The sequence below is a fragment of the Amphibalanus amphitrite genome, unplaced genomic scaffold (genome assembly GCF_019059575.1).
Source record: "Amphibalanus amphitrite isolate SeventyFive unplaced genomic scaffold, NRLGWU_Aamphi_draft 000595F_arrow, whole genome shotgun sequence".
Taxonomy (NCBI): domain Eukaryota; kingdom Metazoa; phylum Arthropoda; class Thecostraca; order Balanomorpha; family Balanidae; genus Amphibalanus; species Amphibalanus amphitrite.
This window is the reverse complement of record NW_024882089.1, coordinates 80,255-151,550: the sequence shown is the minus strand read 5'-3', so window position 1 is coordinate 151,550 and position 71,296 is coordinate 80,255. Positions and strand designations below refer to the sequence as shown.

The window sequence follows — 71,296 nt, the reverse complement described above, 5'->3', positions numbered from 1 at the left end:
GCTCGGTGGCACGCCGCCGGCGAGCGGCCGCCGGCTGGCTGCGTCTCTCGGCGGCCCGCCGCAGCGCCGGCGAGTCCAGAGCTCGGTGTGACCACTGCTGGTGGTTGGTGACGAGTCCGACGGCCGGAGATGGGTCCAGGCAGAGCGCCGGGGCGGTGGCCAGCGCGATCCGCGCCTCGATCTGTACCCGCTCCTCGTGTGTGAATTCCCCCTCGGCGAAGATACGGTTCAGATCGGCCAGAATTGTCCGCTGACTGGGCCGCAGGAGAACATACGTTGACGTGCACAGCTCGGGAGACACCGAGCGTCGAAAATCACGCACTTCGGCCACCACGCAGCCAGCCACAAACACCCGACACCCGCTCTGGTCGAGAAGCTCCAACAGCTCACAGGGCAGCTCCTCGTTGTCCAGACACCTCAGCAGCTCCCGCTCCTCGTACCGCAGTCGGAAGGACTCAGCCTCGGAGCCGTCCGGCGCGCGGAGGGCCAGCGAGTAGCCCTCATCCCCCGGATAGAGGTTCACTCGCAGCACACTGAGCCGCTCGCGCTCGGCTAGCACGGCGAGCAGGGGACGTCCGTCCGCTTCGTCGGAGTCGTCTTCGTCGCGCCGGCGACGTCGCCGTTCGGACCAGAGCCGGCTGAGTCGGCCGGCGATGGAGAACCGGCGGCGCGCGGGCAGGGGCAGGCCGGCGCGGGCCTCCTCCAGGGCGCGCTCCGCCTTGGCACTGACGTCCTCCTCGCAGTACATTGTGGTGGCTGTCTCAGTGCAGAGTCGGGTGGTCAGATAGTTCTGCGGAGTACTGGCGATCCTGTGGGTGGAAAGGGTCATCATCAGAAATGAGTCTGTGATTGGACTTCCAGGACTAGGAGATTAATGGCAGAAATATTTGTAAGGAACATAAACTTGTTAATGAAGCAGAAATGCTCTAAGGATTTTATAAACTCCCTAGAATAGCAAGTAATATGTTGCAAGTAATATTCCAAGCAAGTAATATTGACTACATTCCTAAACTTAAAGTTGTATGTTAATGTAAATGGACAAATAAATGGAAGAGCACTTTTGTAAGACAAGACCAGAACACCACGTCCACAACAGCTCAAACTCAACTTGTCCTGTAATCATTAGCGTCGCCACGGGGGGGGCAAGCGGGGCAGCTTGCCCCCCAACCTCGGACCGGGCACCCCCTGAGATCGATACAGATCCGATGAGATTTTGGAGTCGGGAAAAAATGGGGGTACCTTTCTGAGAATGCCTGTGAGGTCAGACTCGGTTTGAGCGTGCAGTTCAAACCATAGTCTGACTCGCAGTCTCCAAAATCTTCAAGACTCCGAGTCCAGACTCGGAAATGTCAATGCTGTGATTCATTACATGTTCCTAGTTCGTTCTTTATTACATTTTACAGCTGATTTTCATAAGTTTTGGAGTGCTGACACAATTTTCGTTCAAAGCGTGAAACGCAATCTTCGGGCCTTTCTCAACTCGTCAAATGTCTGCGACAGGCTCAAGTACCTACCGTACAAGTGTCGCAGGGCTCATGAGCTTGCTTTAAACAAAGGCTCCTAAGGAGCTCCAGTGAGCCCTAAAGAAGCTTTCAGAGGGCCCAAACCGGCCTCTGAAAGTCCCACTGGTGTTCATGTTCTCTGAGGGCCCATACAGGGATCTTTGAGCCTTCGAACATTTCTGAGAACCTTAACTGGCCTCTGATAGTTCAGCCAAATTTTTGAGGCGACAGACTTTGCCAACCCCAAGCCGGCATCTGAGGGGTCACAGCCCACGTGTCCCTCTGAGGTCCGCAACACATGTTTATTATGTCCCTACGTAGGGTCCTTAGGGATTCGACACAGACCCCGAGGGTTCACACTGCTATCCGAGGGCTCCAGGCTCACCCTGGGCCTAGTCTCTTAGCGCCCGCCGCCCACACTGCTTCTGAGGGCCCCACCTTGGGCTCGGAAAGCCCTAAAGCACCACGTACACGTAAATATTTGAGGTGACCCACGTCGATCTCCGGGATCCTAAGCAGGCTTCTGAGAGTCAGCACTGACCCTGAGTGGCCTGAAATGGCCTGGAAGTCACAAACCTATCTCTACGGGATCCCTTGCCGATATGCCGTGCGTTACTTTTGGTTCCGTTTAACAGCTTTTGTTCGCGTTTGCAGCACTTCCCTTCACACGAAAAACGAGAAACTTCTGTTCACACTCGAGTGAACAAAACACTTCATCTCACTGAAGCAAAGATGAATTACTTCCGAATTCCGATTCACACTTCCGACATTCACTCTCCGCCGAATGCCCAACTTAGCTACGATCGGCGGCTGGGATAAGTCCTATGCATTTCACGTAAAACCTCTGCACGCATGCGTGAATGGAGGTTTTAGCGAGGTGATCCGATTAAATGGAGCGTTTTTCACCTCTTAATGGGTAATGATCATGAGCGTCGAGCGTCTGCACAGGGGCCCTCTGCAGTGCGTCGGCAATCGCAGCCACTATAATTCTACCAGTCGTTTTGTTATGAAGTTTCAAAATTTCGAATTTTTCTGTAAAAAATTACATGTCATAGCTAGAAGGAAACCTTTGTCACCATCGGATTCCTCGCACCATTGCACGTCGAATGATATGTAAAACGAGTGAGTAAAGACTGGGGAAAGGCAAGTTTTGACACAAAAGTTGATTTTGCCCCCCCCCCCCCAACCGACAATCTCTGGCGACGCCTATGCCTGTAATGATAAGTCCAGTTAGCAAATTCAAAAACTCTTATGGTTAGGGTAAAAAATCAGTATCTACATTCATTCTGTGCCAGTTGCCAATACTATTCATTTTAAATTAGGACTTGTTTTATAAGAATTTATGAAAAAAAAAATGCTACTTCCATTAAAAACGAAAACACTAAACCTCATTTCCAAACATCAATAATCTTTTATGTCATTCCATATTCCTTCCTCAGCTAAACAACAAATTATTGCACTGTCTTAAAACAATAAATATCATTGCATTTTTAAAGTTGCCTACCTGATAACTTACTTTCAGACTAATAAGAGGCATCATGCACTTTAATTTTAATGTTTAATTAGCATGCCACAATTAAGTCATGGACTTTTAGTTTGACAGGTGTTCTGACTTCTGCTATGGTTGCTTGAAATCATACTGCCTCAGAAAATCATCTGCTTTAGAGATACCGCCTTGGAGATACCTACCTAAATCATGCGGTAGTTGTAATGCAGGCATCACACTGGTCATTTCCTCTTTTAGCACCCTCTAAAAACTGGACAAATTAACAAAATATGAACATGAAAGGAAACAACACACCCTTCTAAGCCTAAAAAGTGAGATCACATCTCAATATTTATATTTTTTCCACAAAAAAATTTATAAGTTACACCGAACCACCCATTGATTCAGGTAAAGTGAGGTTATGTTCGGTAAGGCCTGGTAAGGTCAGGTTAGATTAGGTTTTGTTATTACTGCTTGTAGTGTACCTGATTTTTTTCAAGCGTAAATGATTCTTTGAACAATTATCTAGGCTAATATTTTTTACAATATGGCCTGGTTTCTAATTATTTACAAGTCTAGGGTGCAAAAGGAGGATTTCACCATCACACTTGTGTTTTGCAACCAAGGAGAGGCTCTATACCCAGCAATGCTTCCTATCAAACCAAATCAAACCAAAACTGACCTAACCTTACCTACAACCTACCACATAAAACCTACGGCCTACAACCTTACCTACAGCGCTTCTCCGTGGTTGCAAAAAACAAGTGTGACCTGCTTTACCACTACCAAATCATGCTTGGTTACAAAAGGTATTTGGTGAGCATCTAACTAGTTTATTCTACCTCTATTTTAATGGTATGCTCTTCATAGCTCTGAATGAAATCGTGCTAGTTGTTGTGAAGCACCACTGACATCTTTTGCAACATTTTGGGTAGAACTACCGACTTCCAAAAAAAAAAAAAAAAACAGGTAAATGCAGCTGTTGCCTTCGAGACTCGAGCATTACCTATTCGTTTAGCAAAAATTTACTTTGAAATTGAAATTGAAATGTCCTTTCCCATCATGAATTAACAGCAACTTTCGAGCCTACATGATAAGCTCTCTTGATTTAGTTCGCAGATAAAAAGCATGACAGCGATAAAGCATAAAATTTTGGGAAGAAAGATAAAATTACCCACCAATATTTACGACAAAATAAGGAGAAAAATGCATTGAACAATTCCAGCCACCTCGCCCCACATTCTACACAAATTTACAAATCTCACTTTCAATATCTAAAGGTGTGTTCATGACACAACCCCAACAGCAGATGTAGCTTTGAAATCGAGCTAAACCAAATAGGAAAAGGAATGATATATAATTATTTTTAATAAAGCGAGGTGAAAATCATTTTCATGCTCTTGTAGAAAACTTTTTATGTGATATGAAGACACAAAAAATAAAACAATGCAATGCAGTCTATGCTCAACCGTGAAACAATTGCGAAACGTGAACCGTCCCTTAAAAGTATATGTCGCAAAACCACCAAAATCGTAAGGCTTTTTCAGGACGGGAACAAAACTACTAAATAAAAGACGCTAGGCGATATTATAAAACATGATGCTCGCTGAAGGAAAGTAACCGGCCAACAGTTCTATCGATATAATAGGATTTATAAAACCCTTAGTTTAACCCATGTCCGTCAAGACAGCCCATATTCAGCCCAGATTCAGCCCGGATTCAGCCCAGATTCGGGACACCTCCGATCAAGCTGAAACTCGCACACAATGTAGGCCATGACATGCTCAATCCACAGTCCAAGTCATTCGGTGGCACTCTCAGCCGTTTGACCTACAGAGGTCAGCAAAGGTCACGTGGCCAAAATTTGCACAGCAGATTGTGACCCACCCAGTAGAGCTAGAGCGCTAAAAATGGCACCAATCGACTCGCCAGCATCTAATCTTACTTTCCCAACACTCATTTGACCTCTCAAGGTCATGCAATGACCTAAGGTCATTTGTGGGCTATATCGAAAATACACTTGCACAGCAGTTTTCGAGTAGATGGATTGACCGAATTCCAAATCAAAGCACATCATCGGGTAGCCCATAGGCCGTAGTAACTTTCCTTGAAAACCGCTTTTCGATATGTGACCCCGTTTGACCTCGGCAGGTCAAAATGTGCAAATAAACGACACTCAATACGTCGCAGCCCGGATTCAGCCCAGATTCGGGACACCTCCGATCAAGCTGAAACTCGCACACAATGTAGGCCATGACATGCCCAATCCACAGTCCCAGTCATTCGGTGACACTCCCAGCCGTTTGACCTACAGAGGTCAGCAAAGGTCACGTGGCCCAAATTTGCACAGCAGATTGTGACCCACCCAGTAGAGCTAGAGCGCTAAAAATGGCACCAATCGACTCACCAGCATCTAATCTTACTTTCCCAACACTCATTTGACCTCTCAAGGTCATGCGATGACCTAAGGTCATTTGTGAGCTATGTCGAAAATACACTTGCACAGCAGTTTTCGAGCAGATGGATTGACCGAATCCCAAATCAAAGCACATCATCGGGTAGCCCATAGGCCGTAGTAACTTTCCTTGAAAACCGCTTTTCGATATGTGACCCCGTTTGACCTCGGCAGGTCAAAATGTGCAAATAATCATCGACACTCAATACGTTGCAGCCCGGATTCAGCCCAGATTCGGGACACCTCCGATCAAGCTGAAACTCGCACACAATGTAGGCCATGACATGCCCAATCCACAGTCCAAGTCATTCGGTGGCACTCCCAGCCGTTTGACCTACAGAGGTCAGCAAAGGTCACGTGGCCCAAATTTGCACAGCAGATTGTGGCCCACCCAGTAGAGCTAGAGCGCTAAAAATGGCACCAATCGACTCGCCAGCATCTAATCTTACTTTCCCAACACTCATTTGACCTCTCAAGGTCATGCGATGACCTAAGGTCATTTGTGGGCTATATCGAAAATACACTTGCACAGCAGTTTTCGAGTAGATGGATTGACCGAATTCCAAATCAAAGCACATCATCGGATAGCCCATAGGCCGTAGTAACTTTCCTTGAAAACCGCTTTTCGATATGTGACCCCGTTTGACCTCGGCAGGTCAAAATGTGCAAATAAACGACACTCAATACGTCGCAGCCCGGATTCAGCCCAGATTCGGGACACCTCCGATCAAGCTGAAACTCGCACACAATGTAGGCCATGACATGCCCAATCCACAGTCCAAGTCATTCGGTGGCACTCCCAGCCGTTTGACCTACAGAGGTCAGCAAAGGTCACGTGGCCCAAATTTGCACAGCAGATTGTGGCCCACCCAGTAGAGCTAGAGCGCTAAAAATGGCACCAATCGACTCGCCAGCATCTAATCTTACTTTCCCAGCACTCATTTGACCTCTCAAGGTCATGCGATGACCTAAGGTCATTTGTGGGCTATGTCGAAAATACACTTGCACAGCAGTTTTCGAGTAGATGGATTGACCGAATTCCAAATCAGAGCACATCATCGGGTAGCCCATAGGCCGTAGTAACTTTCCTTAAAAACCGCTTTTCGATATGTGACCCTGTTTGACCTCGGCAGGTCAAAATGTGCAAATAATCGACACTCAATACGTCGCAGCCCGGATTCAGCCCAGATTCGGGACACCTCCGATCAAGCTGAAACTCGCACACAATGTAGGCCATGACATGCCCAATCCACAGTCCAAGTCATTCGGTGGCACTCCCAGCCGTTTGACCTACGGAGGTCAGCAAAGGTCACGTGGCCCAAATTTGCACAGCAGATTGTGGCCCACCCAGTAGAGCTAGAGCGCTAAAAATGGCACCAATCGACTCGCCAGCATCTAATCTTACTTTCCCAACACTCATTTGACCTCTCAAGGTCATGCGATGACCTAAGGTCATTTGTGGGCTATGTCGAAAATACACTTGCACAGCAGTTTTTGAGTAGATGGATTGACCGAATTCCAAATCAGAGCACATCATCGGGTAGCCCATAGGCCGTAGTAACTTTCCTTAAAAAGCGCTTTTCGATTTGTGACCCCGTTTGACCTCGGCAGGTCAAAATGTGCAAATAAACGACACTCAATACGTCGCAGCCCGGATTCAGCCCAGATTCGGGACACCTCCGATCAAGCTGAAACTCGCACACAATGTAGGCCATGACATGCTCAATCCACAGTCCAAGTCATTCGGTGGCACTCTCAGCCGTTTGACCTACAGAGGTCAGCAAAGGTCACGTGGCCAAAATTTGCACAGCAGATTGTGACCCACCCAGTAGAGCTAGAGCGCTAACAATGGCACCAATCGACTCGCCAGCATCTAATCTTACTTTCCCAACACTCATTTGACCTCTCAAGGTCATGCGATGACCTAAGGTCATTTGTGGGCTATGTCGAAAATATGGAATTCGGTCAATCCATCTACTCGAAAACTGCTGTGCAAGTGTATTTTCGATATAGCCCACAAATGACCTTAGGTCATCGCATGACCTTGAGAGGTCAAATGAGTGTTGGGAAAGTAAGATTAGATGCTGGAGAGTCGATTGGTGCCATTTTTAGCGCTCTAGCTCTACTGGGTGGGCCACAATCTGCTGTGCAAATTTGGGCCACGTGACCTTTACTGACCTCTCTAGGTCAAACGGCTGGGAGTGTCACCGAATGACTTGGACTGTGGATTGGGCATATCATGGCCTACATTGTGTGCGAGTTTCAGCTTGATCGGAGGTGTCCCGAATCTGGGCTGAATCCGGGCTGCGACGTATTGAGTGTCGATTATTTGCACATTTTGACCTGCCGAGGTCAAACGGGGTCACATATCGAAAAGCGGTTTTAAGGAAAGTTACTACGGCCTATGGGCTACCCGATGATGTGCTCTGATTTGGAATTCGGTCAATCCATCTACTCGAAAACTGCTGTGCAAGTGTATTTTCGACATAGCCCACAAATGACCTTAGGTCATCGCATGACCTTGAGAGGTCAAATGAGTGTTGGTAAAGTAAGAGTAGATGCTGGCGAGTCGATTGGTGCCATTTTTAGCGCTCTAGCTCTACTGGGTGGGCCACAATCCGCTGTGCAAATTTGGGCCACGTGACCTTTGCTGACCTATCTAGGTCAAACGGCTGGGAGTGCCACCGAATGACTTGGACTGTGGATTGGGCATGTCATGGCCTACATTGTGTGCGAGTTTCAGCTTGATCGGAGGTGTCCCGAATCTGGGCTGAATCCGGGCTGCGACGTATTGAGTGTCGTTTATTTGCACATTTTGACCTGCCGAGGTCAAACGGGGTCACATATCGAAAAGCGGTTTTCAAGGAAAGATACTACGGCCCATGGGCTACCCGATGATGTGCTTTGATTTGGAATTCGGTCAATCCATCTACTCGAAAACTGCTGTGCAAGTGTATTTTCGATATAGCCCACAAATGACCTTAGGTCATCGCATGACCTTGAGAGGTCAAATGAGTGTTGGGAAAGTAAGATTAGATGCTGGAGAGTCGATTGGTGCCATTTTTAGCGCTCTAGCTCTACTGGGTGGGCCACAATCTGCTGTGCAAATTTGGGCCACGTGACCTTTACTGACCTCTCTAGGTCAAACGGCTGGGAGTGTCACCGAATGACTTGGACTGTGGATTGGGCATATCATGGCCTACATTGTGTGCGAGTTTCAGCTTGATCGGAGGTGTCCCGAATCTGGGCTGAATCCGGGCTGCGACGTATTGAGTGTCGATTATTTGCACATTTTGACATGCCGAGGTCAAACGGGGTCACATATCGAAAAGCGGTTTTAAGGAAAGTTACTACGGCCTATGGGCTACCCGATGATGTGCTCTGATTTGGAATTCGGTCAATCCATCTACTCGAAAACTGCTGTGCAAGTGTATTTTCGACATAGCCCACAAATGACCTTAGGTCATCGCATGACCTTGAGAGGTCAAATGAGTGTTGGTAAAGTAAGAGTAGATGCTGGCGAGTCGATTGGTGCCATTTTTAGCGCTCTAGCTCTACTGGGTGGGCCACAATCCGCTGTGCAAATTTGGGCCACGTGACCTTTGCTGACCTATCTAGGTCAAACGGCTGGGAGTGCCACCGAATGACTTGGACTGTGGATTGGGCATGTCATGGCCTACATTGTGTGCGAGTTTCAGCTTGATCGGAGGTGTCCCGAATCTGGGCTGAATCCGGGCTGCGACGTATTGAGTGTCGTTTATTTGCACATTTTGACCTGCCGAGGTCAAACGGGGTCACATATCGAAAAGCGGTTTTCAAGGAAAGATACTACGGCCCATGGGCTACCCGATGATGTGCTTTGATTTGGAATTCGGTCAATCCATCTACTCGAAAACTGCTGTGCAAGTGTATTTTCGATATAGCCCACAAATGACCTTAGGTCATCGCATGACCTTGAGAGGTCAAATGAGTGTTGGTAAAGTAAGAGTAGATGCTGGCGAGTCGATTGGTGCCATTTTTAGCGCTCTAGCTCTACTGGGTGGGCCACAATCTGCTGTGCAAATTTGGGCCACGTGACCTTTGCTGACCTCTGTAGGTCAAACGGCTGGGAGTGCCACCGAATGACTTGGACTGTGGATTGGGCATGTCATGGCCTACATTGTGTGCGAGTTTCAGCTTGATCGGAGGTGTCCCGAATCTGGGCTGAATCCGGGCTGAATCTGGGCTGAATATGGGCTGTCTTGATCAACATAGTTTAACCCTCGCCGGCACAGGCCATTTTGCGTCCTTCGACGGCACAAGGGGGGGGGGGTTGGTACGACCCCCCTCGCGTTTGGCCCCTGATCGAGCTAGAGCTTCGCGGAAAAAAACGAGCGTGTTGCCCGTCACAAGAGGAAGCCGATGATACCCAATTTTAAGGTCCGAGGTCATCGAGTGACCTTCCAGGTCAGGTCAATGACCCGAAAACCGGGAAAATCGGGACCTGTTAGAAAGTCGTAAAGTGTGGCTGCTATGTGGTTTTCCGGGGTGCCGATCACGAATATCGCGTACCGGGACGGCTGGGACCACTTCTGCGCCTGCCATCTATCGGGCAGTGTTTGGAACTACAGCGGGCGCCGGCCGGCCGCGCCGCGCGGCGCCGTTACCGGGCTATGGAGGCGAATGAAGTGGTATAAAACCAGACGAATTTTACGCTTGTAAAGCAAAAAACGAAAAATGTACACTCACCACAGTGTTCAGCAAAGTACTGGGAACAATATGGATATAATTTAAAGCTAGTACGATGCGAACTGTTGGTTCCCTAGAGCAGTATTTACATACTTGTAGGAGATAGGACTTTAACATTACGGGAGCTTCTAAACTGCGCTCGCAAAGTACTTGATTGTAAATATTTTCATTTAGAGGCAAAAATCTAAAAATGTACAGTCAGAGCGTTGTTCCCAATGCTTCTAGGTACACAATGAGCATAAATTTAGCTCGAAATGTCATCACACATTGGTTCCCAGTCCAGTTTAAAACGACACTTTGTGCCGCAGAGCCTATCTCTTCCAATGGATAGCGGCTGGGTGGCGGTTGTAGTGGTGGACAAGACAATTCTTGAGTGAAATGAAATCATTTGCTTTCAAAGAATGAATTTGAAGAACTTGTAATAATTGACAAAAGATCGTTAATTACAGTGTATAATTTCAAGTTCATGGCAAATGAAAATATTTTAAACAATGCTAGTGAACCCCAGTACCGCCGCGCGAGAAAGCAAGTACTCGACGCACGGTCTGCCCGCCACTTCTGAAAATGGTCCGCGGCCGGCCGGCCGCGACCCGACACGGTGTTAGTTTTGATCAGAGATGATGTCTAAGCATTTAGACCAGGTTGGGTCAGGTTAGGTCAGGTCAACCGGTAGGGGTTGTGACGGGTATTCGTAATACGTGTCAACCGCCTCTGAGAGTTTCGTAACATGTTACGAAGGCACCAATACTACTTCGTAAATGTTCAAATGGTTGATAAATTCGAATTCAGCTCCAAAAACTAGCCTAGAAACATGTACAACTCGAAAAAGTGAACCGAGGTCACCCGAGGTCACCAAAGGTCAGTGACCTGACCTGACCTTCAGGTGACCTTGACACCCACCCTAATGTATGGGAGCAGCATCAAATCACATGTTTGAACGTTTGAAACCACGAAAAGCGTGCAAACGCGCGGCTAATGCGAGCCGACATACGCCGAATCGCGATTCCAGCCAAACATGACCTCGGAAAAGAGGTCATAGGTCAAAGGTCATTTGGGTCAGGGTCATGAAATTTTTAGGGTAGGTGTAAAATTGATCAATGCGAGGGTACTGAAAGTTTCGTCCTTTTTACGCGAGTTATTCGCGAAAAACCTTAGGGGGTGGGGTTGCATCACCCCCCCCCCCCCTCCCCCTGTGCTGGCGAGGGAAAAGCCCGACTGTGATTTTGCGCGGAACCAGAGTCTATTTTGGAGCCTTCTCCGGAGCCCAATGCGGCTCAATGCTCATTCAATACTCAATAGTGCCATCTCATTCTTCAAACGGAGCGTCCCTAAACCGGAACAGGAACCATAAGTTCAAAATTTCGACCGCTTTTTTTCTGGAACGACGAAAGAATAAAACAATTATTTGTAGCCGGTTTAGGTACTGTTTTTATTAGGCAAATTGCTTGGGGATTTGTCGCTAGTGGCAGCTGCGACGGATGACGGCTTCAAAGCACAAGTCAGCTACCCTAAGTCCCGTCTTTCCCCGCTCTGATCAGATCAGATTCAGTATCTGCCACCCACATTCAGTTTGAGCTTCTTATTTCTGACGATTCAGTGATCAGTCATGTAAAGGTATACGAGTATACTAAATGCAACCTATAGGTAGGCACCTAATCAGAAGGGGATATGCCTCGAGTTTCCGCTGCTACTTGCTCGAGCCAATTAGGTTCGCGATCACTTTAAAGTTTCACGATGGCAAATTTGACACCTACCCGACCAGTTGAGCTATCGAGACCAAGCGTCATCACTTATCACGCTATCACGTCCGATATGATTGAGTAGCATTTGAGTGAGCCATACCACTACCGACTACGCAAACGACTACGAGGTACTTTCGAGCGAACCGAACCCAACCGAGACTCCGAATTTCAACGCAACGCGGGCTGTGACCGGCCGATCTTAGCGACACAAGACTTTTTTTTAAATAATCCATTTATTGACTTCTTTTTAGAACAACTGTATGCGTACGGCATCACAATAACCAATCACCAAATGGTGCGAGAATGAGAAATCAGGGTAGACAATCACACACATCCTTTGACCCGAAAAAACATGGCAAGAATATTAGGTTCAAAACACAATGTAAAGGAGTGCCTCAGGTACCTAAGCCGAACACCGAAAAAATTACAACCTGCAGCTCTGTCAACCGAAGTTAGACGACAGGTTACCACTAACCGAAGCCAATTCTGTCGAGCGAATCGACCCGTTCCCGCATTTCACTCGGTCATGCGCTTTCAGCTCATAAGACTGATGCCATGATTAGCCTTATAGCCCGGGTTCAGCCCATCGGGCCTCGCGCACCTACCTACATGCAGAATAAAACTGCGGAGCACGTGCTATGCGGTACATGAAGTCTAATCTCTCATCGGCGCAGTGCTCTCATAAATGTTTAACAGCTTAGTCACAAAGGATTACATTGGCTATTGTGATTAATATGTGATTAGATTATTAACGTCACAATATCAGGACACAGACAGATGTGATAGCACAGGTAGAGCACCTAGAAAGCTCACCGACAATCTTTTACAAGCAACATTTAGCAATTTTACGACAACGCGTGACACAATGGCTAGGTTAGCGATAGAAATATTAGGATTTAATCGAATGTGAAGCTTCCGGACAGAAAAAAAGCCATTGGCGGTACAAAACATGCGCACCGCATTGACAACAGTGGACGGCAACCGAGACCAAAAGTCCACACTCACAGTAGCGCAAAAATACACATTTCAGCCAGAAATGACTAACTAACCGCTGCTGGCCAATCCAAGATAGGTACCAGCAGTCAGCACGGATCAAAGGTCACCGGCGCCACCGCGCAGTGCGACCTTTTCAGACCTCTTGACACAGCCACGTACCGTGTCTGCGGCCACACCTTCTGAGCTCTGTAATAAGAGCTCTTCAAGCGCCCAAAACAGCACTGTCGGTGTGACACACAGCGCCTGCAAAAATGCAGAAAGAGGAAAGAGGCGACCTCAAGCTGAAGCCTATAACATCACCAGTCGCCAAAGCTCTTCGCTTACGCTTACAGACGATCCACAGCTAAAGCTTGCGACGTTCACAGAAAGCCTGTCCCCTGCGCTGAAGCGTACCGACAAAGTCTAAGGGATTGAAACCGCAATAGAGATACATGAGCTCCATCAAAGCGCCAGCCTTCGCATGCATCAACCTCGCAGTCCAACGCCATGCCTGGAGGCAAAGCGTAGCTTATAAAGCCCCGATGACGTCACTGGCAGAGTGACGTCACAGCACATTGATCGCCTAGAATCTGTATAACAGACGTGGGGGCGAGGAGAGCTGACATTTAGAGAGCCCGTCGTGGCGTTTTAAATCACACTTCTGCATTTTCGGGAAGCTGGTAGAAAGTTTGCAATGAGGTCGATTTCAAAGTGATTTTGAGGAGGCCGCACATGTGGCCAAAATTGGCCTAGTTGTGGGACATGGGCATGGCAATAAAGAGGAAAGTACTGATATGACCTATATGCTACGACAGCCAAAAGACTACTAAAAGTAAATTCGACGAGCTGAATGGTCCATTTGAGGCAATATTTCTTTTTCTCTCTCAAAAGGGTTCACTCTTAATCAAAACAACGGGACATCATCCCTAAACGGTGACGCCAAATACCTGGACACTGTTTCAGGGCCCTGGGCACTGTATACAATGCATACAATGTATACAAGCGCAGTTGCTGTTGCGGCCTTCCTCGGGCTCCTAGTACCAATCTGCCGCCGAACGAAAGGCATTTGTTCCAGTGGTTCAAATAGTAAAGCCAATCCGTACGGGTCCCTGTCCGCATCTACCGCGACGCATTAGTCTAATGAGTTGAATTACTGGCCAATAAAAGTGTTGTTAAAAATGCACGTCGAATAAAGTGGGCCCTGCGCGTTGGTATCTCGGTACAAAAGGTTAAACATGTGTAATAAAGGGTCCCCATAGTGAACTGGCTCAGGTTTAAGTATGGATTGTACAAGTACGTTCTTCAAGGTCCACGGAAAGACATTGGACTGGACCCTTAGGTAGTTAAGGCCCATATTATGTCTGTAAATTTACGCCGTCTAATAAAAATAATGCGTCGAAAGGAGTTGATGCGAATTAGCCAACTGGTTAGGTACGTTACAACAGATCCAAGCTACTGGGTTTCTCTGGTAAGCATTGCTATTTGCTCCTGGGAACTAAGGATGACCTTCAAGGTAGGTTGATGGAAAGCTTGCAATTCGACAGCACCTGCCCCTATAAACAGCCTAAACAATACACGCCTAATCGGTTTGACAGAACCTCAGGCGTGGGCATCAAGGTGCAGGTCGTATCAGCATGGTCAGGTGCCAGGATCACTTTCCCAATTGCGACATCTATTAGGCGACCGCCCTGCTTTTCAGCACTCCTTGTCGCGAGCTGCGATTCGCCAGTGAATCGGATGCCGTAACTATAGCCCTCTTTGCGATTCTCAGCATGCTTGCTTGGTATTTTTTTGCTGTAAGCTCGTCGGCTTTCTTGGTATTGGCCGTTTTAACGACGGCCATCTTGGTAGAGCCATCAACGCGGTCATCTTAGGCAGCCAGCACGCCGGCCATCTTGCTATAGGCGAGCAGTGCCAGCAGCGAAAGCAGAGGCGTCACGGCCTCGAGCATTGCCGACGCCGACGATCGAGAAGACGGAGGGGGAGGGAAGAGAAGCTTGGTCACCTGACCGCAATTCCACTGGAACACGCGAATATTATCGACGGCAACTCTCGCTCCGGTGCGTCCCAGAACTGCCTCAAACGAGAGCCGGTTGCTGCCGGGAGGAAGCGTCAGCGTTGCGGTCGTCCATTGCGTCTCGCTGGCGGTTCTCCAGAGAGTGACTTCATCGTCGTCCACGATCGTAAGCGTGGCATTTTTATCCAGGAGAACATCCACGGCGACACAGCCTTCGGTGGGTACGAACATGCACGGCGTTTGGAGTATACCCAGCTGGCGTTCAGCAGACGATCCCGAGTGACGCACGCTGGCGTAGTGTCTGCGGCCCTCCTCCTGCGAGGTGGTGCGCTCCCAGCTCAAGGTGCGCCCGGTGGGTGTCAGGGTGGCGCCGTACTGGTAGCGGTCACACCAGCCGGCGTCGAAGTTGCAGTGGTGCACGTAGGCAGCCTCGATGGTGACGGTGGTGGTGATGGGCTCGCACGTGGGCACGTTGTTCCAGCTACGTCCGTCACACGTGGCGAAGGCGCTGTTGGTGGTGCGATTCCCCGCCGAGCCGGTGCCGTTCTTCACGTAGTAACCGACATCACACCGGTAGAACGCCTTACCCTGGGGCGAGAGGTCGCTGGTGAAGAGCAGCTGCGCGTTGGCGACCCGCTTGGGCACGCGACACTCCCGCACCGCCTCGCAGTTGGGACTGACGCTGTCGAACTGACAGCGACAGTGGTAGGCGCCAGGCGAGTCGGGTACCGCGATACACGTACCGTTGTTCTTGCAGGGGTTGGCGGCACACGGGTCGGTCTCTCCAGATCTGAGTGGCTCGCACTCGATCTTCGTCTCCGTCTCCGACTCGGCGCCGGCATCGCTAACGGCACGCCAGCCCCGGACGTGTTCCAACCTCTCCGCCGTCGTCGTGGACACGAGCTTCACCTTCGCCGGGCTCTTGGAGGCCAGCCTCCAGCGGCCATCATCTCCAACGTACACGCGCTGCGACGGCGACTGGAACTCCCGTCGGCCATGACTCTGGACTTCCTTCTCCGCCGGTGTCAGGACATCCACGAACGTCGATTCGGGTTCGACAACACGCCATCGCTCGGTGGCACACTGTCCAAACGTGGGCGCCACGCACGACAAACTCAGCGACGGCAGTGGCGTGCGACCCTCATCACAATCGTTCACCTCCCATGCTCCGGCACCGGGAGCCCACGGCTCTCCTTCAAACTCTCCACGTGCGAGGATGTTCCCCGCCTCCGGCCAAGCCTCGTACGCATGCTGCACTTCAGCCGGCTTCTTATTATCAGGCAGTGTTGCTACAACCCAGTTTTTCTGCGCCGCTGCTGATGGCTCCTGTAGAAGAAACTGATCGGGTCGACCGATGTGTCGGTAGGCAACCAGGGAGACGTTGTTGGGTTCGAGGACGTAGGTTCCCACAGCGGAGACCACGGTCAGCTGGTAGGGCGGTACCGTCGATAAGTTGACGTCACCGAAGAAGAGGGTGTTGGTGTCGCACGCGCCTGGAACGAGACGGAGGGGAGGGTTAGACTTCTTGATTGAGAGACGCTTATTCTTGGAGGGAGAGAGCGAAGAAGGGACAGAGTTCTTGAACTTTTAAGAGAGCGGGGACATGAGGGGCGGTCGACCAGCAAAAGCATGGTGAAATATGCAGTAAGTCTGCAAAATAGTGGCTCATCACTGACAAAACTGTCATGAAGCTAAGTAACTTTGTCCCCGAAAAGCAAAGTAGCCATTGATCGGAAGCACATAATGCACTTAGATATGTAGCCAGTTTTAAGCAATTTGACAACGCCAAGAAGTATTCGGCATCATCAGCAGCTACTGGCAGAAGTTTTACCGGATAGTTAGTGAGAGCAATAAGGACAGTTAATTCATGTCGAAGAATTTTGTTACGTAAGCTTTCACAAGGGCATTGGTACGCCGTTTCACCACCTTGCCCTTCTTAGAAGCCACACCTATTCCCTGGGCGGTACGCTGACTGTCTAAGCCGGTAACACACGGTCACCTTGGGGCCATCGACCCGTGGGTTCAGACGCGAAGTGCACGGCCCTATACCAGGACAAACTAAAACACCGGTGGCACAACGAACTAAGTCAACGGAGAATAGCGAACTAAAACACCGAAATGCCTTCCAAAATTTCCCTCTCCCGCCCAGTCAATGGAAAAATGGCACCCTGAGGATCGATCTTAGATCTGAGATTTGACCGAGATTGCCTCGGATATTTTTTTTATAATGATTGTATTGTATATTGTATATTGTATTAGCGAAGCATTCCAATGATGGATTAGTGTCAGCTTCTAGTCAATGACAATAGTAAAAACATATAAAACACAAGCACACACACGCATACACATTGTACTAAATACCAAAACGCTAGTCACATGTCGAGTTTAAAAGTCGTAAAAACTCTGCTCTAGTTCGAGAGCCGGTGGCGGCAGGCGGCAGACGATTCCAGGACGAGGCCGCTCGGTACGACAAGGCCCGGCGCGACATAGACAGCCGGTAAGCCGGCAGCTCCAGTACACCGGCACACGTTGCCCGCGTTGAGCGCTGCGATACAGCGGCTCGCCGAGTGAATAGGGAGCGGATCGCCTCCGGAGCGCAAGGGTCACTCAGCGCCCTGAACACAGTGGAGCAGTCACGGTGGACGACAAGATCAGCAATGTCATGCCAGCCGAGGGCTCTCAAAACCGGTGAAATATGTTCAGAAACCCGCGCTCCGGAGACGACCCTAGCACCAAAATTCAGGATCTTCTGCACCTTATGTAAATGACAGCGAGCGGCCTCGCCCCAGACGGAGAGGCAGTAAAGGATGTGGGGGAAAACATGGCACTGGATAAGGAGCTTACGGGTCTCGGGGGTAAGATGATGACGAATTTTATACCAAACATAGAAGGATGGAATTGCACTTTTTGACAACATTTAAAATGTGCTTTTCCCAGGATAGGGTTGAGTCGACCGTCACTTCCAGCATCTTCACAAAAGGGGATGGTTGTAGTGTGTGACCGGATATGGTAAGGGAAAAGGATGAGGTTTTCTTGAGGTTCTGGCCAGTACCCACAAGAAGCAGGGTGGTCTTACTAGGATTCATTTTCAAGGAATTGGATGTGTAATAGGACTGGACAGCGAGCAAGGTGTCTTCCTGTTGTTTTTTAAGGACAGGTAAGTCAGTGGGAAGAGCGGAATCGAGGAGTTGGGTATCGTCTGCATAGGAAATGAGCCGTCCATGAGGAAGGTAGGAAGGTAGGTCATTTGTGAAGATGCTGAAGAGGATTGGGCCGACCAGGGAGCCCTGCGGAACGCCATGGGACATAGGAAGGGATAGGGAGCCGCCTCTCACCACCTGCCGCCGGCCACCGAGGTAACTCGCGAACCACCCGGGGTCAACACCGTACCAGCTCAACTTGGACAATAAAATACCATGGTCAACACTATCAAAGGCGCGACTGACCAGCTCGCCACTTGACTTGTCATTGTTAAACTTTAGCCGACTTCAAGTGTCCCCCCCCCCCCACAAGGGCCCGCAGCGCCAACTTTTTACGCCGAAACCATGCTCGATTCCATTCAATCGCAATTTACTTAATTGGTGCCACTGCCTTGCGTGAAACACACAACAGCCTACTTCCTTCTGGCACATTGAAATATGAGCAGTCCTTTGAGCTGATATTGATTTTTGCTAAAAACTGGATCGCAATGGACTAAGTTGTCTGGACGTAAGTGACCTAAGGCCATCATCTGAACGGAACCGGGTGAAAAGAAGTTATTCGGCGTGACACAGCAATGTCGCACGACACCGTTCAGCAGGGTGGTTCTGCACAAAAGCCTGTGGTAAATCAATGGGGACCGATCGATCATCGAACGGGCAGGCATCGGTAAAATCCTTTTTGAAAGGATTGCATTCCCAATCCACATTCCCAGTGCCGAAGTGGATTGCATTCCTACCCGCAATCCCCTTTTTTCACTTGGATTGCGATCAAATCCGCAATCCTTTTTTGCAATCCTGTTGTTACGGAGCGAGCGAAGCGAGCGTAGTCTTTCCTTAGATTAACGGAAATTTCTGAGTATGAGCGGCCGGCCGGCCGGCCGTGGTCACGCTTTTGCGAGGCTTATATCTCAGCAACCACTTGACCGATTTACACGCGGTAATTTTTGTAGGGTAGCTTCATTTCTTCTACCAAGTATTGGACTATTCCTGATGCATGTGGGTGACCCCTTATGCACGTGCCACGTGCAAAACGAAGAGGTGTCCGTTTTGTAATTGTCGCAATATCTCGGTAACTACTTGGCCGATTGCGCTGAAAGTTGGCATGTAGGTAGGCACCCACTAGGCACTGCATATACATGTGCCAGAGTTGGGGTGGTGCTGCACGTGCGCACGTGCAGGGGTCGTTTCCAGATCTCGAGAACGGCTCGACCGATTGCGCTCAAATTTGGTACACAGTTAGGGACCGGTTAGTAGGGTGCCGTGCACAAGTCAGTTGGGACCCATTTTGCACGTGCGCACGTGCAGGGTGCCGCTTCCAGATCTCGAGAACGGCTGGGCCGATTGTGCCCAAATTTGGCACGTCGCTAGAGACCGGTTAGTAGGGTGCCGTGCACAAGTCAGTTGGAGGTACCCCCTCGCAATTTCGCACGTGCAAGGCCCACCCTCTCGCTCGCTCCGTTAGTCGCCCCAAAAGGCGTTATACTGGTATTATTATGTGCAATAGTGGATCTGGGGGAGGGAGGAGGGCATAGGGCCGTGCCTCCATCCCATAATCACCCATTTCTAGTACCTAGTCTTGCGAGTAATTCCTATCTAAGGCACAGGTATTTTATGGGAAATATTTTTTGCCTCAAACACCCCCACATTTAAACCTCTACCCAACCAGTGTTTTATATTTTTAAAACTCGCCCTCAAATACGTAATTTTGTCCTGCCTATGTAGTTCATCAGCGTATATTATTTTGAGCGTTTAAAGGGACACTCCCACCTTAACATTAGTTTTGAGTTGAGATAGCCAAATTGGTGGCCATGGCCTGCAAATACCGGTTTGGGCACTCACAACATCGAACAATGCTTTAATTCGAAGATATGGAATTTCAAACTTGCAGTTTTCGGATTCTAAGGGGCTAATGCATTGGAATGCCCCCTTAGAATTTGTGACGTCAGCGGAGATCTAACGATTTTTAAATCTTAGACTAAAACCATCGTTAACACGTGGTGGTATACGCCGCTTTGCGCGCAACGTCTGCCGCACTTTAAGGCTGCCAAATTATTGCTTACAAATAAAGTCGCTAGTAACAGGGGAGATCCCAAAAAGTAAACAAAAGTAAAAGCCTAATATCTTGAAAACCAGTGAATATTTTTCGGTGAAATTTGGTAGATATTCGTTTTCGCTCTTTCTGAACCAAGGGACATCACTTTCATGCCAATTCATTAACTTTTTTGAAGGTGGGAGGGTCCCTTTAAATTAAAAGCGTTTAAATTATTTCAACAAGCTTCGATGTAAAGCCCTTGATAGCAAAGCACATAAAGCCGATGAAGCCGATCTCATAATTTTCAATCGCAACAAACCATTTCAAAGCACTAATCAAACACAATCCGGATTGGATTGCAAAAATTGGAAGTATGATGCAATCCAATCCGCAATCAAATCCTGTTTTTTGGAATGGATTTCAAATCCAGGTGCAATCCACCAAAAAGGAATGCAATCAGGATTTTGCAATCCTGCAATCACAATCCTACCGATGCCTGCGAACGGGTCACGCCTGACGTAGACCGCTCGAGCTGGGGCGTCTTTCGTCCTTTCGGCCGAGTGCTGTGGTGGTACGGACGGTAGGCAGATGTCCCGTCCCGAACGGGTATCGGAGACTCAGGCGCGGATACAAGGGGGGGGCCATGGGGGCCATGGCCCCCCCCTTGGCCGATTTTTTTCAAAAATAAAATAAAAAGTTAAAAAGTTAAAAAGCTGAAAAGGGGGCCTCCTGAAAATAAAGTGGCCGAAATCCGATGAGTTTTTTTTTTTAACCTACCCACTTAGTTATTTCTTAGAAGACTAGCTGAGAAGACTTCTTTGTTAGAAGATTGGTAAAGCTTTTCATAACTTGGAGGTCTCTTATACTCACAGAGATGACCACTTTTACAGGGCCTCCTAACCTGCACAGAGGGCCTCCAAGCCTGCACAGATGTTGAGATGTTGCCTGAACAGCTAGATAAGCTCAATAGACGCAGTTTTTTTTTGGGGGGGGGGCCAACAAGTGGGAAGATGGGGCCTCCAACAGGTGGGATTATGGGGGGGCCTCCTGGTTTCTAATGGCCCCTCCCTTGGAGATTTTCTGGATCCGCCCCTGCGGGAGACTAAAGTGGTCATTCATTCCGAGCCCACATATACATAAGGAGATAACAAGATATGTTACATCGACACTTGCCATTCTATCTTCACTGATCTTTACAGAACGCCTACACATAAACAACCTACTAAATGTCAAATCCATGAACCTGAGTTTTCATTGATACCTACACGGATATAAAAAAACTTATAGTTGTCTAATGTCAATGTCAAGCTCCATTCGTTCCCAGAAAGCAGTCATTTCCTCTCACCCCCCCCCCCCCCTTCCCGCCCAATATACACACGGTTTACCCATACCAAACAGTCGACGAGCCAGCCGCCCTACCCGTCTAATGGTTTTAAGTCGTTCCCATAACGTCGACGCGGCCAAGGCGCGGCTGGCAGCAGCGGTGCCAGGGCCCAGTTCTTAAACATAGAGCATCTTTGCTGCTAGGTGACACTTAATGGAAAGGGCGACCCGACAGGCGGGTTCACATGGTCACCCTTACACGGCTGCACCAACGTCCCAAAATTGTCCCTTTGAGAAGTGGCACTTTAGCAAAGTGACACTCGCCGACTGGCTTTTCTATATGAACTGGGCCCTGGCCCTGGGCCTGGGCCCAGCCAGAGCCGACTCCTGGCACCGCCCCCCGCGTGGCACTGGCCCAGCGCCCCGCCACCACGGCGCCCGACCGTCCGTCGCCACGACAGGAGGGCGTGGTGCAGAGCCCGGCAGGCGGGGACATCAGCTCGATATAGCACGCGCGCGGGGATATTGTAGCGGAAGGATGTTTTTGTCGTCTACTGAGAGTAAAAACTTGTAGGGATGATGATTGATACCATTTTTTGTTTTTTTGGGACACATCAGTAGGTAGACACGATCCATATACGGTCAACTAATCCAAATTCTTCAGGTATCAACAATTGTGAGTGAGTCGACTTTCAAGCATCATGTCCGAAGTAGGTGCAATCATGCAACAGTTCACAAGAGAAAGCACGGTCAGCATAAATCATTTGAGAATTGGGATAGGTCCCAGGGATGAGGGAGAATGCAAACAAACAATAAATAATGACCTTTCGACCGTGCGTCAAACTAAGGTTCATTATTTATTGACTTGATCAATAAACCTCCCAATGTTTATATTTCTGTAGGGAAAGCTGCCAGCAGCGCCTAGCGCCGTTGCAGCCAGTCTTCCGCATAAGACTTTAAAATTCTACAGCCATCAAGAATCTGATTCAGTCTAAAATTTTCGGGTTCCTCGTAAGGGCCATGGTTCACTGAAATGACGGAACCAATTCTGCTCTCAATGCAGTGCAATTGCTGCAATATTGAAGTCTGCTCGCGACCAAACGCCTTTGCTTCTTTTGGATTCAATGCCTATGAATAGGGATCATGACATGAAAATCCGTTTATATGGTTGGAAACATATTTATTGTGCGAACAGAATGAGGAAAGATATAAAATCTTCGCATTATTGCGAACGTCAGCATATGAATAACTACTCATGCAAGCATAAAAGTTCAGTCCCTTTGTGTTGTGACTATTACGGTGCCTTTGTTGATGCTAAACTGGCCGATATGGATTTCACGTTGGTGGCGCATTTCCTAAACCGGGAGTGTGTCATGACACACACATACCAAATCCGCTCGTCTGATGTGATCACACGTGACTGTGCTGACGTGCGGAATACATTAGTAGGGCTATAGTAGACCAGCAGCACATAATTAATTCAGCACAAGTCACAGACAAGATTTCTTTACTAATGTCACGTCGCAGGCAAGAGGTCACAGGTGAGGCCGCAGCACAAATGGGTTCTTACTCATACAGCGTCGTCAACAGACATTCGGACCATTGGGAAAGGCGCAGTTGTCACTTTTCCCATACCTGCTACATTGCATGATTAAATCGAGACATCCAGGCATTTTAATGGCACGTGCACTGTACCACACTATTCATAGTTTAATGCACTGATATTGCCAGCCGTGTGGTTCAAGGGGTGTGGTTAAACGCGTTGAACCACACGGCTGCTGACGTCACTATCAATTATAGTTGTGAGCTTTTTGGCAGGTATGGGAAACACCTTCCAGCCCTAAGGCCGGGAATTCAATAAATGTCACCTCGCTTTTTTAGCGAAAAGCACCTCGGGCCTAACGGCCCTCGGAGTTTTCGCTAAAAAACCTCGGTGACATTTATTGAATCATCCCGGCCCCGGGCAGGAATATATTGTCATGCACTGATTCATGCAAATAATAATTTATTCATTTATTTAATAGGAACGTATTTAAAGAAAACGTACGATGACAGCTAATAAACAAACATTAATTGATACAGACCACAATATCCATCTAACGAAAGGGGTTTCTACGCGACGCCGTTCTGTTTCAGTAATCTGCCAGTATGTTCAGCGGAAACACTTCCTGTGGGAGCAGACTTCTGACGAAAGGCAGAGTTCCGGTTTAATTTCCAGTCGCTAGGGAAATGATGCAACACAACTTTGCAGGTCAAAGAAGGCTCCAGTATTTTGAATCTCCTGAACACTGATGGAAACACAATTCAGTGTTATTTTCTGTTACCTAACATGTTTCACAATATAAACTAAAGGTTTTCAGAAAAATATTACCCATGCACACTATTTGTAACATTTTTCCTTTCGAGCCCTTCGGGATGGCTCCGCACTTAACCCTCGCCCGCACATGGGGGGGGGGGTTGCCACCCCCCCCCAGGTAGTCTTTCTGCTCTGCGCTCAACATTTTTAGAGCTAGAAGGCTGATTTTTCGTATAGCTGCTCCTCTATCCTTTCTTGATGTTCACTAAAAATTTCAAGTTTCTGTGGTTTTTGGTTTCGGAGATATAACCTTGTTTTTCAGGTCATGTCATGACCCAAATGGCCCATTCTCAACATCTTGCGTTGGCTATGGGCCTTGTGAGCTTTTAACACCTTGATTTCGGCCTTTTATTCGACGATGTACAGAGGTCAAGGTCAGGGTCAAGGTCAACCTAGGTCATCTAAGATAATTGCGTTTTAGGCAAGCTGAATTTACTTTTTTGAGTTTTTTTTACTACATTTTTGGTAAAAGCTTCTCAGATCATGATTTCATGTAATATGGACACATAAACAATCGGTGCACACATCAGTATACACACAGACACACACAGACATACAAACACATATTATTGACCTTGACCTAACTTGACCTGAGATGACCTCAGCAGCAAAAACCTGGTCGGGTAGTGTGACAAAGAGGTTCTAGCTGGCTTGGCACCAGAAAACGGCATTGTCATCGGTATATGACAAGCAGCGCGCTTGATATCCAACGGTGACCTAAAACAGCAACATTTTTTAGTTTGACCTGACCTGGAAGGTCAATGACTGACCTGAGAAGGTAAAACTGGGTATCATTGGATTCGTCTCTTCCCAAAGAATCTTTTTGGTCTTTACCGCTAAGCTCTATCTCCAACAGGAACGAAATGGCGCGGGGGGGGGGGTGGCAACCACCCCCCCCCCCCATGTGCGTTCTAGGATGGGAAAATGGCATGTGTGGGCGAGGGTTAAGAAGTCCAAACAGGGTTCGTGCCAGCAACGACGACTCGCCTATCCACTAAGTCATCGGATGTAATCAAATTAAAATGTACCGAGGGTCGAGGGACAATCAAGTAGCGCTATTACCTGAGTAACGCTATTATTAAGTAAGTACCTTCAATTAACCCGCGCCCTGGTGGGGTCTGTTTATAACGCGACCTGGTGGGGGGGGGCTATTTTTTGCCCCCCTCATATATCTCCGAAACTACTGGACGGGTCCACAAAATTCAAACGGCGTTCGACAGGCCTGTCAAATTTGTCGAGGGAAACCAAATTTCATTGACCTCGGGGTCACCGATGACGTCACAGGTCAGGTCAAAGATGAAATGTTTCACCGTTCACGGGTCTTCTAGGGAATGCGCTATAACACCGAGGAAAACGCATTTTGTCGAGAATCAGCGATAGGGCGTCGGTTGCCTAGTAGATATGTTGCTATTAGAGGTCACTGACAATACCAGGTCAGGTCACAGGTCAGGTCACCAAGGGTCACAGGTCAGGTCACATGAGCCCAACTTTACTAGGATTGTGTGATGCATGTTTTATGGCTAATTTTTCATTTCCAACTCAATGGTGTTGGTTATAAGACTATCAGGTACGGCTTAGGTCACTTTCTGGTGAAGTTCAGGTCAAGGTCAGGTCAAGGTCAGGCCAAAAAAGGTCAAATTTTAAAGTTGATAGTTTTGCATAAAATGGGTAATGATTCGATGCAGCTCGTCACGGGGAGTCTAATGGTGGTCTTTGTTTTGCGCTACGGGGTCTAGAATTGCTAGAAAGTGAGTTTGAAAATTTGACGTCATCAATTTTGAACAGTTTTTTCGCTATAACTTCGCCAAAAAAAGAGGTATCAAACTCAAATTTGGTATGTGGATGGAAGGCGGTAAGGACTATCACATATATTCCGGTTTTTGCGAAATTCAAAAAACTTTTGGGATTTTTCGATTATTATATCCTAAAAAATTATTTTTTGATTTTTAGGGGTCAAAATCCAAAAATTTAAAAAATCCGAGATAGCAGTTTTGTAGCCCTGTCAATTTTACAGCTTTTATGTCCTTATCATTTTTCTGTATTTGCAAAGCTGTAGGCCTGACAGCTCTTCCCGCGAAACCCTTTTTTGGGTCGAAAACGGCAGAACATGACGTCACTCTGACGTCATTTCCGGCCAACCTATCATAGCCTTTGGAAAAAATTTTGGTTACAATGTGTAAAATTGATGTCCAGGAGGGTCCTGAAAGTTTGGTAACGATCGGCGCAGCGGTTCTGGAGATATATCGAAAAGTCTGGAGGGGGGGGCAAAAAATAGCCCCCCCCCCACCAGGTCGCGGGTTAACCCGCGAGTTGCTGGGGGGGGGGCGTTAAACGCCCCCACTTTTTTCGCCGGGCCATAGCATAAAAACGGCGCGCCGCAGGCGCGCCAAATTTTAGGTACCTTTAAGGGAATTGATTGAAGTTTATTGTGACAAAGTTTCAAAAAAATCGGTCGGAAAATTTTTGAGATATCGAGGTTTTAGTGACGTCATGATTTCTGAGTTTTCGACCAAAAACGGCATATGTTCAAAAAATCATATAAAATCACAGAATAGACATATAGACATGCCGTAAACGCCATTAGACTGCCAATACCATGAACAATCAAATGGCTATCTTCGATTATTGATTATGGATCCGCATTTTCCAAAATCTTGAACTGAATCTTGGCAATTTCTCGTGACTACTTCACGACCATGATACATTAATTTCTTAAATTGAACTTTTTTAGCCAAACACGTACACATATGATAAAATGAATGTCACCATCGTGTTCTACGCCCCAAATTACCCATAAAACATGTGTCACAGGCTGCGTATATCAGTTTTTATTTTCGGGGATATGTGCCTGCCCGGTTGACCTGACCTTGACCCTGACCTATACTTGACTGACCCCTGCATGGAGCTGACACTCTTGTAGGCCTTATATGATGGATTGTGCACCGTTTTGACAGAGTTTATGACGAGAGGCGCCCATTGCGAAGTCCTGAAGTCCATGCTACTGAAAGCCCGATTTCAGGTGTTTGACCTGACCTTGACCTAACCTGTGACCTCGAAATTCAACTTTTAAGTACTCATCTGAAGCGTCTCGTCGCGTTCTTTCGTTTGCCGCCCCGTGCGTTTCGCTGCGCCTATTGGTTCTCGAGTTATCGGCTGGGGGCGTTTAACGCCCCCCCCCCCCAGCAAACGGTGGGTGGCGAAATACCCCAGCAACTGCCGGGTTAAGGGGGGCACTGTCGACTTTTGGTCCCATTCTTTCCATGCAACGCCCATAGGGCTAATGTTAAAATGCCAAAATCAAAGGGGGGCACGGTGCCCCGGTGCCCTCCCCGCTCCACCGCCTATGGGACTGTTGGGACAATCCCTAAGTTCCCAGCATTGCACATCATTCTAATGCATACTCGTACATCATGAATCACTCGATAAGCGCTATCATACGAGGGACCTACCGACGCCGACGCCACACGATTGGCCCATTTACCCTTCAAATAGGCACCCTCCCCTTGCTGAGTCAATAAGGCGTGATCCATGCACCTGCCGGGAAATCGCTGGTAGTTCCCCGTTACGAAGCCCGGTACAAGCCCCGGCTTTGAGTAAACTGAAATTCAGCATGAAAATAGCGTGGTCTGAAAACAACATAACCTAACCTGAGGCCTAACCATGCCTAACACACGCGGCTTTCGGTCGGAGAACGCGAGAGGGATTTCTCCGAGCCCCACAAAGTCCTATCTCGGAACATTGGAAGTTTTGCCGTCCGCTGATTCGCTTCAGCTTGTTTATGAGGCGAGTTAGTGGTGAAAGAACAGAGAACTCGATCCGTGACGTCATTATCTGACGTCATAGTCGTATAGCCGTCAGAGCGCGACGCAGAGGTACAAGGGGAAATCCCGGATCGCTGGAGGGATGCGGCTGAAAGACGCAGACGAGTGTCGTAGGTCTGAGTCATAGAAGTGAGGGGGGGGGGGGCGCCCGGACCACAATGGCCATCGGCGGCAGGGCTGCGGAGTCGATGGATTTTCGGCGACTCCGACTCCGACTCAGACTGCGGCTTTCAAAAACCAGCTCCGACTCCGACTCCGACTCCTGGCAGAACTGTCGACTCCGACCGACTCCAACTCCCGACTCCGACTCCGCAGACCTAGCAGGGCTGCGGAGTCGACAGATTTTCGGTGACTCCGACTCCGACTCCGGCTCGGGTTTCTAAAATCGACTCCGACTCCGACTCCGACTCCGGTCACAACTATCGACTCCGACCGACTCCGACTCCGACTCCGACTCCGACTCCGCAGCCCTGATCGGCGGAGTCATAGAACTACCAGCAATTCGTCGGCTATGGAATTGTCACTGAGTTCAACTTTTGCTCCGCTTGTAATGCTTGTGAATTGTGATACTCCTGCATCTTTTCACTCAATAGCGGATAATTTACAAGTATAAAAGCGAATTTATAAAACCAAAACTCATCATTGAGTTCCACCCCTCAGTGGCTTAGGCGTCAAGTGAAGTGGCAGGTAATTTCATTAGCTGAATGTCATTCGCTCTTTCGTTGCCGCGTGGGAAGAGCTAAGAGAGAAGCCCTGGACATTAAGGAAGTACAGCTTCTGCCAAAGGCTGTCATCCCCTTCTTCCCCATTACGGACCAGCCCGCGCACGTACGGGTCAAGGTCAGTCGTCTGAGCGTCTCATCCCCTTCCCTCCCCTCCCCCAGGATGTGTGGCTCCTCGCCAAATGTCGCCCCCCCCCCGACAGACAGGAAGCCCCCGAGGTCGACTCAAAACTCGGTCCCCGAAATAGCAAACGGGTTCCTGAGCGGGCGAACGTCAAACGATGTGCCTCATCCGTGAATGCAGTAGGTACGGCGAGTGGCTTATAACATCTCTGTCTAATAGCAGCCAGCCAGTCAGCCGTAGTAAAGTAATCTCGAGTCAGCCGAGTGCAGTTCGGGAACAAACAGCCCAAGAAGGAGGCAGTCTTTGCAAGAGACGGGATGCATGAAATACAGCTATGTAATGTAGACAATGAAACAGTAAAAAAAAAAAATGCACTTGCAGATTCCTTTTTACGAATTAGAGGATCATTTCGGGGAGCGCGCCAACCACATTTCTGGATTCGCCGATACTTGTTTTACCCTTTCTAGTGCTATTTGCATCTCTAAATTCCCGTGACTCAGCCGCACGTGACGTGACGTTTCCCCGGTTCAAACAATACCACGGCCAGCGTCAAAGCCAAATAGAAAGCCGACGCAGCGTGTGGATGCATGAATCAAGTTCCCGCACACTCATGCGGGCGGTTAGGTGTCACCCATGGGACATGCCTGGTGGTCGAGTGAGTCAAATGAACGTGGTGCAAAAACGGAACCATATAAAACCCCGGTTTTACCCAGTTTTACCCAAAGACGTATTTATTCTACAAAATTTCCATAAAATATATTGGTGTGTCGAATAATTCATACTTTATTCTAAATAAGTCATAAATTTTTCTATGGTAATATACACATACCTTATAATGATAAAATATAATTGCTATAAATAATAGTGCGGCGAATGTCCGTCTGATACGCATAGCGCAAGATGAAGTATAAGCTCTAAATCCTTACGGTTTGCCATAGCACGTCTTCCTTGAAGTGAACCCTGGAAGCGCCTTTTCTCTGGCTGGTGCGCTTATCCTTCAGGGGTGACTTGCACAGCGGACAGACCATTTAGGCGGCAGAGGGGCTCGTCAGGCCCGAGGTCAGTTCTGGGTAGACGAACCATGCGAGCCGCCCACTGCTCAATTGAATGCTCATTAAGTGCCCAGAGCTCAGCCCTAGCGTAGACTTATTGAAATGATGTACGGATGAGTGACAACTGGTGGTTCATGTTTGTTAAAAATGTGTCAGGCTTGTGTTGTTTCGAAGGGTATCCTATCTAGTCGTTTCACGTGGTTATTCGGAACAAGCGCCAGCCATGAGCCATAGATGTGAAAGTTTGAATACAGTTGCGTTGGAGACGCATCGACGGGACACCGCCAACAACCACTAGCCACACCTCCTTCAGCCACAAACCTGAAGCCACGCCCTGGCAACCAGTAGCCACGCCCGCTGCCGTTCACCGGCCACGCCCCCTGGCAACCAGTAGCCACGCCCGCTGCCGTTCACCGGCCACGCCCCCTGGCAACCAGTAGCCACGCCCGCTGCCGTTCACCGGCCACGCCCCCTGGCAACCAGTAGCCACGCCCGCTGCCGTTCACCGGCCACGCCCCCTGGCAACCAGTAGCCACGCCCTCTCCCGTTCACCGGCCACGCCCCCTGGCAACCAGTAGCCATGCCCACCAACCCTAAGGCAACAGGCCGTCGCATGGCGGGGATAGCTGAGTCACGAACGTGAAATCAATACAGCGTCGAATAAACAGATTGTGCCAGAGGCATGCAACCACGCAGGCTCCAAAGAACAGTTTTATCTTACGAGTAGATTCGCTGAAGTGTCCATTTATCCATCGAGCTATAAAGGGTTTGAAGTTTGAACGAGTCAGGTCAGTTCAGGTGGTCTCAGACATTTCCTTCAACAAGGATAAATTGGTGTTTTCCAAATCGCAGGCTGGTTGAGTGGTGGAGGACTCGGAGTATGACCTCGAATTTGTGACGAATTTTGCTGACGAACATCTGTCACGAGTCATCAGTCAGTCAGTCATCCGAGTCCAAATCTGCTTGTCATAGTCAATATCAGTCGTAATAGGTATGGCCGTTAATTTAACCGGTTCCAAAGTTCAGCAGAACACATGGTACGCAGCTGTTCGTCGTAATGGCATGTTGATCCATTGCCAGTAGAATCTCAATACGGAGAAAATGAGGAAAAGATATGCTGTGGATTGAACTGTTATTTTGGACAAATCATTTCGGCGGAAATGCACCAGCCACCAACCCTCCGAACCTGGGAGCACGGAACGAGCGCAAAACGTCAGAACCCAACCAGGCATTCCCCAGTCCACATTCCATTAGGCAAACACAGTACAACCACAACCACCCCATGGAGCCGTGCCGGTGCGGGCCGGCGCGGCGGGGCCGGGTATGCCGAGTCACCAACCGACCTTCAGCGGCCGGCGCTCTGCCGCGCAGGGGCGCAGCCTGAACCAGGCACTTACCGTTGGCGGTGGCTATCAACGCCGCAAGCACAATCGTCCCCAAATCATAACGCATGGTAATACACCCTTCTTGTACCACTGACAAATGTGTAGTTTCACAGCCGACAAACCCGTCCCACACGACACTCGCAGCGACTCCGCCCGGGAGTACGTAGCCAATGACGTAGGGGTCCACACGGCGCGTCGGCTGCAGGGGGCGGCGATCAATGTCGACGTCACACATGTGAGAGTCTCTGATTGGCTCAGAGTGACTGCTGGCGACCTCTATACCACATGAGGTTAAATATTGCACGATAGCTCCGTTAGATGGCACGGCTCGTTCCCTTGCGAGGCGTTTGTGGCAGCATAGCCAAACTGCATGCGCTAGCGGGGTTTTTCTATTCGTCTATTGCCGTACTTCCTGTGCAATCGGAATTTACTGAGCAATCTGAGTCGTTTTCGTAGCCACCACAGTTACTTATCAGCGATTGCAAGAGACACCCACCATTTGTTTGAAGGTTTGAGCCCTTAGATTCTGCGGCCGAAATAGCTCAGTTGGGAGAGCGTTAGACTGAAGATCTAAAGGTCCCCGGTTCGATCCCGGGTTTCGGCACTTTTATCCGGTGAAGAGGGATGCACCAGACTGAAGTACGCGTTCGTTGTTGTTCACACAAGTCTGGTTTCGTGCCGCTGCTACGTCGAATCAACATTTTTATCACGGTGACTATAAATAATTTTTATCATATTTTTATTTTGTCACTTTTGATATTGCTAACTTGATATTGCTAGCGAACACATGGCTTTGTAGCACTACTGTAACACTGTTCAGTTAAGGTGGCCGTCCACTGGTTAGGCGCACATCTTTACGCGATGAATTTAACATTGGAATCTATGGGCTGCGCGCCGACTGCGGTTCAGCGCCGAACGCGCGATGAAGGGCAGTCAGCTGATTATTCGTCGACTGGTCGGCGCCGAATCACGCGCTGAAGAGTTGAAATAATTGAACTTTTCAATGCGCGCTAGGCGCCGAACGATTGCGCGCTGAATACACGCCTAACCAGTGGACGGCCACCTTTACAGATGGGCGATGGCCCTGTTTGATCATCATGACATAAATGTTTTCTTTCCTCCATTTATTTGCACCCATGAACCAACGGCCAACGGGCCAACAAGTCGTGTTACCAGTTTCTATGCATCGATATGAAAATCAAATATGTTAAGCGGATATTTAATTCGAGAAACTAATCCTTCATGAGTTTGCATGGACATCAAGGAATTTTCGCATCCCGTTACAACTCTAGTTTGGTATAATTCTATAGGTAGGTATTGCTTGCCACTCGCCTGTGTGCAACGTTTTCCAGCGTCTCAAATTGTGCATAGGCGGCGGAACGGGGGGGGGGGGGCACCGGGTCATCCTTTGATTTTGGCATTTTATCATTTGGGCGTTGCATGGAAAGAATGGGACCAAAAGTCGGCAGTGCCCCCCCCCCCTTGAATTGAAGGTGTTCCGCCGCCACTGCTAATATGTAGGGGGGGGGCAGCTGGACCCCCTGCCTTTCGGCCCCTGATCGAGCTACAGCTTCGCGGAAAACGAAAGGAGCGTGTTGCCCGTGACGAGAGGAAGCCGGTGATATCCAATTTTTAGGTTCTAGGTAGGTAGGTATCTTCCAGGTCAGGTCAAGGACCCATATGTGGGGAAAATCGGGACCTGCTAGAACTTCGTAAAGTGTAGCTATTATGAGATTTTTCGGGGCGCTGATCACGAATTTCGTGTTAGTTTTGATCACAGATTATGTCTTCGTGCATTTAGGCCCGGTCGGATCAGGTCAGGTCAGGTCAATTAGTGTGCGTCCTGCCAGAGGCGGATCCAGCTCCAGCAGAGTTTTTTTTTTTGGGGGGGGGGGGCAAACCATAACAGTTTATCGATTTATTCCATGCATCGTCCATAGATAGGCGTAATGTTAAAATTATGCCGTTGGGGGGGGGGGGCAAATGCCCATTTTGCCCCCCCCCCCCTGGATCCGCCACTGCGTCCTGCCTGCTATCCACAGTAGGTGTCAACCACCACCAAGGGCGTCGTAACATGGTTACGATGACGATGGCACTAACACTACTTCGTGAATGTTCAAATGGATCGAAATCAGCGCAAAAAACTACCCTAGAAACATGTTAAAATCATAAAAAACAAGGTCATCAAAAGTGAATGACCTTGACCTGACTCTCAACTCTCAAGTGACCTTGAAACCCACCATAATGCATGGGATCAACATCATTTAACATGGTTGAGCGTTTACAATCACAAAAAAGACCATGGAAACGCGCGGATAATGTAAGCTGACACACGCCGAATCGCGATTCCGGCCAAACATGGTCTCGAGAAATAAGTCACAGGTCAAAGGTCCTTCCGGTCAGGGTCATGCAATTTTTAGAGCTGATGTAAAATTGATCAACTCGAGGGTAGGTACTGAAACTTTCGTTGCGATCGGTCGCTTTTTGCGCGGGTTATTTGCAAAAACCGGGGGAGATCCGCCCCCCCCCACTACATGTGCGAGGGTTACATTTCTTGAAATCTATGCGTTTTGCATTACGAATGAGCGTCAACACCTATTCAGCAATCACGGGCGTGCCCATGACGCCTTATCGCTAACTTCCGTGAGGAATGTGGGACGATCAAGAAGTTAACCCTCGCCCGCACATGCCATTTTCCCATCCTAGAACGCACATGGGGGTGGGGGTGGGGGGGGGGGTTGCCACCCCCCGCACCATTTCGTTCCTGTTGGAGATAGAGCTTAGCAGTAAAGACCAAAAAGATTCTTTGGGAAGAGACGAATCCAACGGTACCCAGTTTTACCTTCTCAGGTCAGTCATTGACCTTCCAGGTCAGGTCAAACTAAAAAATGTTGCTGTTTTGGGTCACCGTTGGATATCAAGTGCGCTGCTTATCAAATACCGATGACGATGCTGTTTTCTGGTGCCAAGCCAGCTAGAACCTCTTTGTCACACTACCCGACCAGAATTTTGCTGCTAAGGTCATTTCAGGTCAAGTTAGGTCAAGGTCAATTATATGTGTTTGTATGTCTGTGTGTGTCTGTGTGTATAGGTACTGATGTGTGCACCGATTGTTTTTAGGTCCATATCACATGAAATCATGATCTGAGAAGCTTTTACCAAAAATGCAGTCAAAAAACTTCACAAAAAGTAAATTCAGCTTGCCTAAAACGCAATTATCTTAGATGACCTAGGTTGACCTTGACCCTGACCTTGACCCCTGTACATCGTCGAACAACATGTTCCATGATAGGTGGGAGGTAAGACTGGCAAAAAAGGCCGAAATCAGGGTGTCAAAAGCTTACAAGGCCCATGGCAACCGCAAGATGTTGAGAATTGGCCATTTGGGTCATGACATGACCTGAAAAACAAGGTCATATCTCCGAAACCAAAAATCACAGAAACTTGAAATTTTCTGTGGACATCAAGAAAGGATAGACGAGCAGCTAATACGAAAAATCAGCCTTCTAGCTCTAAAAATGTTGAGTGCAGAGCAGAAAGACTGCCTGGGGGGGTGGGGTGGCAACCACTCCCCCCCCCCCCCATGTGCGGGCGAGGGTTAAGCAATGCTTTGAGGCTGATCGTCATCACATTATCCGGCGGCGATTCTCCCAATTTCTCCTTGATGTCCATTGATGTCACTCTCCACAGAAAACCAGCCGGCTCTGCGTCTCCTCGACACAGTCCCCGGCGGATGTGATGTCACATGCACTATCTCAGCTGGGTCTTCCTGTGCGCCGAGCTCAGTCGATCGCCCTCAGTCCTTTGTGCGCCTCCAGGGAGTTCAGGTCTAAGTCGGGTCATCTACAGCCGGCTCTGTGCTCCCTGGTGCACGAGCTAGTCGTCGGATCATTCTAGTGGTGTTCTTTCAAGAGTCTCCTAAACTTCTGTCATCATGTTTGACCTCTTCGGCTCCGTCAAGGGCATGCTGAAGCTGGATGACGTCAGCACAGACAATCATGTGTTCCGTCTGCACTACAAGGTGACGACAGTGATGTTGGTGATATTCTCCCTTCTTGTAACTTCACATCAATACATCGGAGATCCGATCGACTGCTACAGCACCTCCAACATTCCCGACAACGTCTTCGACTCCTACTGCTGGATCCACTCGACATTCAGCGTGGAGCAGGCCACCAAAGTCCAGCGAGGATTTACCCCTCACTACGGAGTCGGCACAAAGCAGACCGATGACACCGTGCAGTATCACGCCTACTACCAGTGGGTCTGTTTCGTGTTGTTCTTGCAGGCGCTGATGTTCTATACTCCTCGCTTTTTGTGGCAAGGATGGGAGGGCGGTAAGGCTAGGATGCTAGTCATGGAGCTCAACTGTCCGATTGTTGATGAGCAGGCCAAGAACGACCGCAAAGCGCTACTGGTGGAGTACCTGACGTGTAACATGCACAACCACACGATGTACGCGCTCAAGTTCTTCTTCTGTGAGTTTCTAAACCTGGTGAATGTCGTGGGGCAGATCTTCTTCATCGACTACTTTCTCGACTACGAGTTCACGACATACGGCCTGCGCGTGGTGGAGTTTTCACAGAGCGCCTCTGAGGAGCGGACCGATCCGATGACGCTCGTCTTCCCCAAGGTGACCAAATGCAACTTTGAGACGTTCGGTCACTCGGGCACCCCTCAGGTGCACGACGCCATCTGCGTGCTCCCGCTCAACATCGTCAACGAGAAGGTGTACATCATCCTCTGGTTCTGGCTGGTCATCCTCACCGCCATCAGCGCCATGGCCATCGTCTACCGCTTCTTCGTCGTCTTGTCACCCAACTTGCGGACGACGCTGCTGCGCACGCGCGCGCGACTGGCGCCTCCCGAGCAGGTGAGGGCGGTGGCCGGTCGACTCTGGCTGGGCGACTGGTTCGTGCTGTACCAGCTCGGCAAGAACCTGGACCCGCTCATCTTCAAGGAGGTGCTGGATGATCTGGATCGTGCCGTCTCAGTCCGTGCCTGACCCGCCTTTGTCTGCGATTCACGGAGATTAGATAGAAACAAAATGGCGTCTGTGACGCTCACCGTACGAGTATTAAACCAGGAATTGTGCTTTTTATGGAATGGATATTGGTTGGCTTTTATGTGTTGGTGTTTAATTACATTCCAGCGTGTCTTTATATTGAAATATATTATACGTGCCACATTTGTGTTTCTTATTTCATTTTCCGATGAATATGATATTGCTTATTTACGAACAAACATTTACCGACATGAACATGATTAGACGCATTGAGCACTTAACTGGACAAAGCGGAACGCATGAGTTGCCCAACAGCATAAATATTCTGCGTATATGTTTATCATTCTCATTTGGAAATAAAAACTACGAATATTCTTCAATGACGTTTTGGAGATCACTTTAAATTCCAAGCATCGGTTTGTCGTCTCATGCTACGTTTGTGAACCTTAAATATCAAATCTCAATAAAACATAAATCATGTGCCTGCTCCTACAAGCCTGCTCGACTTTACCACAAAATTATGTTGAACACAAAACAAAGCTCATGTTCTGAATAAAAGATCGGCAATACTCGATGATCCAAATCGATCCGTTTGCCCTTTCCACGAAATTATATCGTCCAAATCCTGGAATAGCATCGTTATCTAATTGATTCACTAAAGTGACGTCATCCCACACGAGTGGCATCATGTATTAGCCGGGACTTTTCTGACGTAACATTTCCGACCACTGGTGGTTTAGGCCGAGTGGGATATGATGCAGTAAGCGAACCAATCGGAAGTCTTAGGTTAGACAGCCTGCCGAATCTAAAAAATGTCTGGTTTTCACTATTCAGTGTTCGCTCATTTATTTACTTTCACCATTCTATATGCATGAGTGACAAGTGTATCGGGCATAATCCATGGGAATGAACCATGGTAACATGGATTTTTCCAAATAAAAACAGTTTGCAGATCCGCTGACTCAACAGGACCTGAATTTGTACTGGAACCCGTTTGGGTTTCATTAAAACTGTGGCGATTTACAGTGTGGAAATGTCTGACGATTTACATACGTCTGTGGGGCGTGGGCGAGCTGGTGAAATCCAGTTGAATCTATGCTATTGCTGGACGGCGGGCGTGCGGTGCGGATTTTTGCGTCGTTTGCGGGTACGTTTCAGGCTGCGATGCGGGCGTTTTTGGCGTGTTTACGGTTCTTTTGTTTGCGCATTTGGCGGCGGGCGTTTTTGCGGAGTTTGCGGGTGAGTGTGTTGACAACCTGCAGTCCCGCGATGCGGAGCCCAGCATCGCAGATGTTATTGCTGGATTCCAACTGGGTCCGTTTGATCCCACCTCTGTCTGGACTTTGTCGTCGCTCAGGGACCCGAGTCGACGGTGATAGCTGTGATCTAGAGCCAACCGGAACTCTGAATCGCTCATCCGGCGTCTCCGACCGCCGGTTCCGGCGTCTCGCATTCGCGAGAAGTCGTTATAGAACGCGCACGTGACAATGTGCACACTGCACAGTGCACAGTGAGTGCACACGGTACTAAATTAGTGCCTCGTTGCGTTCATAGAAAAAATGGGTTGCCTGGGACATGATGGAATGATTTCTGGCGGTTAGAGTAACGCTCGCGGCCAAACGACGGCATGAATCTAGTTAGGTATCCCTCATCGATATTCGCATGATTAACAGCAAATGACACTGAAACTGTTGGTTATATTTCACAAGCTAACAAAGGTTTCCACGATACGGTGGGTAGACAGTAGACATTCCAGAAGCCGAGGATGTCCATCTGCACAGTCCCGGCACTCAGTCTGGGCGGCACGGGAGACGGAGACCGCGGCGGCGACAGGCGCTATCGGTCGGAACTTCCCGTGCTTCTGCAGACGAGCCCCGCTTTGAAGACGCTCCGAGCTGCCACGTGCATGTTTTCGACCATGTTCTGGTGTGCTGGAAAACACATAGGAAGCCTTGTAATCACAAACATTCAACGTTTCCTTACGAATGGGTCAGCCATGCAGTAGACGCGCTTACCTTTCACAGCTCGCCTCTTATTATGCTATTACCTACAAATATCATTCATATGACTATTGCCTATTACATATTATGGGTCGATCAGAAATACATTGAGCCATTTTATCTCTTTTACTCTACATAAAATACGTCGGCTTACGTGACTTAACATACGTGAGTTATCGGCTTTTATCCTACACGTAAAGCTCAAGAAAAATTTATTAAGTAAAAGATAAACTAGACAAGTCAATATTACATACCTATTACTGCCATAGACTACTGTACCGTATATGGAGTAGTCTATGTTACTGCTTGTTGTTAACCCGCGCCCCGCTGGTGGGGGGGGGGGGAGCAGAATCTGCCCCCTCCCGTTTTTCGCCAATAACTTCTAAACGCGTTACGCCAGCGACGTCAAGCTTTCAGTACCTTATCATACATCAATTTGACACGCTCCCTGAAATTTGAGCGAAATCCGTCGGAAACTTTTTGAGAAAATGACGTTTTAGTGACGTCATGTTCACCACTTTCGCCTAAAAAACGGGAAAATTTCAAACGCCGCTAACATCTTCATTTTTAAAGGAATCAAGACGTAACAAAAAAGGTTATACGTTATTCTACTTTGTCTATCAAATGGCTATCTCCGTTTGTTAAACATTTTGGATTTTGGCCTAATTTTTTTAACTTACTTTTTTGGGAAAATAATTATAAAATCCAAAACTTTACGTGTATCGAAAAAAGGTATACATGTCACAGAAGTGGTCTATGTGCAACTACATACCAATTTTTAGAAGAATCGGTTCAAAAATGTGGGAGTTATTCAAAAATTTATGACGTCACGACACACAAAATTTTTGATTTTTTTTGGAAGTGCTAGACCTCGTATGGAAGCAAAAATAGCACCATTCGATTTGCCGTGAAAAACTGCATCAGATAGACACCTTTTTAGGCCTTAACAACCAACTTCAAAATTTAACCTCACTTGACCTGACCATGACCTGACCTCGACCTGAAATTTATCCAGAGGTGGTCCATATCACTTATTGAGTGTGCCTATTGAATTCTATGAATAAAATGACCCATAAAACATGTGTCGCACATGCCCTTTTCTATATTTTGTTTTTGGTGACCTGACCTGACCTGACCTGACCTTGACCTTGACCTTTGAATGATATTGTATGCAACGAATATTGTCTTGGTAGTCTAAGAACACGTTTTGGACAATTAGTCTCAGTCCATTGTTCGGCAACTACGGTGCAAGGCCGATACTGTAGAAACTTGCATTTTGTACCCTTGACCTGACCTTGACCTGGCCTCTGACCTACTTAAGAAAAAAATGGGCTCTTAAGATCCGCTTTGTTGAGAGCTTTCGATTGCCGTTTTCCCCGTCTTTCTACGACCATCGGTTCGGAAGTTAGACAGGGGGGGGGGGCAGAATCTGCCCCCCCCCCCCAGGAGGGCGCGTATGGCTGAATAGCCCAGCGGGGCGCGGGTTAACTCGTTACCATTTTGAGGCTTTGAGCGCAGTTTCGTGTAAAGAATGCATACAAGCAAATCAGTTGTTCCTTTCAGAATGTTCTCACAAAGTGAGAACATAACGATGTGCATTTCACTTTGCATAAGTATTAAGTTCTGAAACGAACAACTGATTTATTTTTATCCCTCTCTTAGCCAGGATGACACACGGCTGTTAAATACCTTTCAGCGATAGGTATTGACAATTTACTGCGATGCTATTTGACTTACATAATGTGAAAAAACACGAAATGATTCATAAATTACCATTGACTCACAAAATGATCAACAAGACTACAAAATTATGGCAACAGCTATTCAAAGTGACAACATTTTTCTGTCCACGTGAAGCACGAGGTAAGAAGAGGTCAGCCTGATGTCACCCTGTTGCCCGATGTCCGGCACGTGGAGCCGGAGGGATACGGCGGACATCGCCCTGGAGAGTCGTCACTTGCCGGCAGAGTGTCTGATGACATAACGTTCATTATGCGACACATTTAATCGTGCCTCGAAACAGCGGTTATCGCAAACTCTTGCCGGTGTCTGACGACTTTCCAGAACCCATGATGCCCTATAATCATGGCCTATCTATGCCTACCTCCCTATCTAGTGCCCCTTGCCTACGTGACTACTTGCCTACCTACCGAGCTACCTGACTTAGGTCAAGCAAGTAACAAACAACAAAACCAAATTCTTTTATATCATTTTTAAACCAGTAGTATTTTAGTCATAAGTGAATCAGATAAAGACCAAGCTATAGATCCTGATCCTGGAATCAAGTCTTCTCCAACAACAAATCAAATCAAATCTAAGCTAATATCATCAACCTGCATTAACCAAACCAAACATACAAAGCGATACATTAAATGCTCCCCAAAGACTTTCTAATTATATTTATCATTAAAACCAGCATTCAAACAAGTGATAGACTGACCGGCCCAACAATCAATAAAATGATACAGTAGAACACAAAGTTAAATTCAAGGAGTATAGTTTTAACAACTGGAAATAATAAAAAGAATATTGTTTGTAGGGACATAAAAAACACGAAAGACCATAAGCCACACAAATATAAGAATCATATTTTCACCTTACATTAGCAAATTGTTTAGATCTTGGTTGAAATATTTCCACTTCACTGATAGCTGTACGCAGCAAAACATTCGCGTCGCAAAAGCAAATCTTTAAAAGTATTTCGGGCATGGCGTCTGCTTGCAATGGCTGACGGGCGTCCGCAAAATTAAGTGAGCGCAAAACTGCCGCAGCACCAAAATCGCGATAAGAAACACCTCAGCAAAGTCTGCTCAACACTCCATAACCCGCCAATTTTAAATACAATCCATTACATACAACTTGATAGGAGGGTATATGGAATATGTTATATCCTACCATGGCCTGGGCTGGCCTACCATGGGCTGTACAAACTTAAATGTTGAGAGCTTGCATAAGTAGCCCTTAAGCATGTCCCTAACACACAAATAATAACAAGAACTGACAAAGATATGCAAAATACTCATTAAAGGAAGACTGCCACCTTCAAAAAGTTTTCTCAGATTGGCCTATGATTTATTCCCTGGACAAAACAAAATTTTAGAATTCACCTGACAAAGTATCATCACGTGAATCGCGAAAAAAATTGTTGATTATCATACAATTATCAATCGGTTAATGTCTAGCGACAATGTTTACACATCACTAGACTTCAAGGTCATAAGATTATTACATTTTATTTGAAAAAGTAAGGTATTTTATGATTTACTACTATATGATTTCATAAGAAATTGGCCATGTTTAATTTATTTTGCATTTAAGTTCGTAAAACATTTAAAAATCATGGCTCATTTGGAATGGGTCTGCCGCCCATGTTAAACCCCATTTCCCACACTTTTTTGGAAAAAATGAACTACTGAATATATAGGTTTAACTTTTATTTTGACACTTCAAAATTCTTCTCTGATCTCGAAACAATCAAAGTTTGACATATATTTACCAAAAGATAAGAAAATTCGTGTTTCAAAGTTATCGATAAACAGTAGAGATGTCGGTTTTCTTGGACTAAAAAAATGGCATCAAACTGAACTTTGGTCTCCGATTTCTCGCAAACGGGTTCGAATTTCGGAAAACCGACTTCAGTCTGGGACATAGGTGGCTCAGCTCTAGTGAAAACCGTTTTGTGGAAAAAAGGTGGCAGTCTACCTTTAAAGGGACAGTATCATCGAAAAAATCAATGTATGGAGCTGATTTTTTTTACTAGCATTTCTTATTTTTCTGAATCAGAAAAACATGGTTTGAGGACCGAACTCGGTGAAAAATATTTTTCATGAGCGAGTCATTTTCATGAGCGAACCACCACTACAAGCATGGCCGCCACTTTGGAAGCCTGCGAAATTACTACAGAACTGGCGCAGATAATACATTATTGATGCTACGCTTACGCGGCCGCTCTTCTGATTGAGTTGTCGTTAGGGAAAGGCAGCATTAGGTATTGCCCAGAAGATATCACGTGACAATATTCTCGTACTTGAAGCAAATGTGAAGTACTTTTAGCAGATCAGATGACGTCATACATAAACGTCATACATTGGAGGGAGATTGTGATTCAAGCTGGAGGAATTCCTTTGTTGAGCCGCTAGAATCCGAAGGAAACAGCGAAAACTGCCTACGACCCTCGCCGGCACAGTTGATGCACCCCCCCCCCCCCCAAGGTTTTTCGCGAATAACTCGCGTAAAAAGCGGTCGATCGCGACGAAACTTTCAGTACCCTCGCATTGATCAATTTTACACCTACCCTGAAAATTTCATGACCCTGACCCCAATGGCCTTTGACCTGTGACCTCTTTTCTGTGACCATGTTTGGCCGAAATCGCGGTTCGGCGCATGTCGGCTCGCATTAGCCGCGCGTTTGCAAGCTTTTCGTGGTTTCAAACGTTCAAACATGTGATTTGATGTTGCTCCCATGCATTAGGGTGGGTGTCAAGGTCACCTGAAGGTCAGGTCAGGTCATTGACCTTTGGTGACCTCGGGTGACCTCGGTTCACTTTTCGAGTTTTACATGTTTTTAGGCTAGTTTTTGGAGCTGAATTCGAATTTAGCAACCATTTGAACATTTACGAAGTAGTTTTGGTGCCTTCGTAACATGTTACGAAGCTGTCCGAGGCGGTTGACACGTATTACGAATGCCCGTCACAACCCCTACCGGTTGACCTGACCTGACCTGACCCGACCTGGCCTAAATGCTTAAAGACATCATCTCTGATCAAAACTAACACGATATTCGTGATCAGCACCCCGGAAAACCACATAGCAGCCACACTTTACGACTTTCTAACAGGTCCCGATTTTCCCGGTTTTCGGGTCATTGACCTGACCTGGAAGGTCACCCGATGACCTAGGACCTTAAAATTGGGTATCATCGGCTTCCTCTCGTGACGGGCAACACGCTTGTTTTTCCGCGAAGCTCTAGCTCGATCAGGGGCCAAACGCGAGGGGGGGGGGTCGTACCAACCCCCCCCCCCCCTTGCGCCGTCGAAGGACTCAAAATGGCCTGTGCCGGCGAGGGTTAACGGTGATGAATAAGTGCGAAAAACGTTTTGGCTTTATAAAATTTGATGAAATGACCAGGGTAAAAGTTTTATTACTGGCGGTCAATTCAAAACGGCGCAAACATTTAAACAGTGAAGATAGTGAAGCACGATTCAAAGTGTAGTACACCTTTCGTACTTTGAGCGGCGATAGCGGGATAACGGTGTGGAGCTTCAAGGATCGGTCTTCAGTTCCCAGACCAGAAAGGTGGGGCCTATGCAATGTCAAATTTCATCAAAATGGTGATACTGTCCCTTTAATAGATGAAACTATTGAATGAACATTAGCTTAGAAACGTTCATGATGCCAACTATTATAAGACCCTAGCTAGGCTGACATGTGTAGAAAACTTCCCCGTAAAGTGTGAACCATCTGATATTACGTACGTGATATTAAGCATCTATACGCTCAACATAGAATCAAATGTGCATAAGCTATTCTTTCCAAAGTCAAGCACAGTGGGGAAAAAAATTGACGGCACAAAGACGAATAAAAACGAGGAGCCATCTTACCATGCAAGAGTCCAATATCGCCCAGTCCTGTTGCAGACCACTCACTTGATAAATCCGCCACCGCAACAAAAGAATGTACACTTTCAAAACCGCAACAAAATGTTTAAATATGCGCGGAATGACAGCGGCAAAATACTCCCTTCTCTCGCAATTCGTCCTTAAGCAAAAGGCTAGACAGCGCTTTAAAAACCGACTGCGCAACTAAATCAAAACAACTAACATTAGAAAAATGTAAAAGATTCGAAAACTAAACACGTCTTATTTGTGTGCATAAGCCACCCCGACAGACTTGTGGTCTATAGTATATTGCATATCTATTTGCCTAGGTGTATTTATTTGTATGTGTGATGTTAAATTATTATGCTGCTATGATGTTGTGGCATTATCCTTGATTATTTTTGCTTCATGGTAAGAGTATTACTTGCACTTAACACCAGGACAGGTCACAGGTGATTGAGGGAAGGGAACTTCGAGGAAAAAGAGGAAGACACTCACCACAAACCAGTTTACTTACCGTAGAACTGCCAAATAGCGCCGACAAGAAATGAGACTTCATCAAAGACTTGCAGCACCCAAAATGTTGATTCTCCGCCGCAAATGATCGCCGTGAGCGAGCAACGTCTCTGCAGCCGTGCGCCCGTTAATTTCCGTAAGCTTAAAAAGCGCTCCGAAAAATCGACTCTTAATTAAAGAAAATGGTCAAACGAAGTTACAAAATGCGAGTCCTTCAAAACTGCAAATCTGATCAGTTTTTTATTTATTTTAAAAGAGTGATATCCATTTCCATTAATTTGTTTGCGTTAGAGTGTCGTGAAATGTTAAGTTATGTTTCTCTTATTTGATGATATTAATTAGCCGTTTCCACGGTCGGGCTTTATCTGGCGAATGCAACTAATTTAACCAAATATGTGTCTAATCTCTTTTACAACAAATATTTTCAAATTATGAAATCATTTTAGTGGTTAGTCGACTAATGTCCAATAGTGCGACAAAGAAGGCTTATACGCAATTAGCGCAACCCTAGCTAATAGCTACGAAGAAGCACACTGAGCCTAATTTGACCAAATCTGCACCAAATCTGACCAAATGTGTACGAACTGTGAACCAGATAGCCGTCGTGGAAACTGCTATCCTTATCTACTTTTTTAAATGCTTCTAAACAAGAAGTAATTTCTAACGTGCCTTCCTCTAATCAATGTATATCCCAGGCCATCAGCAGTTTGTAGTGCTCAACCATATGCGTCGTTGGCGTTGACCTGAGCCTTCGTTGACCTCTGCCGGCCGGTCAGCGGTCAGCTGTTGACCCGACTCGGGTGAGCGCTGCCCGCGGCGGCCGGTCGGCGCCGGGAGCCGGGAGCACGGCTGGCAGCCGTCCAGAATGGGCAGCGCGTCTTGACATGACAAACACGGCTACAGTGAGGCAATGACAGGCGGATCCAGGTGGCTGAGATCAAGGCCAGGTTACGTTAACTTTATGCTTAACACCGGAATGTTAAAGAAATAGGCAAAATAAATCACCCTTAACCAATAAAGACAAGTATAAAGCTAGCAACAAATTACTTTGCATTCAAATTGCAAGCTGAACTTCACTGAATATTTCTACATTTAGGAAGCAATATTCAATAAGCCAATTATTATTAATATCTAAGTACAAATCTAAAACATGCGTTCACATAAAGTTCACTCCAAAAGACATTATTCAGTCATTTTTATTTTTATCATGGCAAACGCTAGTCCAAATTTGAAACACTGAATAACAGCTCATCTGGACCCGCCGTACACACTAAAACAGCGAACACGATAGACAATTGAATTACCGTTCCAGTGTGGAACTGGAACGGACTGACCATTCTGGATCCGAAGCGCTCCAGCTCCATCGTAGAAAATTGAAGATTCTGAAACGAGAAATGATATCGGTTAAAGTTTTTTCTTTCCAGTGGAAGATCTTCACCATATATTTTCACTCACAAAACACACTCATGTCACTCACTGACAGATCGGTAACTCACCTGGTCACTCCAACTAAATCACCAATCGGTCTTCCAGTTGGCACAACTATCACTTATCACGGCCCGAGTGTCCACTGTCGCGCACCGCTCAGCACCAACACTCCACTTATCACTTCACTACCACTCACTCAATCACTTCACCACCAATCACCAAACGCGCAAAAGTTCACCATATTAGCACGAATCGACCGCGACGAACCGCATGTAACGCCTCCTGACTTCTCGGGGGCCGTATTTCCCGTCCACGGAGGGAAATGTGTCGGAGGGAACATGTATCAGAGGAAGCAAGAGTCAGAGGAACATGTGTTAGAGCGAAGATGTGTCGAAGGGACATACGCTGCAGAGGGTACATTGTCTAGAGGGAACATGCGTTGAAGGGATATACGCTGCAGAGGGTACAGTCTGTCTTAAAAGTACCGCGCAAAGTGGCGGTGGATCCATCAAGCCTGACCGAGAAAGGTCTGCTTTAATTTGAAAGTCACCGAACCAATTGAGCTGGGGAATGGACGAGGATGTCCATTGCTTCGGTGACCCAAATTTAGCAGGCCCTTCCTCAGTCAGGCTCGATGGATCCACCGCCACTTTGCGCGGTACTTTTAAGACAGACTGTACATTGTCACAGGGCATATGCGGCGGAACAGGGAGGGCACCGTGCCCACTTTGATTTTGGCATTTTAACATTAGCCCTATGGGCGTTGCATGGAAAGAATGGGACCAAAAGTCGGCAGTGCCCCCCTTTAACCCGCGCGGGGCTGGAGGGGGGGGTAAATTTTACCCCCCCTCGCGAATTTTTGCAATATCTCAAAACCGGCGGCGCGCAGCGCCGCCAAACTTTCAGTACCTTTTCTTACATCAATTTGGCACGTACCCTGAAAATTTGAGCGAAATCCGTCGGAAATTTTTTGAGAAATTGACGTTTTAGTGACGTCATGTTCGCCATTTTCGCCTCAAAAACGGCAAAAGTTCAAACGCTGCTAACATCTTCATTTTTAAAGGAATCAAGACGTAACAAAAAAGGATATACGTAATTTTACTTTGTCTATCAAATGGCTATCTCGGTTTTTTGAAAATTTTGGATTTTGGCCCAAATTTTTTCAAAAAACTGACTTTTTTGGGAAAATAGCTATAAAATCCAAAATTTTGAGTGTATCGAAAAATCCGGAATATATGTCAGAGAAGTGGTCTATGTGCACCTATATACCAAGTTTTAGAAGAATCGGTTCAAAAATGTGGGAGTTATTCAAAATTGTATGACGTCACGACACACAAAAATTTTGAAAAACGACTTTTTTGGAAGTTCTAGACCTCGTACGGAAACAAAAATAGCACCATTCGATTCGCCGTGAAAAACTGCATCAGATAGACACCTTTTTAGGCCTTAACAACCAACTTCAAAATTTGACCTCACTTGACCTGACCTTGACCTGACCTCGACCTGAAATTCATCCAGAGGTGGTCCATATCACTTATTGAGTGTGCCTATTGAATTCTATGAGTAAAATGACCCATAAAACATGTGTCGCACATGCCCTTTTCTATATTTTGTTTTTGGTGACCTGACCTGACCTGACCTGACCTTGACCTTGACCTCTGAATGATATTGTATGCAACGAATATTGTCTTGGTAGCCTAAAAACACGTTTTGGGTGATCAGTCTCAGTCCATGACTCCATTCTTCGGCAACTACGGTGCAAGGCCGATACTGTAGGAACTTGCAATTTGTACCCTTGACCTGACCTTGACCTTGACCTCAAACTTAAAATTAAGTACATGTTTTTAGTTGTTCGTGATGAGATCTTTCGATTGGCGTTTGAATTTTCCAAATCGGACCATTAGTTCGGGAGATAACAGGGGGGGTAAAATTTACCCCCCCCCCAGCCCCGCGCGTTCGGCTGGAGACCCCAGCCCCGCGCGGGTTAATTGAAGGTGTTCCGCCGCTACTGAAGAGGAACATGTGTTAGAGGGAACATGCGTCGAAGGAACATACGCTGCAGAGGGCACATTGTCACAGGGAGCAGGGTTTGGAGGGAACAATTGTGTCAGAGAGGACATGTGTCAGAGCCCAGAGGGAACGAGGGTTAGAGCGGACATGGGTCTGAGAAAAATGAGGGAAATTTTTGATTTGAAAAAAAAATGAAAAAAGAGGGAACACGTTTCAGAGGAAACTCGTAACGGAGCGAGCATGGATAAGAGGGAACATGAATGAGAGGGAGCATGGATGAGAGGGAACACGTGCGAGAAGGAACTTGTGTCGAAGGAAACTCACCCAAAACCATTTTACTTACCGAAAAACTCCCTCAACGCCGACAACTAGACTATCTCCTCATCAGTGGCCCCCAGCACGATTTAGCAACCCAGCCAATAATACCAAGCTTAAAAAACTCAGAGCGTTAAAAAACGCGGGGATCCAAGATCAAATGATGTGAATTTAAAGCCGAAACTGACTGAAGGTATATAAAGGTGCCCTTCACTTAAACTCACTTACTCAAGAAATAGCGCAAATACCTGACAAGATTCAATAAGTGTGAGCACAATGTTTTATTTTCTCTACTAACTATTTCACTCTTTACCTCTATACTCTACTACCCATTTTTAAAAACAAAAAAAGACCATTGAAGTAACGTAAGCTAACATAGACCATCCTAGAGACATTAGATGTGCCAACTAAACGCACAAGTAGTCATCCGTAAGTTGTAACAACCCCCTTTCAACATAACATGGATGTTTCAAGCTCAACAATTAATACATACACAACATTCAATCTAACCTCAATTAAACCTCCCAAGGTCTGTTAGGAGCACCAATAGAAGGCGAATTGACAGCATATAAAGGAGTAAAAATTTAAAACCATCTTACCATGCATGAGTCCAATGTCGTCCAGACTTGTTGCAAATCACTCACTAGATAAATTTACCGCGTCAATAAAGGAATTAGGTACCTATTCCAAAACGCCAACGAACTGCTCAATATGCACGAAATAAGAACTGTAGCTTTTGACGTTTCCTATGACACGCCCGCAAGCAAAATACATACTCAATCAAAACAATCAAAAAACGTCTTAAAAGGAGGTTTGATCAACCGACGCTAAAAAGCATACAAATTTTGATAATGATAACCGACCTCTTTTGTTTTCTGTATGCTTTTTAGTTATTTGCACATATTTATTTGCATTGCAGTGTAATGTGACGAAATTAAATGACTGTTGTCTTGTCCTAATGCTTATTATTCTTGTTTTATAATTCAAATTCGATGTTTTTAACTCCAGTGCAGACAACAAAGGGTACATACGTAGAAGAACATGATCAGGGAAACCTATCACGAACCACTACAAAAACTACTTTCAGAATCAACGAGTCCAGAGTCTCATCATTTTATACAGCCTGCAGCGCTAGTCAAAAGGAAGGTAGCCAAACACTCCCTAGTCAACACAACTTATCCATGCAACTTATGATACACTCTTCCGCTATCTTAGAGGTACAAACTAAGACCTGACAATACCAACGAGTAAGAAATGCACGTCGAACTCTCTTACCATGGTTCTTACCTCCGACGTCGTCCAACCCTGTTGCAAATGACTTACTTGCTAAGTCGCCACGCCAATTAAAGAAGGATTACCTGTTCCAAAATCTTCCAAAACACCAACAAAATGATAAATGCGCGCGAAATAATAACGGTCGAAAAACTAGAAAACGCTTGAAAAGGTGGTATTAACCAGAAAATTCAAAAACCGACCTTCATTCAAAACTCATAAAAAGTACACACAGCGATCTGCTCTGTTTTCAATGTTTGTTATATATACTTGCATTGCAATATGCTACTTTTTGAGAATGCCTTATTATTTGTCACTTTATGATTTGAATTAGTTGTGGTTAACACTGCAGGACACATGACATAGAGGGAACATGGGTCGAAGGTAATAAACAGGAGTAAAGGAACTCACCACAGTCCTGTAACGGATCCATGACATATAAAATGACGATAATGCAGCAACAGCAATAAAATAATACAGTATAGTTAGTACAGATAATACAGGCTTGAGTTATGATTGTCATTTTATCACCATACAGTCTCTTTTACTTACCGAACAGCATCCAAACAGCGCCGACTATATAGTGTCACTTTAAACGACTTGCAGCACCAGTCAAAACTCAATCAGCAAAACAAGCATAAAAACGCGCCGCACTGACGAAAACGCACGACTTCAACGAAAACATATGAAACAATGTGCGGCGGAAACCATCTGGATATAGTAGTATAGGTGGACATTCAGAATGTTCAATGTTGCTACCTCAAAGATAGGGAGACAAGGGAAAAGTTTCAAAGTGTTGACACAAATAATAGATGGAACTGTACCAGCGAGTAGTAAAGTAATCTTGGTACCAGCTACTTTGTTAAGTGTCAGCATGTCAAGTATTTGTACCTCCGTATTTTCTTTTCTAAAAGACTATCGAACTAACGGGAGCTAAATAAGCATATAAAGACATTAACGATACCAGCTAAACGCACATGTTGTCAGATGCAAACGACCCAATTTCAACATTACATTGACGTTAAATGATAACAATATTCAGCATTCAAACTACATCACCTAAATTTCCCAAGGTCTATTAGCAACACTAAAAGCATGCAGAGTTGACAGCACATGAACGAGAAAAAAAAAGGTAGAGATATCTTACCATGCATAATCCAATGTCACTCAGTAAGTTTTCTTGCAAATTACTCACTAAATAAATCTGTAACGTCAATGAAAAATTCGCCTCTTCAAAAACACCAAAATGTTAAATTTGCTCCAAATCAAGTGCGAATTGATAACGGCGAGCTGTCAACGCCTACGGTGGTATAAATTCGTACACAGAACAAAAAGCAAATGCTTCGAAAAAGCGGACGCCTTGAATAAAAAAGTAACCGAATTTAGAAATAAAGGACATCTATATAAAAAAACACAGATCTATTCTCCTTTGTTCTGAGTGATTTATTATTCATTTGCATTCTATCTGTTTCCATCACATAGTATGTTTTTCTATGACGTTTCCTTTTATGGTGAAAATATGCTGCAACTTTTTCATAACAGGGGAGGCGACAATAAATATTTCAAGGAAACAGAAGGAGGGGAACTTATACGATTAACCCGCGCACCGACGGGGGGGCGGATATCCGCCCCCCCCCCCCCCCCCCCTGAGGTTTTTCGCGAATAGCGGGAAAACCGCGGCGCGTAGCGCCGCGGAATTTGGTGTGACTATAACCTCAACAATTTTACACATGGTGTGCAAGTTTGAACCTCCTACCTTTTAAGGTCAGGTCACCAGGTCACTTTGAATGACCCAACCTCAAGTCACTTTTTTGCAACTTTGTCACCGTGCCAGAGCTACAGTAGATGTCGGAGGCCTTTGAAAGTCGCAGGATATTATTAGGTCATTAGTAGCTACAATTTGTATATCTCGGAATTTTGATATCGGTGACCTTAGGTCAGGTCAATTTCGCGACCTCCCCATTATAAGTCAATGGGGGAAAAATCAACTCCCTGTTTTTACCACTAAAACGGGTCGGAATGGCCCCATATACCATACATGACTTCATATACGATCAACCTTCACTACCTTCAGGTCTGTTTTGCTGTTGGGCAGCTGTGAGGTCATGTGACGTCATCAAAGGTCACCAAAGGTTTTTGGCCAATAACTCCGTACAGGAACAAGATACAGACGCGTGGATGGTCTCATTGTGTTCAGCTCGTCAAGACGCATCAAATGATATACATGATGACCTCGAGGTCACGTGACCTGAGGTCAACCTTTGACCTTGACCTTTCGAGGTCAACATATATATCATTCGATGCGGATTGACGAGAGGATCACGATGATGCCCTTAGTTTGTTCCTATCTTGACTAATTCGAAAGTTATTCGAGAAAAACTCTCTCCATATCTAGCGCCGCCATTTTGACTTTTTCGACCCCTGTGACGTCATCTTTGACCTGACCTGAAAATGACCTTCGTAAAAATTGTAGATCTTGGCCGTGCGTATCCGATACCGTTTACCGCTTGTGGCTATCTTGCTTCGTTCTCGAGATCTCAGGGGGGGGCGGTCATCCGCCCCCCCCCCCGTCGGTGCGAAGTTGGCGCAGACCCCCGTCGGTGCGCGGGTTAACCTTTTCACCTGCCGAAATACTTCCAAACAGCACCCACAAGAAATGCCACTTCAACGGCTTGCAGCACCAGTGAAAACCCTGGCAGCCAAGCAATTCCCAGTATAGAAAACTTATCTACGCAACTTATAACACCCTGTTCCATTATTAAAGTCCAACCACATCACATCAAGTGAAGCCTTATGAGCACGTTTAAAACTAAAGAGTAAAAAAATGTACGTTAAGATATCTTACCATGGTTCTTGCCTTCCTGCAGGCCCAATCTTGTTCCAAATCACTTACATGATAGGTAAATTTGTAATGCCAAGAAATAAAATTAACACTTCCAAAACAGCGGCAAAATATTTAATGAGCGCGAAAATATTTGATGAGCGCGAATTAATAACGGCGACCTGTTACAGCCACCCCTCTGGTAAAAATCTAAGTCCGTTTATTGAAGAACCAAATGCTGCTTCAACTTTTATAAAACGACGGCTAAAAAAATTAAACCAACCGAGGTTGTAAAAAGACGCTGCGTTAATATTATGTAGGTATACGACCTGCTTCGTTTTGTTTTATATGTTTTTGAGCATGAGGGTCATGTAAAGTATGTTTTGCAAGGCTTGCAATTTATAATAATCATGATCCATAACTTTTACTTTATGGTTCGGACAATTTCTGCTGAACTTCAGAATCGGTGAAAAAAAACTTGGAGTAAACAGTAGGAAGAAAACTCTACCCAAAATTTTACTTACCGAAGAATTCCTTGCAGCATCGAAAAAAGTGCCACTTCATCAACGACTTGCACCGACAGCCAAACACTTTCCAGTCAACACAACTCATCTGTGTAATTTCCAATATCCTGCTCCGTTGCCAAAGCCAAAAGAAATTAACTTAGAACTTTCTTACCATGATTCTTACCTCAAATGTCGTCCAACGACGTTGCAAATCACTCATTGGATAAATCCATCAAGTCAATAAAACAATGAACACTTTAAAAATCTCAACAAAATGTTAAATATGCGCGAAATGACAGCGGTCGGCCTTAAACATCTTCCGTCGAACGTCCGATACGCAGGGTTCAAGAGCCGTTCCGCCAAAGTCTTCCATAAGGATGTTAAATTAACTGGGATTGTAAAAGGGCACAGCTTTGAAAACAACTTAAATGACAACTTTCTTATGTGTTTAATCTAGGTCCAATAAATGAACAATTAAAAGCGATAACTATCTTAACCACGATAGTACGGTCGAACTACACCGTCAATGTAGGTAGCAGCTATAGGTACCCATTTAAAATGAGTAATAAATGATATCTAAATATGACAATTAATCCAGTAATATGACACCAGCTCCCTATGTGTACAATTCAACACCATACTTTATCACCTTATGTCGATTATTTGAGGCGTTAAAGCGAGACGAGCTATCCATCTTTTTGAAGCAATAATGATGAATGAGAGTGAAATATATCTACAATTAATACATACTTTACGGTGCGTTCACTGGAGATTAACCGCGCGTTAATTCGAAGGTAGCCGTGCACCAATATATATTAATACATACTTTACGGTGCGTTCACTGGAGATTAACCGTGCGTTAATTCGAAGGTAGCCGTGCACCAATTTAAATTGGTGCACGCGCGTGCAGTGATGACTTTCTCGACTGAAGTTTTTCGTAAGGGTCACTGACTTTATTCTAAGAATTCCCGTAAAAGGCCTTTTTAGTGGCATGGACTAGGTTTAATTTTAATTTAAATTCGCACCGTTAAGCATGTATTAATTAGTTTAACACATGGTTTCCGTGCATAAATGGTTTTAACGCACTCGTGGATGGAATGGAGCACTCGTGCGTTAATGCACTCGTTTCACTCGTGCATTAACACACTCGTGCTCCAATCCATCCACGTCGTGCGTTAAAACCATTTACACACGGGAAACCATGTGTTAATATATATTATCCCAATTAGCATAACATAAGAAATAATTTCAAAGCTGTATCCCTCTGATAAGTTTCCAGCTCAGTCCAGTAGCATTTCATATCGTTCAGCCACGTGCGCAGTTGGCTGACCTTCGTTGACCTCTGCCGGCCGGTCAGCGGTCAGCTGTTGACCCGACTCGGGTGAGCGCTGCCCGCGGCGGCCGCGCCGGTCGGCGCCGGGAGCCGGGAGCACGGCTGGCAGCCGTTCAGAATGGGCAGCGCGTCTTGACATGACAAACACGGCTACAATGATGCAATGACAGGCGGATCCAGGTGGCTGAGATGGAGACCAGGCAGGGTTGTGCTCGACTCAAAAAAAGTTGCCGAATCGACTCATCATTCAACTTCAGAAAGCCCTGACTCAACTCTGACTCAAACAAGGAGCTGATTTTTTCCCTTGACTCGACTCATGACTTAAGCGGCTCAATGAAAATATGAGTTGACTCAAACTTGACTCAAATTTTTTGTTGAGTCAAGTGTGTTGACTCAAAATTGACTCAGATAAAAAAGTTGTTGAGCGGGAGGGGGGAAAAATCCGGCAGCAGGGCCAGACCTAAGTTGTTAAGCGGGGGGAGAATGAAAAGCTTATATATTGTTTCTAGAAAGATGAGTCAGCTGACTCATGTTCCTAAATGTCTTTGACTCAACTCAATGTCAAAAGTTATTTTACTGACTCAACTCTGACTCAACTCAACACCTTAATATTTTTGTCTGACTCAGCTCTGACTCAACTCAACAGCTCAACATTTTATCTGACTCGACTCAAACCTGACTAGTCTGAATCAGAGTTGAGTCAAATCTCTGACTCGACTCATGAGTCAAGCACAACCCTGAGGCCAGGTTACGTTAACTTTATGCTTAACACCGGAATGTTAAAGAAATAGGCAAAATAAATCACCCTTAACCCATAAAGGTAAGTATAAAGCTAGCAACAAATTACTTTGCATTCAAATTGCAAGCTGAACTTCACTGAACATTTCTACATTTAGGAAGCAATATTCAATAAGCCAATTATTATTTAATATCTAAGTACAAATCTAAAACATACGAGCAAGTTCACTTCAAAAGAAATTATTCAGTCATCTTTAATTTTTATCATGGCAAACGCAGCGCAAATTTGAAACACTGAATAACAGCTCATCTGGATCCGCCGTACACAATAAAACAGCGAACACGATAGATTATAATTGAATTACCGTTCCAATGTGGAACTGGAACGGACTGACCATTCTGGATCCGAAGCGCTCCAGCTCCATTGTAGAAGATTCTGAAAAGAGAATTATATCGGCTAAAGTTTTTCCTTTCCAGCGGAAGATCCTCACCAAATATTCTCACTCACGAGGCTCACTCATGTCATGTCACTCACTGACAGATCGGTAACTCACCTGGTCACTCCAGCTCACTCTCCAATAGCAGTCTTCCAGTTGGCACAACTATCACTTATCACGGCCCGATTGTCCACTGTCGCGCACCGCTTGGCACGAGCACCGCACTTATCACTTCACCACTACTCACACAATCACTTCACCATCAATCACCAATAGCGAAAAGTTCACCATATTAGCACGACTCGACCGCGACGAACCGCAAGGAACGCTTCCTGGCTTCTCGGGGGCCGTATTTCCCGCGCTCACGGAGGGAAATGTGTCGGAGGGAACATGTGTTAGAGGGAGCAAGGGTCAGATGAACATGTGTTAGAGGGAACATGCGTCGAAGGGACATACGCTGCAGAGGGCACATTGTCACAGGGAGCAGGGTTTGGAGGGAACAATTGTCAGAGGGGACATGTGTCAGAGCCCAGAGGGAACAAGGGGCTGAGAAAAATGAGGAAAAAATTTGATTGAAAAAAAAAAATGAAAAAAGAGGGAACACGTTTCAGACGAAACTCAAAACGGAGGGAGCATGGTGAGAGGGAACATGGATGAGAGGGAACGCGTGCGAGAGGGAACTTATGTTGAAGGAAACTCACCCAAAACCATTTTACTTACCGAAAAACTCCCTCGACGCCGACAACTAGACTATCTCCTCATCAGTGGCCCCCGGCACGATTTAACGACCCAGCCAGTAATACCAAGCTTAACCCGCGCCCTGGTGGGGGGGGGGGGGCTATTTTTTGCCCCCCTCCAGACTTTTCGATATATCTCCAGAACCGCTGCGCCGATCGTAACCAAACTTTCAGTACCCTCCCGGACATCAATTTTACATATGGTGACCAAAAATTTTTCCAAAGGCTATGATAGGTTGGCCGGAAATGACGTCAGAGTGACGTCATGTTCTGCCGTTTTCGACCCAAAAAAGGGTTTCGCGGGAAGAGCTGTCAGGCCTATAGCTTTGCAAATACAGAAAAATGATAAGGACATAAAAGCTGTAGAATTGACAGGGCTACAAAACTGCTATCTCGGATTTTTGAAATTTTGGATTTTGACCCCCAAAAATCAAAAAATATTTTTTTTTTGATATAATGATCGAAAAATCCAAAAAGTTTTTTGAATTTCGCAAAAACCAGAATATATGTGATAGTCCTTACCGCCTTCCATCCACATACCAAATTTGAGATTGATACCTCTTTTTTTGGCGATGTTATAGTAAAAAAACTGTTCAAAATTGATGACGTCAAATTTTCAAACTCAATTTTTAGCAATTCTAGACCCCGTAGCGCAAAAAAAAAGACCACCATTAGACTCCCCGTGACGAGCTGCATCGAATCAATACCCATTTTATGCAAAACTATCAACTTTAAAATTTGACTTTTTTTGGCCTGACCTTGACCTGACCTTGACCTAAACTTCACCAGAAAGTGACCTAAGCCGTACCTGATAGTCTTATAACCAACACCATTGAGTTGGAAATGAAAAATTGGCCATAAAACATGCATCACACAACCTTAGTAAAGTTGGGCTCATGTGACCTGACCTGTGACCCTTGGTGACCTGACCTGTGACGTGACCTGGTATTGTCAGTGACCTCTAATAGCAACATATCTACTAGGCAACTGACGCCCTATCGCTGATTCTCGACAAAATGCGTTTTCCTCGGTGTTATAGCGCATTCCTTAGAAGACCCGTGAACGGTGAAACATTTCATCTTTGACCTGACCTGTGACGTCATCGGTGACCCCGAGGTCAATGAAATTTGGTTTCCTTCGACAAATTTGACAGGCCTTTCGAACGCCGTTTGAATTTTGTGGATCCGTTAAGTAGTTTCGGAGATACGAGGGGGGGGGGGGCAAAAAATAGCCCCCCCCCCCACACACACCAGGTCGCGTTATAAACAGACCCCACCAGGGCGCGGGTTAAAACTCAGAGCGTTAAAAAAGCGGTGGTCCAGGATCAAATGATGTGAATTTAGAGCCGAAACTGACTGAAGGTACATAAAGATGCCCTTTACTGAAACTCACTTACTCAATAAATAGCGCGAATAGCTGACAAGATTCAATGAGTGTCAGCACAATGTTTTATTTCCTCTACTAACTATTTCAATCTTTACCTCTATACAGTATACTCTACTACCCATTTTTTCAACAACAAAAAAAGACCATTGAAGTAACGTAACGGTAACCTAACTAGACCATCCTAGAGACATTAGATGTGCCAACTAAACGCACAAGTAGTCATCCGTAAGTTGTAACAACCCCCTTGCAACATAAAATGGATGTTTCAAGCTCAACAATCAATACATACACAACATTCAATCTAACCTCACTTAAACTTCCCAAGGTCTGTTAGGAGCACTAATAAAAGGCGAGTTGACAGCATATAAAGGAGTAAATATTTAAAACCATCTCACCATGCATGAGTCCAATGTCGTCCAGACTTGTTGCAAATCACTCACTATAGATAAATTCACCGCGTCAATAAAGGAATTACCTATTCCAAAACGCCAACGAAGTGCTCAATATGCACGAAATAAGAACTGTAGCTGTTGACGTTTCCTATGACACGCCCGTGAGCAAAAGACTCAAAACAATCAAAAACGTCTTAAAAGAAGTTTGATCAACCGACGCTGTAAAAGCATACAAATTTCGATAATGTTAGCCGATCTCTTTTGTTTTCTGTTTGCTCAATTTAGTTATTTGCACATATTTATTTGCATTGCAGTGTAATGTGACGAAATTATAAATGACTTGTCTTGTGCTACTGCTTATTACTCTCGTTTTATAATTCAACTTCGATGCTTTCAACGCCAGTGCAGACAACAAAGGGTACGTAGAAGAACATGATCAGGGAAACCTATCACTAACCTTTTTTTAACCACTACAAAATCTACTTTCAGGATCAACGAGTCCAGAGTCAGATCAACGAGTCAGTCCAGATCAACGAGTCAGAGCTCATTTGCAGCCTGCAGCACTAGCCAAAACTCAGGCAGCCAAACACTCCCTAGTCAACACAACTTATCAATGCAACTTATAAGTTATAATACACTGTTCCGCTATCTTAGAGGTACAACACAACAAACTAAGACCTGACAATACCAAAGAGTAAGAAATGCACATCGAACTTTCTTACCATGATTCTTACCTCCGACGTCTTCCAACCTTGTTGCAAATGACTTACTTGCTTATTCAGTCACGCCAATTAAAGAAGGATTACCTCTTCCAAAATCTTCCAAAATATCAACAAAATGATAAATGTACGCGAAATAATGGCGCTCAGCTTAAAAAAAAACTAAAAAACGCGTAAAAAGGTGTCATTAACCCAGAAAATTCAAAAACCGACCTTCATTCCAAACTCATCAAAAATACACACAGCGATCTCCTCTGTTTTCAATGTTTGTTATATATACTTGAATTGCATTATGCTACTTTTTTGTGAATGCCTTACTATTTGTCTAATTTGAGTTAGTTGTGCTTAGCACTGCAGGACACCTGATAGAGGGAAGATGGGTCAAAGGCAATAACCAGGAGCAAAGGAACTCACCACTGTCCCTTTTACTTACCGAGGAACATTCCAACAGCACCGACAAAAAGTGTCACTTAATCAACAGCTTGCATGAGCACTAGTCAAAACTCAATCAGCAAAACAAGCTTAAAAACGCGCCGCGCTGATGAAAACGCACGACTTCAACCAAAAACATATGAAACAACGTGCGGCGGAAACCAACTGGATATAGTAGTATAGGTGGACATTCAGAATGCTGCTATCTCAAGGATAGGGTAGAAAAGGGAAAAGTTTCAAAGTGTCGACACAAATAATCGACGGAACTGTAACAGCTACTTTGTTCAGTGTCAGCTAGTGCCAAGTATTTGTACCTTCGTATTTTTCTTCAAGACCATTGAACTAACGGGATCAAAATAAGCATATAAAGACATTAACGATACTAGCTAGACGCACAAATTGTCAGATGCAAACGACCCAATGTCAACATTACATCGACGTTTAATGATAACATATTCAGCATTCAAACTAGATTACCTAAATTTCCCAAGGTCTATTAGCAACACTAAAAGGAGGCAGAGTTAACAGCATATGAACGAGAAAAAAGGTAAAGATATCTTACCATGCATAATCCAATGTCACTCAGTAAGTTTTCTTGCAAATTACTCAGTAGATAAATCTGTAATGTCAATGAAAAATCACCTCTTCAAAAACACCAAAATATTAAATTTGCGCCAAATAAAGTGCGAATTGATAACGGCGAGTTGTCAACGCCTACGGTGGTATAAATTCGTACACAAAACAAAAAGCAAATGCTTCGAAAAAGCAGACGCCTTGAATAAAAAGTAACCGATGTTAGAAATAAAGGACATCTTTATAAAAACAACACAGATCTTTTCTGCTTTGTTCTGAGTGAGTTATTATTCATTTGCAATATATTTAAGTTTCTGTCACATAGCATGTTTTTCTATGATGTTTCGTTTTATGGTGAAAATACGTTGCAACTATTTCATAACAGGGGAGGCGACAATAAGTACTTCGAGGAAGAAACAGAAGGAGGGGAGCTTATACGATTAACCTTTTCATCTCCGAAAAACAGTGCCTACATGTAGTGCCACTTCAACGGCTTGCACTTTGCAGCACCAGTCAAAGCCCTGGCAGCCAAACAAACACTTCCCATGGAAACAAAACTTATCTACGCAGTATGCAACTTATAACACCCTGTTCCATTATTAAAACCCAACACATCACATCAAGCGAAGACATGAGCACGTTTAAGACTAAAGAGTAAGAAAAATGTACGTAAAGCTATCTTACCATAGTTCTTGCCTCCCTGCAGGCCCCATCTTGTTCCAAATCACTCACTTGATACTTGATAGGTAAATTTGTAATGACAAGAAATAAAACTAACACTTTCAAAACAGCGGCAAAATGAGCGCGAAAATATTTCATGAGCGCGAATTAATAACGGCGACCTGTTACAGCCTATGGTACAAATCTAAGTCCGTTTATTGAAGAACCAAAAACTTATTCAACTTTTATAAAACGACAGCTAAAAAATTAAACCAACCGAGGTTGTAAAAAGACAATGCGTTAGAATTATGTAGGCATACGACCTGCTTCGTTTTGTTTTATATGTCTTTGAGCATGAGGGTTATGTTAAGTATTTTTTATAAGACTTGCAATTTATGATAATCATGCTCCGTAATTTTTACTTCATGGTTCGGACAATTTCTGCTGAACAACACATGAAAAATTTGCCACGACATAAGAACAAGAGGAAGGTATAATATTCCTAGTGAGTAAACGTGAATTTTCCAGTGCTCTTGCAAGAATCTATATTATGAATTATAAGTTGTCCGTGCGTGCGTGTGTCATGCCTTATGTGTCTTATTGCGCCTGAAAGGCGCCGCGTATCGGCGTGAAATTTGGCATGCCGAATCTGTGGGCGTGGGCGGCCTTTGTATTAAAATTTGGGGCTGATTGGTCCAGGGGTGCGCCTTCAGCACGTGCAAAAGGGTGCTCTCATAGGCTTAACACGGAGTCGGCGAAAGCGGCGATCGGCCGAAAATCGGGCCGACACGGCTAGCTTTCCCGCTTGATATCTCGGCAATGGGCGGACGCAGCGAAAAGCGGTTGCCACCAATGGATAGAGGACAGATTGAACTAGCGTATTGATATGGTTTCATAGTATAGCACGCGCCACGTGCAAGACAGCACCCCCGGTTGTTAAAAAATGACCGATTTCGTGCATTGCGACGGGAAAATCGATGCCGCTGGAAAACGGCTTGACGGAATGAAATCGGTTTTGTATCATTTTGCAGACAAATGTACGTGTAATCAGAGGAAAGCAATTAAAAAGTTATGATCCGTACCATTTCCTTAACAACGAAAAATTAATTTAAAAATTTGATCCGCGCGGAGCGCAATGTCCTTTACAACATCAAAACGTATTGAAAACGCTGATCAATCGCTATGAAACCTACATATTCGGAAAGAGCATTCTTTTCTGACCAATATCCACCCAAAATATTATCGAAAAGTCAATAAACTTTTGTGAAAATGACTCAAGCATGCGACCGTGTTTTGATAACGTTACGCGTATTTTCCCACGAAATCGGATCGGTGGCTTCGGCAGGCAGGCCCAGGCAGGCCATTGAACCTTTGGCAACAAACGGTAGCGGAAGGCACCTCTCGCCAGGGGAATTCACCAGTAAATAAAATAAATTTATTCTTGCAATAACTCAGCCGCTACCGGGCCGATTGTGCTGAATTTTGGGACTGTCAACGGGCACATATCGAACGACACATTACCATATGTAGGGTGCTAAATGCTAATGCACGTGCACACCTGGAAAGGAGCAGTTTCCTATCTCAAGAACGGCTGGGCCAATTTCTCTCAAACTTGGTATACACTACAGAACCCGTAAAATCAATTAAATACCATACAGTTATCGCGCAAACATGGCCATCTAGTCTATATTATGAATTATAAGATGTCCGTCCATGCGTCATGACTTATGTGTCTTATTGCGCCTGAAAGGCGCCGCGTAGCGACGTGAAATTGGGCATGCCAAATCTGTGGCCGTGGGCGGCCTTTGTATTAAAATTTGGGCGTGATCGGGCCAGGGGTGCGCCGTCAGCACGCGCTCGCGTGCGCCATAGGGTTAACACGGGAAACGGTCAAATCGACGATCGAGCGAAAACCGGCCTGCGGCGCCCACTTCCCGGGCCCAAAACTCGGCGACAGATTGCCGTAGCGAGGTCGGGTTGCCACTGATGGGTAGAGGAGAGATGGAACTAGCGTATTGATATGGTTTCATAGTACAGCACGCGCCACGTGCAAGACAGCACCCCCGGTTGTCAAAAAATGACCGATTTCGTGCATTGTGGGAAGAAAACCGATGCCGCTGGAAAACGGCTTGACGGAATTAAATCGGTGTTGTATCATATTGCAGACAAATGTACGTGTAATCAGAGGAAAGCAAATAAAGGGCGATGATCCGTACCATTTCCTTAATAATGAAACTTTAATTTGAAAATTTAATTCGCGCGGAGCGCAATGTCCTTTACAACATCAAAATGTATTGAAAACGCTGACCAACGGCTATGAAACCTACATATTCGGAAAGAGCATTCTTTTCTGACCAATATCCACCCAAAATATTATCGAAAAGTCAATAAACTTTTGTGAAAATGACTCAAACATACGACCGTGTTTTGTTAACGCTACAGGTATTTTTCGACAAAATCCGATCGATGGCTTATGGCCGGCAGGTCATACAACTTTTGACAATAGCTATCAAAGCATGGGCTGCAATGCACCACCCGCAAAGGGGAATTCCAAACACTGAAAATAAGCGCCTACCAGTAAACAGCACATTATTGTACTAGGAATAACTCAGCTACTACTGGGCCGATTGCGCTGAAACTTGGACTGTGGGTGGAGGGGACAATAACCTGGCGATGCATGGTCATTTCTGACAGGTAGGGTGGATCGATTGCACGTGCGCACGTGAGGGGTCCACTTATGCATCTCAAGAACGGCTGGGCCGATTTCGCTCAAATTTTGTTCACTGTTGGGGGCAATTTAGAAAGGTGGCTGGCACAAGTCATCTGGAGTCTCAGCTAGCGCGTGCGCACGTGCAGTGGGCCAGTTTTATATCTCAAGAACGGCTGGGCCGATTGCGCTCAAATTTGGTACATTACTTTAATCGAGTATGAGAAGGGTAACTACGTGTAGGTTATGAGTAAGGTAGGGTATGAGTAGGTTAGGGTAGGGTAGGGTGTGTTTGAGTTCGATAAAGGCAAACCATGAGAAAGACTCTAACAACCCGCAACCAGCACCAGCGTACCATGCCGTTCAAACAAATATCCAACTCCGACAAAATAAGACAAATAGAAATCAAAAGTTCCCACACCCAAACTAATGCCCCATCAAATGCATCTATCAAAGGGCACAGTTATAGCGCAAAACATGCCATCTAGTCTATTCTTTATTTATGAAATCGTACTTTGTTGATGCCCTATGGCTAAACTTTCGTGAAATACATTATATTTTCCATATTTTACATGTTTGTTTCGAGGAAAGGACTACACTACAACTGTCAAATAATAACGCAATAACCTAGGCCCGAGGTATCAGTGAACATATCAAACGAAGATAAGACAACAAGCGATAACGGATTTCGATTAATAGGCGCATATCTTACCATAATTTCCTTTGTAACCGATAAAAAATATTTCAAAACCATTGATAAACAAAGCAGATATTTTTTACCAAAAAAAAAGTTAGTTTTCTAATTTTACGCGGCAAATATCATGCAATAATGATGTCAATTATACATTCCCTGTCAATTATACCTCTGGGCTAATGCGATAAACTGTAGTTTAGAGGTCATTGCCCTGGGCAGTAAACCCGGGCAGTAAACTTTTGTTTCCTGCCCGGCCTATCAAATAACATGGCATTTTGACACCGACAGTTTCTTGGTCATAGTTTTACTGCCCGGCTCGTGCTGTGCTTAAGACATACCCCGGCATGTAGGAAAAAAGTTTACTTACCGAAGCAGTACCGAAAAAAGTGTCACTTCATCAACGACTTGCAGTGACAGCCAAACGCTTCCTATAGTCAACACAACTCACCTGTGAAATTCTAATATCCTGCTCAGTGCTCCGTTGCCAAAGACCAACACAAATAGCGAAGGCCTTACAGCACATATAGGAGTAAGAAATTAACGTAGAAATTTCTTACCATGATTCTTACCTCAGATGTCGTCCAACGACGTTGCAAATCACTTATTTGATAAATCCACCAAGTCAATAAAAGAATGAACACTTTCAAAATTTCGGCAAAACGTTAATTATGCGCGACATGTGGTGGGCGACATGCGTTAATTATGCGCGACACCTCCCGTCGAATGTCCGCATACGCAGCGTTCAAGAACCGCTCCGCCAAACAGTCTTCCATAAGGATGTTAAATCAACTGGGATTGTAAAGGGCACAGCTTTGAACACAACTTAAATGACAACTTTCTTATGTGTTTAATCTATGTCCAATAAATGTTCAATTAAAAGCGATAACTATCTTAACCACGATAGTAGGTACGGTCGACCTACACCGTCAATTTAGGTAGCAGCTAGGTACCCATTTAAAATGAGTAATAAACGATATCAAAATATGACAATTAATCCAGTAATATGACACCAACTCCTTATGTGTACAATTCAACACCATACTTTATCACCTTATGTCGGTGATTTGAGGCATTAAAGCGAGAAGAGCTATAGCCTATATCTTTTTGAAGCAATAATGATGAATAAGAGTTAAATATATCTACAATTATCCAAATCAATATTCCGTAAGAAATAATTTCAAATCTGCATCCCTTTGATAAGTTTTTAGCGCTGCCCAGTAGCGCTTCATATCGTTCAGCCACGTGCGCAGTTGGCTGACCTTCGCTGACCTCTGCCGGCCGGTCAGCGGTCAGCTGCTGACCCGACTCGGGTGAGCGCTGCCCGCGGCGGCGGGTCGGCGCCGGGAGCCGGGAGCACGGCTGGCAGCCGTCCAGAATGGGCAGCGCGTCTTGACATGACAAACACGGCTACAGCGAGGTAACGACAGGCGGATCCAGGTGGCTGAGATGATAGCCAGGCTACTTTGACTTCTAAAATCATTGTTGATAATTTATTTAACCATTAACCAGACAAGTGCATGGATCCGAGTGATGGATCTATCTCAGTGCATCTCGAAGCAATCTGCAGGCTCGGATCTATGATCCTACCGGATCCGTTGTGTAATATTTTATCTGGATCTATGATCTCAAAGGATCTGACGATAAACCAAAAACATGGATCTATGATCTGAGTGGATCCCACCATGCACAACATTTGGAACCAGGTTTCCAAGTGCTTCTATGTCAATTAAGGCCCACGAAACTTTGGATTATGACGTGCAATGACATACAGGGTGATTTTTTTTTTAACTGTTAAAAAGTAAACGTCAATGGTGGTCCCTAAATCGAAAAATCTTGTGCAAAAAAGCAATGCACGTGATAGATAAATCTGGGACATTTTGTATGGTGTCATGATTTGTCCCTTTTAACCGAAGGCCTCGGCCCCAGTGGAGCCTGAAAATGTCCCACCAATCGGCACGCATGGTCCACCGCCGTTCAGTAAGGAACGACACAAAACGATGATTTTGAAGCATTGAGGCAGTTCGAAGCATACGATCATCAAGGGGATACCTCAGAAAGACGTTAAATAATGCACGAACAAGCTGGTAGTCATAAATAACCTTCAAACGGTCCATCTGGCGTATGTGCATCCTCTGAAGAATCAGTCTTCAGGGAGAAACAAAAACAGCAAATCAGACACCACCAGGGCCGCCAGTAGCAAAATCCTCGACCTGCCCTTTCTAGACTTCTAGTTTTTGGACCCTATGGCAGATATAACAAGAAAACATTGGAAATATCTGGCAGAGCTGAAAATGGGTGATAGGAACCTTTTCAGTCCGCCTAATGAGCATGGGAGTCCATGGTGCTGTTCAACACGTGCTCAGGCGGGCTGATTCGTGTCGGTGAGAGAGGGGGTAACTTCAAGCACAAGTAAAATACACGATGGACGTTCCTTCACATCGTGTCTGCATGAAATCAAAATGTCCCAGAATGCTCGTCATGCTGGTATATAATTTTACAATATATATTTGCATTTTGACGCCACTAAACCTCATTACCTACTTTTTAACAAGTAAAAAAATCTATAAAATCTAAAACAGAACGCTTGTGAGTTGCAACAAGTCATTTTCTGGGATTTCTGAGTTGGTAAAAAGTAAATGATGATCTATGATCTCACTAGATCTCAGGAAAAAAAATAAGCTCGGATCTATGATCCCTACAGATCTCTCGATAAATTGAAAAGCTGGATCTATGATCCTGACGGATCCGAGATCAGGATCCGTGGGATCAGATCCCAGATTCGTTTTCTCGGATCTATGCACATGTCTGCCATTCACCTACCCTTGAAGCTAAGAAAAAAGCGATCAGCTAAAAAAAATTGCATTGACATTGAAATACAATTTCAAATTTTATTTCCACATTTGTCATTTACACGCAAGAACTTGATACCAATTATTACTTTGAGTTTATTATTATCAGACATTGCAACCACGTCAACAACAAAAAAAGATGCAATTATTTTGTACTCATTTTTCGGCAAACCCTCGACGCAGACAAGTTTGAAATTACCTATAAATTTACGGTCTAAATCATAGGTGAAGTAATTTAACTGATGACCAAGCAAAGCATACCTAATAATCAGCATTACGTATCAAAAATTAATTCAACCTAGCCTAGCAAAACAAAACAAAAAATCAAAATCTATTGTCTAATGGTTGTCTGCGACGAAAGTTTGCCCAGTTCAATCTATAACCCAACCCCTATCAAGTGTGAGACACTGAATAAAAACCCATCTGGATCCGCCGTTACACACACTAAAACAGCGAACACGATAGATAATTGAATTACCGTTCCAGTGTGAAACTGGAACGGACTGACCATTCTGGATCCGAAGCGCTCCAGCTCCATCGTAGAAGATTCTGAAACGAGAAACGATGTCATCTCAAATTTTTCCATTCAAGTGGCCGGCACTCGGCAGACAATCGTCACCATATAATCACACTCACAAAACTCATGTCACTCACTGACAGATCGGTAACTCACCTGGTCACTCCAACTCACTCACCGATCGCAGTCTTCCAGTTGGCACAGTTATCACTTATCGCGGCCCGATTGTCCACTGTCGCGCACCGCACGGCACCAGCACTGCACTATCACTTCACTACCACTCACCTAATCACTTCATCACCAATCACCAAACGAGAAATCACCACTTGAGTTTATCCTGACCGCGACCTACCGCATGCAACTCCCCTTGACACCTGAGCCGCGTATTGCGTCATCCTCAAAAACCAGACAGTCGTCTGGACTTCTGCTGTCAGGCGGCCGGCCAAGGTCAGGAGGTCAGGCAGCGCGTGCCCCGCGGCGAGCCCTTGTCAATAAGGGCGATTTTTGTCCTACACCTTTTGCCAGTTACATTCGGTGTGTGCAGGGTTGCGGAATCACCGAAAATGGAGCGTATTGCCGCTGTGGCGAAATTGAATGCTTTATTGACGACTACCTGACCTGCGTGGAGATATTATGCGATTCTTGTGCATAATATTGCGGCATTTCAAACATTTCGTTAGCTCTAAAATGGACGATTACGCACCGAATTCAACCGACAAAAGGTGTAGACGCGAGCTGCGTTCAAAGGTGTTGGGGCCCGTGCAATGCAGTGCGCTTGGACAATGATGACTTATCTATGACATAAAAAATTGTTCTAATAATTAGGGCACTGCTGAAGGTCTTTTTATGTTTGTTACGTTTGTGGAGGAAGGTAGGCTCGATTAAAATGTTCTTTTCAAGGGTTTAATGCCCAGAAACATCAAGACAACGGACGTAGTTTTATTGACGTACATATAATTATGGCGTTCGATCGCTAAGCTCGGGCACTGCGGCCGCGGCCTGAGCTGCCCAGAGAGCTGTGAACTGAATGACCGAGGGTTTACAGTTGAAGGACCGACTGACGTGAGTGACAGGTGCACTGGCCATCTTGGTGAAATATCAAATGAAACGAGCAAACAGGCATAGGTACACAAATGATCTCCTCCTTCGTCTTTGCCCCTCTCCTGAAACTTCATGGTCTTGTCTAATGCTCCTTTCCATTCTTGCTTTTTATTCTACCCTTTTCCTGTCTCTTTAATTTCCCTCTTTCCATCTCTCACGGGCACCGCTTTTTATCTTGCTGTCAGATATCTCTCTCCCTCCCTACCTATATGTCTTTCACCACTCTCCCTCCTCCTTCCCTATGCTTACCTCTCCTTTATGTCTCTCTGTCCCTCCCATGTCTTTCTCCCTCTCCATCTCTCTCCCCCTCCTCCTCCTCTTCCTCCTCCTCCTCTTCCTCCTCCTTCTCTCTCTCTCTCTCTCTCTCTCTCTCTCTCTCTCTCTCTCTCTCTCTCTCTCTCTCTCTCTCTCTCTCTCTTTCTCTCTTCCAGCCCTTTCTCTGCTCTAGAACGGCTCGTCGCTCAGCCAGAATACCTATGCAAGACTCGGTATAAACAAATTGATTGACTGCCCATCCATTCCTCAAGTTTTCTTTTCAATCACTGACGGAGCTGGCGTAAGCCCGAAGCCATAAGGGGGGATGGGTTGGGGGGCTGGGTATGAGGAATGTGCCCTCCATTCGTGGCTGGATTTATCATTTACCCCATTTTCGTTACCTTCCTTCTTTCCATCTGGCTCCCTCCGCCTTCCTTTTTGCTCCCAGTTTCTCTCTCTCTCTCTCTCTCTCTCTCTCTCTCTCTCTCTCTCTCTCTCTCTCTCTCTCTCTCTCTCTCTCATGAGACGTATTTACATCACTACTCATGAGCACTAGCACGTCACTATAAGTGATCTCACCCACCATCGACATATACACGGGTTATTGGATGTGACTACTAGTGATGTCAATTACAGAAAATCGGAATACCGATATCAAACCAACTACCAACAAAACCGTGAGGAAATACCGAAACCGAACCAACCTAGGAACATGAGGCAAATACCAAATTTATACCAATTTATCAGCCTCTTATATATTAGTGAGGGTTCATAATACCAATAAAATACCAAATATAGGAGGATTGGAATACCAAATACCAAATTGGAATCGGTTTGATATCGGTATACCAAAATGTTGGTATACGATTGACATCTCTAGTGACTACCGTGAACAGAAATAACACCCATCCAACAGAGTGGTCAGAGGCCAAGGTAAATGTTTGTCGCTGAGTCTGTCGCTCACGGGACCGGGCCGCCTGACCGGATGTGACCTCTGCCTTTGGCAGAGGTCAGCCGCACCGAGCTCTGCAGACGCCCTGCCAACTCCGAGCCGTCAGTCCGAGGGCGGCAGCCTACGCCGCCGGCACCTCCTGCCAATCCAGCATGGCAGTGCACACGGTGATCGGAGTGATACTTGTCGTCTGGACCGCCCTGGCCGGGCGGTCCGCGGCGCAGCAGCAGCAGCCGGCCGCCCTGCCCAGCGCCACTGCCGACGAGATGTTCATCATCATCGCAAGAGCAGTTCAGCAAGAGCTACGGCCAGTCATCAGAAGATTCGAGTCTCGGGTGGAGTCGCTGGACAACAGACTGACTCTACTCGACTCTCGAGTGACGGAACTTACGACCAGTATTTTGAGAAGCAGGCAGAGTGAGCAGATGGAAGAGCTGTCCACTCAACTGACTTCAATCACTGCCAGACTCGACAGCCAGCAGTCGCAACTGAGCCAGCTCAACACCCAGCTGAACGAACAAAAATCACATCAAGAGGAGACTGCAACCACAGTGAATAACGTCACAGCGCAACTGGATAGCATCGTTACACAGCAAGGAGATCAACGGCTCACACAGACGTCTCAACTGGCTACAAGGATCGACAGCCAGCAATCTCAATTGAGCGAGCTCAACAACCAGCTCAACGAACGAAGAACGACTCATGGTGAAGTTTCAGTCAGAATGGATGACCTGACCTCCAAGGTTGACCTCCTAGGATCCAAGCTGACCGGAGCCATCAACAACACTTCATCCCAACAGGAGCGTATTGATGACCTAGCTGCTAAGGTAAAACAGTTGGCCCCTGCACGTGATTGCAGCGACCTGCCTGTCGACTCCCCATCTGGTGTCTACCTCCTTCGACCCAGTGGTAGCAGCACACAACCACCCATCGAGGCCTACTGTGACATGGCCACTGCCGGAGGGAACTGGACGGTGATCCAACGACGAGACGATATCAAGCCCCACCAGGACTTCTACCTCGGATGGACCTACTACAAGGAGGGCTTTGGTAATGTTACCAAAGAATTCTGGTGGGGCTTGGAACACGTTTATCAGCTAACGTCATCGGGCCGACAGTTCGAACTCCGTATTGACCTGGAAGCGTTTGACGGCAATAGATCATACGCTACATACCAACAGTTCCGTATCTCGTCTGAGGTGGATGGGTACAGACTGAGCTATACCAACTACTCGGGAACTGCCGGGGATGGTCTGCGGCCGAGCGTCAATGCGAAGTTCTCTACCCGTGACCGTGACCAGGACTCGTATGGCTATAACTGTGTACAGCTCCGTGAGGGGCCCTGGTGGTGGGGCACTGGCTGGGGGTGCGAGGACAGCAGCCTGAACGGACGGTACCGGGACGGCGGTAATAGGGACGCGACTGGAATATGGTGGTACGAATGGAGGACATATGAGTCACTGAAAAAGGTCGACATGAAAATCAGGCCCACCTAACTCATCTACACACTGAGCAGGACATCACAGTGGTGTAGATACGTATACCGAGCCGGTGTCACGGTATTTACTCGAATACTAACACTGTAGTATGGGTTAGAGTGTGAAGTTCTTACTTACTCACGTGACGTTGTACGAGGGTGCAATTCGGCGCTTTTCTGTGGATGAAAAGAAGGTATGCTGTGCGATTATCTATAGAACTCAATACACGTGTCCGTCGGTCTCTCTCTCTCTTCTGGAATATTTTCTAGTCACTGAAGAAAACCGAGATAAAATCAGACCCACCTAACTCATCTATACACGAATGAGAACATCACAGTGGAGTAGATACCCCGGTGAGACGTGTACCGAGCCGGTGTCACAGTATTTATTCAAACACTAACACTGTAGTATGGGTTAGAGTGTGAAGATCTTACTAAATAACGTGACGTTGTACGAGGGTTCAACTCGGCGCTTTTCTGCGGACGAAAAGTATGTTGTGCGATTAATATCTATAGGACTCAATACGCATGCCCATCGGTCTCTCTCTCTCTCTCTCTCTCTCTCTCTCTCTCTCTCTCTCTCTCTCTCTCTCTCTCTCTCTCTCTCTCTCCTCTCTCTCCCCTCTCTCTCTCTCTCCCCCTCTCTTTCTTCCTCTCCTTCTATCTCCCTCTCCCTCGCTCTTTCTTTCTCTCTTTCCCCCATCTCTCTCTCTTTCTCTCTCTCTCTCTCTCTCTCTCTCTCTCTCTCTCTCTCTCTCTATCTCTCTCTCCCTCTCTCACACTCACTTTTCTCCGCCCTTACCTACGTCTCGTCACTCGGCCATACAGAAGGTCAAAATATAGAAAAGGACATGATTGCAATTATTGACGGCCAGTTTACCTACTTTCTACCCGATGACTGGCATGGGCGCGGGCCATATTCGTAGAGCGGCCAGCCTGATTGGAGG

At 46.0% G+C, this 71,296-nt stretch overlaps 4 protein-coding genes and 1 non-coding gene across 5 annotated transcripts in view; 3 read left to right on the top strand and 2 right to left on the bottom strand.

The window, feature by feature from the left end:
• LOC122394490 (transcription factor SPT20 homolog) overlaps positions 1–4,251 on the bottom strand; it is a 7,614-nt gene extending 3,363 nt beyond the window's left edge. Inside the window, exons 1-2 of the mRNA XM_043391384.1 lie at positions 4,167–4,251; positions 1–809 (exon numbers count right to left, since the gene is read on the bottom strand). The exon at positions 1–809 is cut by the window's left edge and continues 3,363 nt beyond it. Coding sequence (XP_043247319.1) covers positions 1–748 — 748 coding nt within the window. The 5' untranslated portion in view covers positions 749–809; positions 4,167–4,251. The remainder of the gene's footprint in view (positions 810–4,166) is intronic.
• A 7,876-nt stretch (positions 4,252–12,127) lies between these two features.
• On the bottom strand, positions 12,128–31,125 carry LOC122394489. Its single transcript, XM_043391383.1, has 2 exons — positions 30,933–31,125; positions 12,128–16,398 (listed from the first exon to the last, which is right to left on the bottom strand). The coding sequence occupies exons 1-2, from the start codon at positions 30,985–30,987 to the stop codon at positions 14,759–14,761; spliced, it is 1,695 nt and encodes a 564-aa protein (XP_043247318.1). The 5' UTR covers positions 30,988–31,125; the 3' UTR covers positions 12,128–14,758.
• Positions 31,126–31,451: 326 nt separating this feature from the next.
• Trnaf-gaa lies at positions 31,452–31,524 on the top strand. Its single transcript has one exon. It is a non-coding gene; the product is annotated as a tRNA-Phe (tRNA).
• Positions 31,525–34,721: 3,197 nt separating this feature from the next.
• LOC122394488 (innexin inx2-like) lies at positions 34,722–36,115 on the top strand. The gene has a single exon (XM_043391381.1). The coding sequence runs from the start codon at positions 34,855–34,857 to the stop codon at positions 35,923–35,925; it is 1,071 nt and encodes a 356-aa protein (XP_043247316.1). The 5' UTR covers positions 34,722–34,854; the 3' UTR covers positions 35,926–36,115.
• Positions 36,116–68,982: 32,867 nt separating this feature from the next.
• Positions 68,983–70,718, top strand: LOC122394487 (techylectin-5A-like). Its single transcript, XM_043391380.1, has one exon. The coding sequence runs from the start codon at positions 69,025–69,027 to the stop codon at positions 70,366–70,368; it is 1,344 nt and encodes a 447-aa protein (XP_043247315.1). The 5' UTR covers positions 68,983–69,024; the 3' UTR covers positions 70,369–70,718.
• The last annotated feature ends 578 nt before the right edge of the window (positions 70,719–71,296 follow it).

What these genes read in the sequence shown, in the direction of transcription:
- LOC122394488 (XM_043391381.1), top strand. Translation starts at nt 34,855, where the DNA reads ATGTTTGACCTCTTCGGCTCCGTCAAGGGCATGCTGAAGCTGGATGAC.
- LOC122394487 (XM_043391380.1), top strand. Translation starts at nt 69,025, where the DNA reads ATGGCAGTGCACACGGTGATCGGAGTGATACTTGTCGTCTGGACCGCC.
- LOC122394489 (XM_043391383.1), bottom strand. Translation starts at nt 30,987, where the DNA reads ATGCGTTATGATTTGGGGACGATTGTGCTTGCGGCGTTGATAGCCACC. An exon ending in GTTGATAGCCACCGCCAACG is followed by an intron (nt 16,399 to 30,932) that starts GTAAGTGCCTGG and finishes GTCTCGTTCCAG; the next exon opens with GCGCGTGCGACACCAACACC.